Source organism: Haliotis cracherodii, unplaced genomic scaffold (genome assembly GCF_022045235.1).
Source record: "Haliotis cracherodii isolate W230 unplaced genomic scaffold, xgHalCrac1.p SCAF_9, whole genome shotgun sequence".
Taxonomy (NCBI): Eukaryota; Metazoa; Mollusca; class Gastropoda; order Lepetellida; family Haliotidae; genus Haliotis; species Haliotis cracherodii.
Window position 1 is genome coordinate 20,575,806 of NW_027266343.1, and position 72,089 is coordinate 20,647,894.

At 41.1% G+C, this 72,089-nt stretch overlaps 5 protein-coding genes across 9 annotated transcripts; 3 read left to right on the forward strand and 2 right to left on the reverse strand.

Moving 5' to 3' along the window:
* Window positions 1-218: 218 nt before the first annotated feature.
* LOC139453361 (zinc finger and SCAN domain-containing protein 2-like) lies at window positions 219-12,182 on the forward strand. Of its 5 annotated transcripts, none has more exons than XM_071235034.1 (10): window positions 219-255; window positions 1,843-1,956; window positions 2,702-3,011; window positions 3,260-3,363; window positions 7,035-7,070; window positions 8,597-8,698; window positions 8,852-8,974; window positions 9,506-9,757; window positions 10,675-10,758; window positions 10,946-12,182. In XM_071235034.1, the coding sequence occupies exons 1-10, from the start codon at window positions 219-221 to the stop codon at window positions 12,010-12,012; spliced, it is 2,229 nt and encodes a 742-aa protein (XP_071091135.1). In that variant the 3' UTR covers window positions 12,013-12,182. The 5 variants fall into 5 exon arrangements, with proteins under 5 accessions (XP_071091135.1, XP_071091136.1, XP_071091139.1 ...); XM_071235035.1 differs by having other exon boundaries at window positions 224-252; XM_071235038.1 differs by lacking the exon at window positions 219-255 and adding an exon at window positions 414-498.
* Window positions 12,183-13,793: 1,611 nt separating this feature from the next.
* LOC139452300 (protein TRC8 homolog) lies at window positions 13,794-25,895 on the reverse strand. The gene is made up of 2 exons (XM_071233722.1): window positions 25,598-25,895; window positions 13,794-20,233 (listed from the first exon to the last, which is right to left on the reverse strand). The coding sequence occupies exons 1-2, from the start codon at window positions 25,764-25,766 to the stop codon at window positions 18,348-18,350; spliced, it is 2,055 nt and encodes a 684-aa protein (XP_071089823.1). The 5' UTR covers window positions 25,767-25,895; the 3' UTR covers window positions 13,794-18,347.
* Window positions 25,896-28,980: 3,085 nt separating this feature from the next.
* Window positions 28,981-38,003, forward strand: LOC139452799 (RING finger protein 145-like). The gene is made up of 3 exons (XM_071234416.1): window positions 28,981-29,110; window positions 31,914-32,157; window positions 33,798-38,003. The coding sequence occupies exons 2-3, from the start codon at window positions 31,977-31,979 to the stop codon at window positions 35,729-35,731; spliced, it is 2,115 nt and encodes a 704-aa protein (XP_071090517.1). The 5' UTR covers window positions 28,981-29,110; window positions 31,914-31,976; the 3' UTR covers window positions 35,732-38,003.
* A 3,844-nt stretch (window positions 38,004-41,847) lies between these two features.
* Window positions 41,848-43,512, reverse strand: LOC139451791 (splicing factor Cactin-like). The gene has a single exon (XM_071233096.1). The coding sequence runs from the start codon at window positions 43,510-43,512 to the stop codon at window positions 41,848-41,850; it is 1,665 nt and encodes a 554-aa protein (XP_071089197.1).
* Window positions 43,513-44,074: 562 nt separating this feature from the next.
* Window positions 44,075-71,258, forward strand: LOC139452790 (protein qui-1-like). The gene is made up of 16 exons (XM_071234405.1): window positions 44,075-44,168; window positions 47,048-47,133; window positions 50,920-51,036; window positions 51,790-52,023; window positions 52,345-52,465; window positions 54,769-54,879; window positions 56,051-57,421; window positions 57,683-58,386; window positions 59,352-59,529; window positions 64,972-65,161; window positions 65,441-65,598; window positions 65,910-66,795; window positions 67,727-67,920; window positions 68,591-68,716; window positions 69,629-69,699; window positions 70,563-71,258. The coding sequence occupies exons 1-16, from the start codon at window positions 44,075-44,077 to the stop codon at window positions 71,256-71,258; spliced, it is 5,337 nt and encodes a 1,778-aa protein (XP_071090506.1).
* The last annotated feature ends 831 nt before the right edge of the window (window positions 71,259-72,089 follow it).

Genomic DNA, 72,089 nt, shown 5'->3' on the forward strand with positions numbered 1-72,089 from the left:
ATATTTTTTCAAATAAAAAAAGTTATAAAAACATTAAACTCTATGCGGTGGTGGCCCATAAGAAACACTGCTGACACTTTGTGTGAAAAGTTTTGATTTATCGATAGAAGAATAATTATAGATCTACTCATGCCGCAAACCATTTCAACTCGTGTTCTCCGTAATTGAGATAAGGACTAACTGTGATTGGCTAACTTAAACTTTCGCTACATCCGGGGATGTCAGTAAAGATGGCGGCCCCTTGCGATCTTCGTGGTAATATTTTACTTACTCAGCTTTCCCTGTATTATTTTTCTTTAGGCTAAACACGCGATGATTCCATTTCACGAGTGTGATAATGATAATGGAGCCATTTGGTTGGGAGCCCAAGTTAGATGTAACCTCATTTTTGCATGAACTGTGTGGCAGTAGTTCGTGTTTGGTGCAAGGAACATGCCCCTTGAATCAGTGAAAAAACCAGGTGTTTTTGTCAACCTAGAAGAACGTTAAAAACGTCGCGTTTGTACATATCATTATTTTGTTTCCACAGTTTTCCACGAATGAGAGTCAAGAGTAATTCAGATTAAGAGTTGGATAACCAATCTAACGCTGCGGTAACCGTATCTGCAAATCTTCATCACACGTTAAATGCTTCAGCAAGTGCATATGTCCTGTTAGTGTTATAATGACAAATGCAACATAATTCAACATTATATGTGTGAGATTATGAACTGACTTTACATAATTGCGAATGGTCCAAAGACCAGCAGTTTATTTGCTTAATCAGTATCATAACCTAGTTAATGATAGTAAATGAAGGACCTGACTGTGAGGTAATCTTTTAATTTCATGAGGTTTCTAATCTGATAGATTAATGCAAAGAAAGATGAAAATAAAAATGGTATAATCAATAACTAGTAAACAGTGCCTTGAAGGGAATGAATATAACTTCCAAGTTCGAATAGGACCCCTATAATATTAATAGCACATGCTTGTCATAAAACTATTACATTGAGCAAACTAAAATGTGGATTATTGGGTTACAATGTTAGACCAGGATGTTGTGTCATTGTAACTTGACAATGTAAATCTGTGCTCTTGTAAAAACAAGGATTTGACATATTGTTGTGTAAAATCACCTTTTTTGAATGAGTTGGAAGACTTCAGAGCAGAGTTGTTAACAGATCAAACAGCTAAAACGAGTAAAGAAATGTGAAAATAATTTTTTAAATTTATATTTTTATGATTGGGATTACAACAGGACTCCTTATTCTTAATTGTATGTATTTTGAACACTGAGATGAATTGAAACCATGGAAATAGCAATGACTCGTCACAGCTTCAGTTGAAGAAGCCCAAGAAATAGAAATGAGCTTTCTTCTTACTTGATATGTTGCTATAAAAAAATAAAAAAATTATCTGCTTTAACATACATATACTGATTTAGAGATGTTTTCTTATACTTGTTCTTTTGAAGCACCTCAATTTCCACTGCAAGTGCTTGAATAAAGACAAACTTTGCAAAATAAACGTGTCTACTCGACCAAAGTGCACCATTGATCATATATATGATTGAGCAGATTACTTCAGTGTAAGGGGGTAGTGACTAGTATATTCCCCACAAGATGTTGTTGGTGGTATTCAAGGTTTTCTTTTGTAATGTAACAAAACATTATAGTCAATGAACCAATACTTTGGTAGTTTATATCCTTTTTCATTGGACGAAGGGAAAGATATTCCTTTATAAATCAGTAGCTGTCATGTTAGGTACTTAAATGTTGATGTGTAATATCTGAACCTAAACATTTTGGTCATTCTCAATGAAACTGATGTGTAAAAATTACTGATAATTTATGGTTTCAGTTCTAGAAACTACAACTACAGTAAAGTCAGAACAAGGGACAACAGATTATAAAATCATTGACCATGACGATGCAGGTGAAGACACCAGACAGATGGACACTGCTTTTTCTCAAGGTCAGTATTAATGGACACAGTGCAATATAAGGTATAGCTAACTGTATCCTCTTATTGCACATCGCTTATTATGTTCGTAATAAGTGCTACAACTGAGGGTGACATGACAACCCATTAGGGAAAGTGTACCAATGTGTGCTGCAGGATTTTCAAAGTCTATGATTGACAAGTACTAAAATATTCATATGAAAGATCTAATTACCTATTTCACTTTAATCCCTTACTTCCAAACATGTATCTTTTATGTCAGTCTTAGTGAACACTGAATAAGGTTTCCAGGAAGACTGACCTCAAGGAAACTGCTACAAGTTTTTGTCAATACTGCATATTATTGTAAACAAGCTGTATGCAAGTGATCTAACACTTGCAGTGGTAGAAACTACCATTTATAGTCCACTAGTCCTTATGATGGTAACATATAGCAAAATAAAAAAAAGGGCAAATTTCAACTAGTCCTTATGATACCTTAACTGATGGGCAGTTTGGCTAGGACTACAGGACTAGTGCCAATTTCTAATGCTGACTTGGGTGTACCTAGCTTGGTTCAAATTACTGAAAATCAAGTGTCTTGCATCATGTTAACGATGTATTGTGCCTGTTCTAATCTATCCCTTTTGCACATAGTCTCAGTCTAATCACAGTTATAACAAAGGTGTCTTTAGTTATGAAAGATTGTATTCAAGCATTATATTGACCTAAACCCGTTGTGTCATGTCACTAAGTAGATATTGAATTACCATGTTAGAAACTCCGGTGCACCATGTTGAAGGGGAGACAACTCAGAGCCCATGCATCCAAACAGCTGAGATTGGTACAGAGACTTCAGGCAACATGAGTCACGAGACCCTGGAGTTGACCAGTGACGAGGCCCGTGATATTGAGGACATGTTGACTGAGAGAGAAGATGATGATGATGAGGTCACCATTTTACCAACTGATCCCCAGAATAGCTTCCGTGTTCTCATGGAGGTCGGGGTGCAAGCCAATGACTATGACATAGAGCGGAGGTCAGGCAGGCTGCCGGCCAGACAGAGGATCATCCCAGCCAAATTTAGGTATGGATTGATGTGTAGGAATGAATCTGAATTAAGTGAATGTTGACCACATTAAGCATAGCACTCTGACTATCATAAGTCTTTATGTAGGGAAGATATGACTGTCCTCGCACAAAGATTGCTTTGTTGAAAAGGAACCAGACTCTTTGTCTCCTAGGTTGCTGTGATAACTGCATTAATGCTGATCATGGTATAAATGTACATTCACTTACTCATGAGATAACATTTAGGTAAACCGGTGTTTGCAGGGACTTCAAGAATCCTGTGAACATCGATGAGGACACAGATGACTCTGACTTTGATCCAGACACGGAGCTAGTTCCACTCAAGAAAAAGTCAACAGGCAAAAGAGGTAATGTTTGTTCACCCCAAATACTTCCAGTTAAGATTTGAGGGCATTTCATTTTCCCCACTGTTTTTTGTGTGACTAATGAGGATTGGTTGGCTACAATGTGTGACCTGGCTGATGTGTGTTCACACCACTGCCTTGCCTCTCAGTATTTACAGGGAACCAGCGTAAATATTGTCCACTGTGGCTTTAAAACAACATAAAATGACCCACTCCAAAAGACATCCAAGTCATAAAATATTAGGAAAATTAAAAGAATAGTATCTGAGGTAATATTTTTAACTTATCCCTCCACAACAATGTGCAATATTTCTTCTTGCTTCAATTATATAACAGTGTAGAACATTGTGAAAACAATAATCACCTAAATATCTTTGGCACCTCCTCAGACGTATTTCCAATCGCCTAGTCAGGCCCTGTCTACCTCTCTGGCTCCTCTCCCGGCGCATCCTCATGTGGCGCCTCTTCCAAGCGTTTCTCCATGTGCCGCTACAGACATCGTATCAACAAGCTCTACCTGGCCTCCATCATTTTCCACACAACAAGCACACGCTCTTCCACAACCATTGCCTCAGACGCAGTTTTTGTCTACTCAGGCACCACCTGTTTCCTCGTCATCTCAGGCGCAGCCATCACATCCTCTCCTCAGGGTGTCAGTTCGGTACTACAGTTACCACTATCACCTCCTCAGTGTACTCCCATACTTCAGGCATCACCCGTCAAGAGTGATCAGGCGTCTCGGGTTGGTTAGGTATCGGGCTCTCCTGCTCGGTGTCCAAGATCCTGTTTGTCATCTCCTAACAGGTTGCCAAACGTGTGCGTTCTTCTCCAAAGGCCTCCTCTTGTGACTGAGGCTGAGGAGCAGCCACTCTAGGCTGCAAAAGATCGAATCCTGTGAATCATGGATGTCCTTGAACTCAGGGAGCCTGTCCAACTGCCTTCTACAGAATGCTCCTTCGATCCCAAGAATACTTTAGTATTCCTACTGTTGTAGCAGGCTTTGGATAAAGTAGCCCTTAAGGGTTCACTTCCCCAACCCGCCATCACTTTGCCCGCAGTAAATTACGTAGGATTTCCTTTCCATCTCCAGCGCCTTCCCTTGATGCAGATGATGCCTGTGGATTCTGACATTCTATTGTCCCTCCGACCATTGTTGATTATTACTACTTTCTTGAGGGAATTGCTCTCAGCTCTGGATGAAATCATTCGTCTCTTGGAGAACTTAGCTCAACTCCTTATCCAAGGTTCCAGAGGTTTACAAGAAGGCTCTTTCCACTGCTCAGGCTGAAGCCACTGTTCATGCATTGCAGATGTGTATTCCCCACCTGGGTACCCAGTACACCCGGAGGATGCCATATCAACCAAAGACTAATCTTTGGAACCCTGGGCCTCAGGATTGTGGACCGCCCCATTGCTCGATTGGCATTTCAACTGTCTGGAGTTTCAAGTAGTCATATTGGCCATTCACACCTGGTGGACAATATTGCGGGGAACTCGCTTAATGATAGCACTGGACAATATCTCAGTCGCTCATAACATCAGCTGGTTTGGACTCACAATCCTGTTCTATCATCTCATAGAGATGAGAGCTCGTCACATTTTGGGCATTTCTGACATTCTCGCCGACACCTTATCTTGCCCCAGTCAGTCAGCCACCATGGAGTGGCAGTTACACCCGAAAATTTTCCAGATGATTTGCCAGAACTACGGCCACCCAAACATCGACTTGTTCACCATATGTTACAACCACCCGCTGCAGATGCTTGTGTCACCGATACCGGATGCTCTGGCTCGGGATCACGCTCTCATCATCGAGTGGAACGGCCTACGCGCGTATGTGTTTCGGCCCCCTTCCCCGTGTTCTCCAGAAATTGGCATCCAAAGTGTCCATCCAGATTGTTTGGGTTGCATCTTGTTGGCCCAGTCGGATGTGATTCACGTATCTGCTATGACTCGCTGGAGGGCCCTACTTAAAACTATTTTTCAGTCTACTCAGAAATCCACACCCATGCCCAGAGTCGTGGGATCTAAGTGTGTGGTGCATTCTCAGAAAGCATTGATGGATGGGGTTTTCTCTATGGCGGCGGCTCTTGCTAGTTGTCAGACACACCGCCCTTCTACGGCCTCCTTGTATGACCAGAAATGGTTATCCTTCAAGGCTTATTGTCCTGATATGTATCACATTTGTCAAGCCGTACCCATTTGCCAGTTATGTCACAGTCATTAACTCGTTCCTCGGCCCTTCCCATTCTACCCATATTGCCACTGCTCCTTAACTTGCCATTAGGTTACCGCCATTAAAGTTTCTACCTCCAGCCATGGTTCAATGTCAACTTCTGGTTTATCCCCACGAACCTCTGTCTCTGTCTCATGTGGCATTGGTGCCTCGGACTCACTGCAGCACATGTCAGTGAACTCCAAGCTCTGGACGTCACCCTGATCAAATTTGACCATGGTCCACATGCAGAGGTACATCTTGGCTTAACGTGGTGACTTTTTTACTCCAAATCAATTGCCAGGTCAGGCGAATCACACTTTCACTATCGCCCCGCGGATGAACATAGTTGGATCTAGTGACACAGAGGACATGTCCCTATGTCCTGTTCGTGTGTAACTCGTCTTTTTCGGTATCAACATAAACCCTCCCGACCACTGAGGAGGGTTGCCAGAATATCTGCAAGAATACCCTGTTGTTTTGGGCTATGTTCCACCATTCTTTAGACTTATGACTGTGCTGGGGTGGATCCGCCAGGAGCATCCCATCTACATGAAATTCGTGTGTTGAGTCCACAATGGCACTTCACTCAGCTCCGTCACGGACATTGTCCAAGGTTGTTTCACTATCGCAGTTGACTACTTGGAAAGGAGTGCCTGCCATTTTGGATGCCCATACTGGTACACTTCCATGTTTGTTCTTTCTTTATATGGAATGATTACTGAGGTACTACATATCGTGGTGGTAACTATGGTTCCCGATCTTTCGAGTACCTCCAGTTGCGATGTAATTTCAGATGCAGCCTTGCCTGTAATCAGGCATGGTGGTGATGTATTATGGGACAAGTGAAGTTGAACACACCCATGGGTTGAAGACCATGTGGCAATTTAATCTAGTCAGTGCTCTTCTCCGAAAAACTCAATCACAAATGGGGATATACAGTTGACCCAACCCGCCATCCTGCCATGGGATAATTGCATACTGTTGTGGTGGGATAAGTTAAAACATATTGGGTATCAGAGTATTCCCCTTGTTTATATACTTATCCTGACACAACAGGTCCTGACTGCCTGCATGTCCATCCCCTCAACGCTTGGATCCACTTGTCACCTGTCTCCGGGCGATTGGGGGGAAAGTGAGGAGTAGTACAGGAGCATGCTGGGAGCGAGGTGGCCGGAGGGTGTGTTCTGGTGATTATTGTTTTCACAATGTTCTACACTGTTATATAGTCAAAGCAAGAAGGAATATTGCATACTGTAGTGTCAGGGTAAGTATATTTATGAGTGGAACACTCTGATACCCTATATTTCATGTTTGATTGGATGTAAATCTCAGAAGTTTAAACGTTTATTTGAATTTCCTTTTTATAACAGGTTTCTTTGTATAATATGTTCAGAAGAACTCTGGACCATCTGTTAACTAAGCTGCCTCACGTTTTGACCAACATGTTATTTTGCAGGGCGGCCGAGGAAGACTGCAAGTGATCAACCAACAGGTAAGTTTGTGATGTCCCTCACTCCAGATGAATGTGTTATTGTAGTGAGTGGTGGGACAAGTGTGGTTTTATATTAGAAAAAGAAGACATATCGTTTAATGATATCATGACATATTTGCATCCACATGTTAATTATTAGCAGCCTCTTGAAATGGGACTGCTTTATGTTTTTGTTGGAGTTTGGCCACCACTGGTGATTTTTCAAATGACTTCAACTCAAAGATTTTTGACATCAGAAATTATTTTTCCATGAACTTCTACCAAATGGTTCTGAGGAAATCTTCTGGAAATGGTCAAGGTCACGAGAAAAAGCGATAAAGCTCATAAAACTGAAACTAAAACGACATGTTGATGGATATGTTATTAAAGTTTTTAACTTATCCTGCATTACTACCACTATGCTATTACTGCTGTTGTTTTGCTAGAAAGACAGAGCTGTAAGAGGTCCAGGCTGCAGAAGTTGTTGTTCCAACCAGTTGTGTGGCATATACCCTCCCACAGCTACTATGTGACCAAAAGTGGCATTGTCACATGTAATCACATTACTGCTAGGAAGCTATTTTGGATCACACTGTTTTTAAGTATTAGGATTTATTTTTCATTTTTAAATAAATAGAAATAAAAACCAAACTTGTGGCAGACTTTCTGATAGTGCGGGCAGAGCCTCAGAACCAAGACTATTATCTTTGTTTGCTAAACCTTGGAATATGCCTTCCCTACCCAAGGATAGGTTCCTGCTTTGAAAACATTGAGGTCAAAATATGTCAATGGTCAAGGTCAGCATTCTATTTTTTTTCAAACATGATTGTATCATTGTTATGTCTCTACAGGCATTAAACTCTGTATTTGCATGTATCTTTATATATCCAAACTCATCTAATGTTCCTGCTATGTCTATCATTCTTTGGGGTTATTGTGAAATATGACAGTATCAATTATTGCTAGTTACCGTTGCACTTTTACTTGTACAGTCCTGTGACTTGGACAGTTGTTGGATCTCAGGAAGTTGTTGTTTCAGGTCAAAGTCTGGAAGTTTGTTTGTTTGTTTTTGTTGTTTAGCACCCCACTCTACAATATCCCAGCTATTTGTAAATACTTGAGTTTGGACCAGACAATCCAGTGATTGATATCATGAGCATCAATCGACACAATTTGGATACGATGACATGCATCAACAAATCAGGAAGCCTGGCCACCCGATCACGTTAGTCGCCTCTTATGGCAAGCATGGGTTGCTGAAGACCAATTGAAACCCGGATCGTCACGGGTTGGAACTTGGAGTAGATGGTGTTATGTTAAGACGTTAATCTTTGAGGAAATGGTGGTGATGGGTCTGTTTCTGTTCTTGTAAAGACCTCTAGTTTATGTTATATATGCCTTTCCTAGAAACATAGATGCAACAGTATGTCAGGATACTTGACATACAGATTACTTACAATTCTAGATTCATTTATGACTTTCAGTTTTTCTCTATTACATGTTGGTATTATAGTCACAAAGCTCTGAGAAATGTGTCTTGGTTTCAGCACCTGATGTTAAAGAAGACAGTATTGAGGCCCTTGGGAGAATCATCCGAACTTCTACAGGCTTCAAGTGTCCTCGATGTGGCAAGACCTTCACTCAGAAAGGTAACACAAGGGGGACCTTCACTGTCACTTGACTTGACACCAAATCAATGATCAGGATTGTTTTCTAAAGCAATCCTCATCTCTGGTCAAATCAAGACTATTGATGCTGAATAATGTTTTCTTGTTTACCTACAATTTGACTTTTATTTCTAGGAAATTTGAAAGTGCACATGTGGACACATACAACAGCCAGGCCATTTGCATGTGATTATGAAGATTGTGGCAAGAGTTATCGTAGTAACGAGAGCCTCCGGAGACACAAACTAGTTCATATGGGTATGTTCTTTGGAGCTCTGTAGTGCTGATCACAACGGTCCAAAACATGATACTTGACATTATGTTTTATGAAAAAATGTATACTTTGAAATTATCCTCAATTATCCAGGCTATTATTCCTGCAATCTGTTATGATTAATAACCTTGCCACCATGAGTTTGTTGGAACCTGACTTGAATGGCACAAAGCTAAACTTAACTGTGCAATCAGATTTTACTGTTATCAACAGTACTTGACTCCCTTGCTGTTGTCTCCAAAAGAACTGGGAACACCTGGTAGCATAGGGACTTCTCTTAATACTGGGGAAAACATCTTTTCCATCCAAAAGTTCATTTTATTACTTTCTATCAGGTAATGTTGTTAAATGTTTGACATAGAGGGAGTTTTTCATGTTATGTATAATGACAGAAGTCTTATATAAGTTTGGTTATTTTGGATGTTTGAAGGGCCATTATCCATAGTCTAACCAGTATAATGTTTCAGAATTTAATGCAAATATTATTGGATGACAGGGTCTTGTTTTGTTATCAGGAATCAAGCCGTTCGAATGCACAGATTGCAGTAAGAAGTTCTCCAGCAGTGTGACTCTGAAGGAACACATGACCATCCACAGCAACACCAAGCCCTACATGTGTGAGGTGTGCAACAGATCCTTCCGCCAAGTCAGCTGCTTCCGGCGCCACCTCATCACTCACACCAACAACACACCATTCGCCTGCCAGATATGTACCCGCCGCTTCTCACAGATGGTGTACCTCAGATCACACATGAAGATGCACACAGGTGATGAAGGGCACAGATGGACTTATCCTGCACTGGGAGGTGGGGCAGCTGGGGCAGCTGGGAGGTTCAGGTGTAGTCCTGAAGACAGGGGTTTAATTCATGCCATGGGTGTCAGTGATGTCACAGGAATATTGCTAGCAGCTTGAAATCATTATCTATCCACATTATGACATAGTAGGGCTGTCACAATTAATTCACGAATTTGGTGAATCGAACCGTAACCATTCATGAATTGAATTTGTTATTTGTGGCCACTAGAATCAAATATATATGAATATGCAATCATGTACATTTACATACCCTGTACCTAAAAATATCCATAAGAACATATTATATGCATAGATTTCTTCAAAGACAACACACTTATTAAATTTAGTTTGAGAGAATTGTGGTCTATGGTCACTGTTGCATTTGAGCAGATACTAGAACCTGGTTAAGTGCAGTATATAAATGTATAATATATTAATAATAATTAATTAACAAACTATGTCATATAATATTTTTGTTATTTTTTCACTGAATGAATAACAGAAAATAAATCAACTGTTGACTTTTTATTGTAATCGTGATTTTATATTCATATTCATTACCCTATATTCGTGATACAAATCGTAATCGCCTCATGGTGTATTCATTGCAGCCCAATCTTTTTTTCTGGTTCTAACTAGGATTGATGGTTCTAAGTTGTCATGCTTATCTTAAGAGGGTGTAGGTCGCCCAACTGAGGATTGGATGGTTGAATAAATGGATGTCTGTAGTAACAGATTGTGTGGTTTGTTTGGCTTGGATCCGACAACCACCAGTGTTGTATTGTCAGCTGGTAGGATCGAAGAACTTGGCTTTTGACACTTTCAGAGGCTTTGTGCTTCTTGTTTTGGGGTGTTTTACAATTACATTTGGGTATTATGTTTTCTTAGGTGAACGGCCTTTCCAATGTGACAAGTGTTCAAAAGCTTTCGCTCATCAATCAGACCTGGCCAGACATAAGATCATACATACAGGTCAGTATTGTTTGGTAAAATGTGTTTAGTGTCATAATTAAAATCAGAAGAAATGTTTCCAACTTTAAATTGTTCAAGCTTCTTTGTTAGTTTCATGCTAATTGTCAAGCTAAGTTATCTTGTCATTTTACCTTTAAGGAAAATTGGTCAGTTTGCATGGTTAGTTAGATGCTGCTGTGTGTTTCAGGTGTGAAGCCCTATGAATGTGAAGTGTGTTCTGCCAAATTCAGTGATCCATCAAGTAGGCGTAGACATTTCCGTGAACACATGAGCACAAAGCCCTTTGAGTGTGCTCTATGTGGAGAGAAATTCAAGAGACAGAATCAGATCCGAGTGCACATGTCTCGGTGGCATGGTGGCCAGGTCAAACAGGGTGAGCAGGTGACCATGGCTGGTGGTCATCACTTGGTTGACCCGTCTGACACCACCGTTGTCAACATCATGATGCCAGGGACTCAAAAGAAATCTGCAGGACAGATTGATGTGGAAGCTCTGGCCAATCAGAGGAAGATTGTCAGTCTCATTCAGAATCTGAACACTGGATTTGTTGTGCAGGAAGTTGAAATTGCTTCTCCTTCCAATCAGGGCGGAGGAGACAAGGACCAATCAGAAACTGAAACAGAGATTGGCCCACAGAATGAACAGAATCAAATAGAGGTCCCTCTCAGTGATTTGCCATTGATTCAATCAGAGAATGGGAATGTTGAAAAGACTGTTATTGCCATTGCAGAGGTACAGGAAGATGGGAAGGGAGACAATGGAGCACTCCCTGTGGAGACTGCATACCAGATTATACAGGAGTTGGCCGAGGGTAATGATGAGCAACAGATATATGAGATTCAGTATCAGACAGCAGACAATCAACTTGAGACTAGTATTGTTCAGTTAGATAACAGACCGTCAAATGTTGCCACGGCTGCGATGAGTGAGCAAGACATGGCTGCTGCCACTCTCTCAGCTGCCACCACCGATGGTGTGGATTATGTGAAAGACCCTGACTTTGCCAGCCAGGAATACTTCAACTGGTTGTCTAACTTCACCGAGCTGTGTAAAGTGCTCAAGATTCCACTAAGTCAAGTTCTGTTTCAGAAGATCAGTCAGGTGCATAAATCAATAACAGATTTCATGGCAATGCCATCAGGTGTTCTCAATGATAAAGAAAATTTTAGAGTTTTAATGAGTATTTCTAAAGACTTAAATAATATCATTTCTAATCATCTTGCCTATGTGATGGAAAATATTGACTCATGTTAGGTACTGCCATAATCCTTCGATCAAAGATCCTTGATTTTGCCATCTCTTCCAGGTGTATTACTGGCTGGCTCAGTGTACACCGGATGAAATACTTGTTTGGAATGGTTAGTTGTCCCTAACAGAACTGGCTATTTATTTGTATCAACTTGAAAATGATATTTATTTCAGAATGGTAGATAACATAAACACAAAATAAATTGTTTGTTTTGTATTCACTGGTGTACTTTCAAACTGCTGACTGAAGCTTTCTTCAAAGACTAGAGGTAGAGGGTCCGCCCGGAGGACGGAAGGTCCAGGGTTCAATCCCCAGTCACGTCATACGAAAAGAAGTTAAAAGATGGTACTTGTTACGCTGTCTGGCACTCGGCATTAAGGGGCTAAACATGGACTGGTCGGCTCGGAGTCAGTCTACTGTGTCTGAGTGGGGTATTCATGTTACACTGGGGCATGGTATCTCGGTGAGCTAGCAATATAAATCGGCATCAGTCCGGACTAGTACAAGCAGTCACAAACACACATATGTGCATGCATGTCGCTATAGAAGTGCAATAATCTTGGACGCAACGTTAAACCCAATATCATCTCACCTCTTCAAGGAAAAGGCCTTTTTAAACATACATGTACTTGTTATGTAGATCATTCAGAATAATCATTGATGGGGCGGTCGGGTAGCCTAGTGGTTAAAGCGTTCGCTCGTCACGCCGAAGACCCGGGTTCGAATCCCGACATGGGTACAATGTGTGAAGCCCATTTCTGGTGTCCCCCGCCGTGATATTGCTGGAATATTGCTAAAAGCGGCGTAAAACCGTACTCACTCACTCTCAGAATAATCATTGATTAATAGCACAGAAGGCAAAATCCTACTGAAAGGGATCAACAATGGTTTGATGCAAGGCAAAACTCCTTTGACAATAAACACATATTCCGAGTTCTGTTTATTCCACATGGCTTTACATGTTTTTGATAGCACCTACTGGTTTCATTTAGTTGTTAGGGTTCAAATACATATGAAATCAGATATTTTTAGCAGTGAGTCTACTGCAAGTTATAAACATGCTCTATCTCAACGCACATCTGCATCACCCTATTGGGTCTGATGTTTTGTGAAGCTTGTGACATTATCTTGTGTTTCCTCGGTGGGGATTTTCGGTGCAGACTAGGACCAAAACACAGGATGCTTCCGATGTGGTTGCAATATGTGGCCTGCTTGATTCTGTGGCAGCCTGATGATAAGGATTGTTACTTCTGCTGTCATCTACTGGTGTGCCTTCAAAGCATAGTTGCAGGCAGCTGTGATATGGGTGAAATACTGCTGATTTGTGTTCTGCAATCTGATTGGTTGAAATGTATGTTCAAAATTACCTTCAGTATTCTTATGTGTATTCAGATTTGCTTGCTATGATAATAATACATGTATATATGCTCAAAATAGAAGGGGCGCCGGTGTCAGTCGTCTCAGGCACTGCACAGATTTGTGTCCCTTGGGCATGCAAAAACCTATGATTGTGGATTCGAATCCTGGTTCATCCCAATTATGTTTCTAGGTTTGTGCTCATGGTTTTCCCCAAAGTGGTAATTGTCAGAGACCTGTATATCACATATATCAAATAGTGTATAACATCAGCAGAAACACATTATGTTGATCTCCCAATTGACTGAAAAGCCCATGTGGAGTCTTTGGAAGGCATTCTTTTCTCCCTGATATTTACTTTTGTAGCCTTGGGTTTGATACAACACTGAAAGACTTCATAACAAACACATTTTCTAAAGATGTATTATTTATTACAAATATTTTCTTGATAAATTATTTTATCACTGGATAAATCAAAGCGATGACATATACAATCCTGTGTACATATTATCAAATTGAAATGTTTAACTTGTAACAAAAATGTTATATTAACAACACTCTAGATGTACATATATCACAGATGAGTCAGAGAAGTGGCTTACTTATTGTTCAGTCTCATTTACCATTCATCAACAACATTTTCAGTCAGGGAAACATGCAATAACAAACCGGTGCAGAAATCCAGCATTACATGTATATCTGAATGGAAGGTCATATGCACAACACCTCTCTGAACCACACTCGCCACACTGCATAAAACCCTCCTATGAAGCCTATGTAATTGTTCCTTTCCCAGAATACAAACTGGATAGCTATTGCACGAGATGCATGAACCTGGATCTATACACTTCTCTCCCAATGGTATTTAACTGTTTTCTGATATAACAGCCCCATCCGACCTGTGGGTCATTTTCCCATCATCAGTAGCTGCACACTGTCCTATATGACCAAATTTTTATTTTGTTTTTAATCTGCAAATCACCTTGCGTAGATTGAACAATAAGTTTGTACTGCTCAATACTGTTTAGTTTACTTGGCATTAAGTTGATTAGTCAGGCAGTTTAGTGGTGAAACAATAAATGTGCAGCATGTTATATTACTATTTGAACAGAAACATTATCTCGTACATAAGTTTACTATGCTGTGTACCAGTATTAACAGCATCTGTCAAGTTTTCAAATCCATCACAAATAGAGCAGCTGGCAAGCAAAGATAACTTTACATTATTTCTATTCAGCTTTCCTCGGGAAAAATTTAGGTATAGCCTCTAATGAGTGTAGAAACTCAGATTTTATATTACACATACCATTGCATTCTGTAGCAAATTATTTCATTTATGTACTTGGTAGGACAGCAGAGGGAGACATCACAATGACACTGAGACATTGGTATGATACATGGAGCAAGGAATGTTATGTCTCAAGTGATAATCTTTGGCATTTTCAAAACATTACTTGCTGAATAAGGACAGCTGACATTTATACGTGAACTACTTCCTGGGCCTAAATTATTCAATAAACACATCAGAACACACATGCTAGACAGGGCTCCGTTTCAAGGGATCCTAGAACATTTCAGATCAACAGAAAATGCTTAGTTGCAGAATGTTTTTTACACTTCCTAACTGTCTACTGTTTCTCTAATACACTACAGCCATCATTTGAGTCACTTTGTTTCAACAAGCACACACTACCAAGATGCCATTCTGACAGTAATTGGCTACAATGAATTCATTTGTGTCCCTGACACATGCATATGTTTTTCAAGATGATCCATCAACTATCAAGGATTTTAACACCAAAACCTTCATACACTGTCATGTTGCTATGTTGAACATCAAAATAATGCACCTAAAAAGACCAATTCATTACATATTTTCAATATGCAATAATTGCCAACTGGTTACATTCATATTGTTAAACTGATTTTATCCAAAAGTTATGAAATTAATCATCAAAATATTTACATGCCCTTGACCTGATGATTTAATAATTATGCATATACCAGTGGTGGGATGTCTGCCAACACAACCCTATCCTTTTGTTCATGAAATAGGCAAATGAAAATAAATAAACCTTAATGGGTGTTATCTGAAATTGTTAAGTTGCCACACATGTATTTTCACTTTATCGTGTTTATATTATAAGCAGGTTCATGTGAAAAGAATTTATGTTTGTTTGTATCTTAAGGTGCTGTCTCTCTTCATGACAAAACAAAGAGCACACATGAAAGCATCTACCAAACACTGCTGGCCAACAGTAGTTCCCAACATGCATGTGAGTGGACAAAATGCCTACCTACCATACCATATTTTGAAGTTAAGCGTAAACAATACCACAACATTATTCTTATCATGCCTGTTAGACCTAGAACATTATTTGTGATCCAGGAAATATTTTTGTTCAACTTGAAACATGCATATGCATAAGTATCATGACATGCTATGCTTTCCAACTTTAGTCTTGCCTCCTGCAAAACATCGGACATGACTTACCATTTTTATGATCTACTTCAATCTAGCCATCTTGCTACCATGGTTACCAGAAATAAAAAGCAACCACACAAGGCACTAATCACAATGAACATGACAGGAAATGACAGAGACCATGGAGTAGTCTCCCTTTGACTGGATGTTTTCGGCAGTTGTAGTACATAGGGAACACACACAGATAGAGATAGAGGTTCCTGTCTTCAGGGGAGGAATGTAGAAGTCCCTGATACACAATGTTTTCCACCACCCCCCTTTACATATCTTGTAATGTCATAAAATAAATGTGAATGGGTGCCGCAACAGGTTTGGTTAAAAACGTTGATGAGATTTAAAACTTGGAAAATGAGTGAGTGAGTGAGTATGGTTTTACGTCGCTTCTAGCAATATTCCAGCAATAGCACGGCGGGGGACACCAGAAATGGGCTTCACACATTGTACCCATGTCGGGAATCGAACCCGGCGTGACGAGCCAACGCTTTAACCACTAGGCCCCGAACGCCCCGACTCCTAGTTAACTCAACCAATGTCTGGAAACAACACACAGTGCCTTTTATCTGAAATCTGTGATTTACTTACATCCCAAGAGGACTGCATTTCCTAATGTGACAGGGCTTTAGGTCAAACCATGAAGACAAGGTGTAATGTTGCTCTATTGGGGTTTAAGAATTGTTTTGTTTGTTGTCAGCAATATTCCAGCTATATGATGGCGGGCTGTAAATAATCGAGTCTGGACCAGACAATCCAGTGACTGACATGAGCATTGATCTACGCAATTGGGATACAATGACATGCATCAACCAAGTCAGCGAGTCTGACCACCTGGTAACATATTTACCTTTTGTTATTCTTAGTCTTATAGAATATATAGATTGTGCAGAATATGGCTCACATTTCATAGGAATACATCAAGCTATGAAACATGGAGGAGTGTCATCTACAAACAACAGGGTCCTGTTTCATCATGCAATAGAACGACTCTGTCACGGTCTATACTCAAGTATGGTGGTCATGACAGTCATAGCACTGAGGTATCCTTGTGAAAGAGGGCTTGGGATACAAGAAGCATGAATAAGAAACAAACTACTGGTTCTTTTGTCCACGGACAAATGTATGCAGGGATGATGGCCTGTGGCCTTCAGCGGTGAAAGAACAAGCCTCCAAGCTACCAACATGCACACGACACTGAACAGAGGTCCCTCCCAGGTCAGCCTGCAGGTTGTGCAGGTATATTAGTCGGTTCCATTCCTGTAATTATGGTAACTTGCATGATAAACACTGCAGCAACATAATACAGTTGAACCTAATGGCTGCAGGACCCTGAATGTGTGACACTCATAGCTGAGAAGATACCATTACATTGTCTACACGGATAAACTCTAAAATTGTACTTTCCCAGCTTCTCTTTATATCTTCTAACTACGTAGAAGTCATTAATAAAATATTTAAGCTTTAGCCCCTGCTAACAATTTGTCATTAAAAGCCAAAAAAGACTGTTTGTCCATAGTGTTTCTGTACACATGTATAGTCCATGTGCAACAAGTCTATCAGCATGTTACACCAGATGATTTTTACGCAAACCCTTGTGTTATATGTTTGCAGAATCCTGTACATAATATGTGTCAGCAACCAACACAGGGCCTTACACAATTGGGAAAGCTATTCACCGACTATGCCACAATATCATATTCATAAATGTATGGTAGCCAAAATATATATACTCATGCTAAATATAACCAGCGTTAACTCAACTCACAGTCTTCGGACATGTATGATATATACAAACACTACTCTTTATTGGGACACTTTCATTTTGAAAAACAAACATTTGATTAGAATAAAATACACATGAAAACATGTTGAGATGATGATTCTTAAAATGCCCCCGAAAACAACCCAAGTTCATTATCCCCACTGAACATGACTTATCCCTCACTTCATTGTTTTGTATCACATGTAAGTGGGAGCTGGTGGGAATTTGTTTCAGATTTTGCTTGTGACAGTTTCACAAATACAATGTAACTGCATAGAACCAATCAGAAACTCCTTCACTGGGAAGAAACATTTTTTTCTCAAAGATTAAACTAGTAACAGGGCTTGTTCTTTCTACATTCCAGTAAACCTCTTAACTATTATTTTCTAATCCTGCACAATCGAGGATTGTGTGGTTCCACTGTAAACACAATCACCATGGTAATCATGGTCATGTTTGTTCTCAACGCGACAAGAACTCAACACTTACATATGTCCTTGTCTGTTTGTAATTCTCATATGATTCTAGCCATTTCAGGCAACTATTCCATGGTATCAGGTAAACCACTACCTAATCATATCCTACATGACCGATAGTCGGTAATAGTTAAAATATTTGAAGGATAAGTTGTATTGATATTTGATATTTCAGTCTGGATCCAAATGTAACTTCATGATACATAGTTGCTGATAATGGAAAATGTACGAGACGATACCAAGAAGTACCACACCCACCAGTCACTTCTACTCCTGGTGAGGGTGCATCACTCTTTGAGCGGGGGCTTGTACTTGTGCTTGTGCTTGTTGAGGTGGAACAACATGGTTCTGGAGGGGGAAGGGCTGAATTTGTGGCTGTTGGGGCACCGCAAGGCGGACTTGGTTAGGGTGTGGCTGGAAGCGATGTACCACCTGTGCACGTGCCCTGTTCACATGGTTCTCCCAAACCTCCGGCACATTTGGAGAAGTTGTTGTCTCCCCTTCGGGCTTGTATATTAACTCATGACAGAGAGGGCAGTTATCTTGCACATAAAGCCATTTTCTTAAACACACACCATGGAAAAAATGTTGACAGCGTGTAACACGAGCGCTGGTCAAATCTTGATAACATATAGCACACACATCATTGACACTTTCTAACTGTTCCTGTGTCGCCACCGGCAAAGAGTTGATTTTATTTACAGCAGTCCTCCTCTTTATAAACACCTTCCATCCCTCCTTTGCCTGCACCCAGATGTTGAAGTAAGCATGGATACACATCATCACAGCTCTTATTGCACCACCAGATTCAAACACCATAATCCATGCACCATTGCAAAATAAGAAAATTCCAAACAGGAACTCTATTGTATTTCCTGTTGACTGAACATAATACACATAGTCGTCCAACTTCTCCCAGAAGGAATCACGATATGCATCAATCATAAATAATAAATAAACAAGCAATGATATAAAAACTTTGATTATCACTTCTATACTAAATGCAGTAACAGCTAGTAGCCATGTGCTTGCATTATGATGGGTCCACAGGAATGTCAACAGCCACACAGGAAATACTATAAGAAACACACACATTCCTAATGCACGTAGATGCCGTGCCACATTTGTACTCCGGGATGCACTCAGAGACATTAGTAAAGGATTCACCATATTGTGAACAAAATGTAAAATTGCTGTTGATAAAAGGCAGAAATTTCTATACAGTCGGAGTAATCTTTTCTCGGGATCTAAACTCGTCAGTCCTGTCTGAAGGGCTAATATAAAAAACAAAATGGCTGCCACTGTGCCCATGTTGCGATCCTCTTCAGTTTCCGATCCTACACATGCAGCCATAAACATCCCTATGTAATGAGTCATCAGAGACACAACACTAGTCAGTCCCAGAAGCGCTACGCTTGTCTCACAACTCCGCACAAGCAATTGCTGCCACAGACTTGATGAGAGATCCCATTGGAAATATGACAGTACCCCAGTTTCTATGTAACTGTCATAGATACTACTGACTACATGAATCATTATTTGATGAACAAGTCTGACAATGAAAAACACTCGAAGCACATCAGGAACATGAATCCTTTGCCAATGATGTTCTAAAAATGCCTGAATACCTGCAGCCTGAACTGCCACTGTTGCTATATAGTATGCACGTTTCAATGTGACAACTATAAAATACAGTGAGTTATAAAGATCGGACACCAGCTGCAATACTGGTATGGAGAGCGCAAGGAATGGTGTCCATAAAAATAGATGGGAATCACAATAGAAGGCTCTTAGACACAGTGGAGCAACGAGTGATAGGTATATACTCAGCCGTAACAGAAACTGCATACTGTTGTTATTTTCGATCTGCCTGTAAGAGTAGCGGCTTGTTCGTAACACAATGAAGAGATGTGACAAGCTGATCTGAAACATGAAGTTGGCGATCAAGCTGTAGGGGTCGTCAGTCAGTAGATGGATCATATTGCGAGGGCCGGTGTAAGCGTACTTCTCTATCTCAGTAGTGTAGACGTCCAGGACATATGCCATGTTAAGCCAGTGGGACAGGAGGAGTGCCCCGAAGGAGATGAGGTAGCTGTACACCTCCAGCAGCTGCTTCAAGTCCAGGCAGAACATCAGGCATGAAGAGAAGAAACCTTTAGAAAGAGGAATAAACATCAATATAGCCTTGCATCTAGTCGTGACAAATGGCATTTGTATGATGTCATCTACATCTCGTTGGACTTTCTTCTATATCTTTACCAAGTTTGAAAAATATCTTCAATATATTTTGGATAACAATCAATCAATATCCTAGAAAGCAATCTGATCAGAAACCCTGACAAGGATATAGTCTTTCAAGTAAGGGGCAAAGTCTATTGCTTATAGTTATATTTCATGATTTCATCAACTCTTGATTGGACATTCCTCTATATTTAATTACAAAATTTGAGAAAAATGTTCAGGACATTTTGGATGAAAATTAGTCCATGGCCAGGAAAAAGAACCAATGCTTACACCCTGAATTGTTGATGGCAAAAACAACATTGCACACCATCAAGGTATGTTGTCACACAGTCAGACACACGTCCTAACCATCATCTCACATGTCTTAGTTCGATATTATGCCAAGCATGATGTACTACAAGAAATCAATTTGGCCTTGGAATTCAACTATGGATGCCATGAACATATCTAGTATCATGCTTGCATGTACTGTAGCAGCTAAAGTCTACTTTTTGTCAAGATAGACACAATTTTTATGGATAACAACTTCTTTAATACTGTAAAAAGGCCTTTTTACAGTATTAAAGAAGTTGTTATCCATAAAAATTGTGTCTATCTTATCATCCGTCAACTTCTAAGTAATGCCTATCAAACAAGTCTACTTTTTGTGTTTTATAGTTTGTCAATTTGTTGTCATGGTTATTCTCAAGTGTTTGTAAACAATAGTTGAGAAGGTTGAAGTTGCCATGGTTTTGAGTTTTAACATAGAATAAATGGATTGGTACTAAGTAGTCTCATTAAAATCAAATATGTTAGTGTGACTCTGCTACGATATCCCTCTGCTTGGAGATCTGACAACCGCTGTGTAATGTTCATGTCAGGTTGACCCTGAGCTAACTTTGACTGACCAATCCAGGGTTTTAAGTGATCAATGGTGATGCAGAAAAGTGTGTCCTGTACAAACAAATGTATAGATTAGACGCAGACAAATTTATATTTCGTCCTGAGGGATGCACAATAATATTCATTGTACATAACTTTTGACAAGAAATATAAAGTTCCTGTAATTATGGTAATCAAAGTAATTATTAAATTTTACAGTACAGTACACTACATCATTTCATTACTTTACAGGACCCTTGAAATTTGTCTTGGGGGTCCTCTGGACCTCTAGTCTTTTAGTTCAAGGTAAAACCCTGCCAATCTAAGGATTCTGTCTACCAGCTATTCAGCTTTTTAATTCATTTCTAATTCATTCAGATTCATTTCTTTACCAACTCAGTTGGAAATTTTAAGAAAAGAAAACACAAGTAATCTTTCAATGGTTTCCCTTGTTGAAGTCTAAAACTGTTGCTATTTCCATGATTTCTGTAAATCCTACAAAAATGAAATTGCATACACTGAGTGTTTGAAATGACCTTTGATATTGACATTGTGAATAATTAATGTTGGCAACCAGGATTTTTATGACCGACATTCTGTTTTGGTACAATAAACCAACTGCTGCCCTTGGTCCTACTCCTCACAATAAAAGCCTGTGTGGGATTAATCCCGTGAGGAGACAACTGAAGGCACCTTTTATGTTGTTACTAGTTCTTGGCATAAGTAATGGACACAATAACCAGTTGCATGAGCAGACAGAAAAAAGACCAGTAATGTGCTTTGAAAATCTGAGGTGGAAGCAGGAAGACTGGGGACCGGCCTGTATGTTTAAACTGTGCAGCCTGTCAAACACCTGCAGTGAATTCCTTTTAGGGGGACCATTTCGCCTGTCATTTCCTAATCATCTGTTAACCCTCTGGATGCCGAGGTTTTTTTCTGACACACCTTTTCCGAAGATTGGAAAAGTGAAGGTTGTGCGAGAATTGCGCTCATGCGGCACTGGATCTACCTCTGGCTATTAAATTACGCAGAGGTGGAGAATATTAAATATCCTATTTGATGGTGTAAACGTAACTGCAAATATTAAACCGGAATTAAAAAAAGACACTTCTAAGTGTTGTCCGAGAATATATTTTGCGTTGAAAAACAGTCAATTTCTCCGCTTTTTATTGTACACCAATAAAAGTACTGCTCGACTATTTATTTATTTAGTAGCTTTACGGAAACTGTGAGCGAACAAAATACTGCCTCATATCTGAACGACATAACTACATATCAAATGGAGGTATATGCGTATGTATAACGACATACATTCAATGCCAAAAATAGCATGCCGTAAATGACAAAAAATGATTTTTCTCTATGACGTCAAAAGGTGACAGAGAGGTTTCACACGTACAAAGAAAAGGGGACATAACTCTGCTATGCTTAGCTCAAGTTTGTTGTAACTCAGGTCACTTGGTGTGAATTAGCTGTGGGTAAGGACAATATATTTTCGTGGTGTTTTCTTCATGAGAAACCAAACTATTCCAACACAAATATCCATATTGAAACTGTATACGTTTAGTTATAAAAACAACAACATAAGAAACGATGAAATCATACTTCATAAAAAAAAAAGTAATAGAGAAGTGGATGGCCCTATCTAACCTATAACTTAGTCCTTAGATTCCAACATTCTCCTGATTGTGTAAGTGTACTTTGACTCACAATCTCATTTAAGTCAGATCTTAGTTCTCGCTACTGCAAAACAAAGATCTGAGGACATCCCATTACGGGTCACTTCAGACAGACCTTGCGCGAACTTTGACCGACCAATGGAATGACCAATCGGAAGGCAGCTTTCTCATGATTTACGGCACTAATTTCAAATTGGCGACTACGCTTCGAAATATATCTTGACAAATTCTTGATTACAAATTTGAAACCTAAAGAAAAGAACATTCTGGAATGGCTAATATATGGTCTAGATTGTATGGATTCAGTCGTTAAAACTGTAACTATTGTTTGGAATACCCCGAGTTAAAGTTTTCGAGGTTGTATGATTAGAAATCTTATACCGACTGTCACTTTCATGATCTGGTAAGCGATGCTCTGATTGGTCGGATGAAAGGTCGTTCTGACATGACCCCTAAAGGGATGTCTTCAGATCTTTGTTTAGCGGTAGCGAGGACTAAGGTCTGATTTTAATGAGATTGTTTAACTTATGTTGCACCATTATTAATGGAGCACCAGCCTTATCATCAAACGTAATGAAATACCCCAAAAATAACACCATTCCTTTTAACGTCATGGCTGGTTTTATGTCTTTGATAACGTTGGAGAAAGACGACACTGGTATATTGATTATTATATATCTCCCCTAATTTTCGTTCATGGTATGGAAAATCTTGATGTGTAAAACGGAATTTGACGCTTTTCGACACAACTTAAATTCACTAAATAATGTCTTCAATATGTAAACAATTAGATAGTTTATTGTGTATCTTAATTGGACAAGACACGCACCTGTTTGGCATCAGTTTACGTAATGACATACCCAAATGAATATTTCAAACAACACTATTTCGACACTATAAACCTATCAATTGTTTTGTAAACAATGTTCAAACAAACAGGAGATTATCAAAGGTTCGTTCATACATGTTGTTGCCTATATTTTACGTATGATACCATTTTGAACATTGACAAATATCCAAAGTGAAAATAATTGTGTGAAAAAATGTATAAAAGATATGTAAAATCTACATCATGACTGAAACTGTAAACAGCATGATACAATGATCATGTGCACTCTCATTCAAGGACCTTCACCTCAAAGAAATTACCAAATATGTACAACAATGTTGACGTATGACATCACTACCTGTGACCGACTTTTACAAAATGGCGTGTTCACTGTCAACAGTACGCCGGATTTTACGAGGGGACTTTCATTGATTCAGGGATCGTATATACAAAAATGTGACATGTAGTAAACAGAAATATTCTGACAATCTATGTACTGATATTTGTTGTTATAATTTTCATTGAAACCAACGGAAATAGTCAGAAATTCTGATAAATATTGTTGTCGTGCGTGATTTTGCGTCAGTCATGGCATCACACAGGACAGTAACTTTGACAATTTCTGTTGAAAATACCAAATCATGGCAATGCAACTATTTTAAATTCCCTAATTCTTCCTTCAATTCTCTTCCCATGCATATTCTGAAAATGTTGAGCCAATATCTTGAACGAATCGACGAATGGAAAGTTCAAAATAGGTGAAAATGCTACACTGTGTAAAATCTGAATTTTGCTTTGTTTCCATTTCAAACAAGTGCAGTTTTTTTTAGCACAGCATTCGTTTTCAAACCTAACTTATTTTTCTTGATTTCATCTAGCCACTTTGTATTGGTGACAAAGACCATTGGTCATTTGATTCTAAAATGTATGAGGAATTCAAGGATGTATGTAGATCTATGGCAGCTAAGTTTGAAATATATGTGATGTTACAGGCGTCTAATAACCGGTGTACCTGAAACATGATTTAGTAAACACTATCCAATATGGCGGAAAGTTCACTTCGGCATTCGTGTATTTTCCAAAACATTCGAAACGATTCTAGGGTCACCGAAGACGTTTTGGAATGATCATTGGTGATTTGATAAAAGATACCCGTGATCACTAATATGCTATTTTTTAAAATTCATTTCTCCGAGGGAATATCCGACGTTTAGATTTCAAAACATGATGTAAATAACGCTGTGAGTGGTGATTTAGTAATGTGTATAAAATGGCGACATTTACGATGTACCTAATTTGCAGAGGTCATTTTCAGTACTTTTTGGCGTGGCCTAAAATGCCAGTGGATGATATCACAGAACAGGGATTTTCCCACCTTATTCAAAACTGTGAAGTGTATTTGTGTGGGTGATGTATTTTGAATTTGATTCAACTTCAAAGTGAGGGTTGTAGAGGAAGGATATATATATGTCCCTGTGGCATCCAGGTACTATTTTTCAGGGAGGGTTTTTTTCAAATTTAATTTTAGTCAAGCCTTTGCAATTAAGTATACCCTAAAGTATTAATTTCGGCAAAGTTGTAATGTTGAGTTTACTTGCGCTTCAGAAATTAGGCTTTTGACATTATCATTTGTGAAACATTGCTACAGTAGACCTATAAGAATATTGTAACATACTTTCTCAATTACATTCAATCAAAATCATAAATATTGAAGACTTCATATTGCATCATAAATTCCATATAGCATTGGTTCCAAGTAGATTGCTTAGGCTAGGCCTACTTTCCTTTCTAATATTACTTTTAACATGAATATTTAAAAACAAGGCTTACATAAAGTGTTGAATGACTACTGACATACTGAAATCAGAAAGTAATAATTTACGCATTTGAGGCAAAATACATACATGTGACCATTCCGAATAACCACATCATATAGCTTCTCCATGCCATTTCTGGATCGTAAGTGATGAACAGGTTCAGGAAGTTCCCCAGAAAAATACTGTCCATGACGAACAGGGAAGGGACGCGTAGAGCCACATCTAGTACCCTTTCTACTCGGGATCGCCATGTCATTTTTCATCTATGGGGAGGTATTTGCCCCTCTCTTTTCTCTTTTCAAGACTTAAATATCTCTAGTTGCTCAGAAACTGGGGAAAAGTTTCCTCGCAACTTGGAAAGTACGCAGCCACAGCTCGCAGCGGTTATTTCACTTCCGGTACATAGATAAGTTTATCCTTACAACTATTTCTATCATGACATACCACTGCCGGCACCTGTTGGATAACTATTTTAAAAGACGAGGTAGCCTAATACTCTTTTCTGATAAGCCGAATAGAAAATACAGTAGACGGATCACTTGTTTTTTACAAAGTTGTTTTTAAAGGTTCCTTGGACGTTTTTACATGGTACTATGAGCAATGGCTTACGTAATGCCAGGTACGAAAATTCCTGAAAACAAATAAATCTGAAAAAGATACAGACGTTTCGAATAGACAAACATCCTTGCCTCTTTTTATAATGGATTATATACGAATGCAGATAAATTAAAGGTACATTATTTTAAGAGGTCCAATTGTGCTATACATTTTCAATCTGGGCCAAGCGGGTTTAATGCCCGTCCTGAGCGGGATTCCCAACATCTTTTACAGTACGTGATCTGGACTACCAGTTGTCGGACTTTCATTTTTGTGGAAGCCTCGGTGGCTGAGTGGGTTAGATCGCTGACTTTGTATGCTGACGATTAGGTGCCTCACCCTGGCAGGTGTGGATTCGAATCCCGGACGGGACTCAACCCCAAAAAGTACTAGAATATGTACTTTACTAGGAAAGTGTTTTCCCAAATATAATATTAGTTACATTTGACCACGTTCTAAATGGCAATGTGTATTTATCTTTACACACTAAACCAACAAAGTGCATGGTCCAGTACGTGCACCATTAATCAAGTATCATCAGTGTAGACGTTTTGCCAAGTATACGTTTTGTCAAACAAACAAGTTGTTTCATGCCTGAGTGACGTCAACGCTGTCAGATGGTCCGATACTGCTTCTCTCTTTAAGAATGTATGTTGTTTTCTGACAAGCGCTTATATCTAGACCGTGAATCAGCAAGAACTGAGTACAACGAAATGTTTTCTTGAATTGACACCAAGCGATAAAAACAGCCCGTAAAAGCATTTTAAAATACTTTTCATTCGAATATTCTTTATTAACTTAAATTCTCAAACGAAACAGAGAAAATATTTGACTGTCGGTATATAACTTTGAACGTTGCAAAAAATATATTTTAATGTTATTCCCGCCAAACGCGAACATGGCCGACTCCGACCATCTCCCCGGGGCAAGGGAGTTAACTGACAATAAAAGTCCAGTTTCCACCCTTGCCGAACTAGGCTGGTATTATGGAGTTACATTTTGGCTGGACTAACGAGTCTATGCACAGTCCAATCAAAATCGCGCAATGAAATCGAAATCCGGTTCGTAAACTGTCATGCAGATTTTGGTCGATTGCAGGATTTGCAAAGCATGTGCACTGCCAACTCGTTGTCAACAGATATTTTCAAAATCTCTTCATGTTTTTAATCAAGGTCCTCACTTTAATTTGATGCACTTCGAGATGTAAGACCTTTTTTATCACAATGTAGATCTTGATTATCGACCAGATCTTCTTGACTGGGCTCCGTCATTTTGTTTGAAGCAAATGCATGTGAATACGAGAGGTGGAATCTGATTGGTCCATAGGAGAAGTGTAGAAGGGACATAACTCGTAATAGCCACTGGTGGCGCTACGATCGAGCCCAGTAATTCCAGCATAGTTCGGCAATGGCGGAAACTGGACATTTAAAGTCAGTTAACTCTCTTGCCTCGGGAAGATGACTCCGACTGACTATACGTCCATTTGTACGTGGCTGACAGAAGCATTTTATGATATGACTTGGCGCAAATAAACACCAGATACTGTAGTTGTTCCATGTGAGATTTAGAAACTTAATTTGTCATTTTGTTGTTTATGTTGACAAGAGTTAGACCATCCAATACTGACAGAGGGGTTCGTTTGTGAAGCACCATGACACTATGGTTTTGGGGTTCCTTTTAGATTTTAAACATTTTACAATTGTCTGATTTTGTTTTAAGTTCACCAAGGCAAGACTACTAATATAGCAATTTGACAGGGGTTGCGTCATACCTGGAGTCCAACTAGAGTCATGTGTCTACACGACATATACCGTTGTCAAGCAGGGCTGGCAACGGTATCAGGATCTATTCCGAAACGTCACCTTTACAGTAAATAAAGAAGTTATTATCCATAAATTGTGTCTACTTTGTCATCCGTCAACGGGTGCAGGCTAAAACGGCACCTCAGCAAAACGTCACCGATTTCTCTGGCGAAAACGGCACCGCATTTGGCGAAAACGGCTACTATGTGTCGGGCGAAAACGGCACCTCTATTTTTAATAATGATAAGAACGATTTTTGTAGTAATATATATGGTTTATTTACATGGTATTTGATGTATTTACATGTTATTGGATGAATGTGATGTATTTACACGGACAGGTAAGTTAAAATACAGTATTCGTTCTGTTACAAAATTGCGGTTATTCTGAGAACTTATACAATAGCATTATGTAGTTTATTTTATTATAAGTAGTACCTCGAAGTCCAAAGTCCCCGGCTCTTTGGGGCGCAACACTTCCCGGGTTCAGTTCGCCATGCGAATGAGGGGTGATACTGGCGCCCGATTTGTAGATGTTTTCAACAGCTTGTTCCTTGCCCGGTGACGTTTTGCTGAGGTGCCGTTTTCGCTATAACCCTCGTCAACTTCTAAGTAAAGCCTATCAAACAATTCAAGGCCAAGTTACACCAAAATCGTCTGCATGGATTCTGGTTTCAACAGCCGGTTGTATCCAGTCTATTAAACCTGTCTAAGGATGTCCTAGATGTAGTTTAATGTTTGTAAAATACGATCATAATGTATTTTACTAACATCAAACTGAGTAGGTTTATAGGCAGTTATAACTGATACTAAAATATAATTATTAAATTAGCATAAACGGACAAATTACGTCCTCCATGACGGTCATATATATTTATTAAAAATATTAACAGAATCTACACATTGAAACAAACTATGGCCTGGCCTTTCAATATCTCCTATTAAGTTTTCATACTTGGATACTCAATATTGTCTTGTTATTGCATTCGATTCAACAGAAGACTTGTCATAAATAATGTATTTGAGGATAGTTGTCCTTGACAGTATGTGATGGTACACGGACTTCCGGTCATTCTGACAGTGGAAGCGACTCTTCCGAGGAAACATCATACACAGAAGATGGTGACGTCAGAAAGCAAGTGCACCTGTGACAACTGTTGTGAGAAAGTGGATTGATAACAGAAGAACTTGCTTTATCCAATGTAAGTTCAACGGAACACCTTTGTGTAGTAGTTTGTCCATATGTCTACCATCTCTCAGAGCCGAACTTTTCCGCTAGATCTAGTCACATGCCGCTGAAGCAGGATATTGATGTTGGTGATATTAATGAAAACACGACACCCATATGTATTTATATATAATTATATGGGTCCCATATTTCCGTATTATCATTATCCTGCTTCAGGGGCGTGTGATCAAAGTCTAGTTTTCACAAGGCTAGTGGACACTTGTATGCCCACAAACCGATCAGTAAGTGGTCACCTATAAAATGAAATGATCTTGCTACATTTACAGGTCTTGACTTAATCTACTTCTTCAAATGCACTGAAGCAGACTCCATACTATTTTAAGCTCCCCAAATACTGATTAAGAGTAAAGATTGGTGAAGAAAGCAGGAGACTAAAACTTGATGCAGATTTGATAGTTGTTGGAATGGTCAGCATCTTTTTGCGGCCTACCTTTAGAATACAGTACCACAAACTTTTCAAACACATGACAATACCCTATGACGTAATTTGTAGTATTTTGTTGCCAGTCACACCAGCGAAACAATGCCCTGTGACGTCAGGGGTCATCGAGTGTGCATAAGCTCCTCTCAGTGATCTATCATCTGTACACGAAATGTCATTGAATACGCCAAGTGCTGTGGAGAGTTTTGAATATTTGTTTACTGAATATAGCCTGCGGCGGCGCATTTTATAGCAAGCACTAGTTTACGAAAGCACTTTTATTTTTTATATATTTTTTAGTTCGTTTTTCTCGTAACTCAAGTGGCTAAAAGGGTTATAAATGGGAACTAATATACATATATTATTTTTTCGTTGCATTAATTTTCATTATTATGCACAAGAATATAGTTTATTAGGGATATTATATTGGTGCTGAACACATCCAAATATCGCCAGTGTTAGGGTAGGTTACCCCAAACTCTATCCTTAGCCCTTGGATCCCCTTTACGATCAATCATCCCTTCACGGTCATTGGGGTTCAGTTAATCTACCCCTTTAGTTTCTCCCAATATTTTTCACACAAAAACATTGAGTAAAAAGAATGAAATGGTTTTGTGTCGAATACTTTGGCTACTGGAAACTGTCCTACATTTTTTCAGTACTGATTCAAAAGCGAACTCACTGTTGTGTCGTCACTAGCCATGCACATGCCTCCCTCGTTCCTTACTATTATCCACATCATCCTTACAGTGTTCCCTACCAAACTTTTCTGTCACAAAATCCACCCGAAGAATTATTAAATAACACGTCATTCATGCGTACTTGCGATTTCGACGTCTGACGTCTGACGCCTGACGCCTTGAGCCGTTTTCAGTTCGCCATATCGGATCATTCCTCACCACTCGGTATCTTGTAGATTACGGAATGGGACGAGTGTGCCAAATGGCATCGGGATCATTCGTAAGTGTCGATAGACTAAAGTCACGAGACACCATGCCTACCCGTAACCTTCGTAAGGGTCTGTCACCTATTCGACCCTTTTCGTTCAGTTCCTTAATGTCGTAGGCATGACTAATTAAATTTGCACTTTGTTTCACAGTGTGTAAGTAGCTCAGTCGGTTGGCTGTCGGGCTAACAATCCGAAGGTCGCTAGTTTGCGTCCGACGGATTCTCACAAAAACTGGTTGCTTGTCTTTGAGACATGTGACCTATGGCAGAGACCGTCCTCACGAGAAGTTGTGGTACTGTATTCTAAAGGTGCAAAGGGCAAGTGGTGTCACAATGACCTTGTTGAACCTGTGTGTAAACTGTGTAAGATAGATCACACATTTGATTATTATTCTATCCCTTACATGGTTTCCATATGCATATCTGTTCTAATGGTGAAATATTTCTTCAATACACTTTTTACTTTGAAGTAAACCCTAATTTGCTGTTGGCTCTATTTTTAAAAGCCCAAACACAACCTCATTAAATTATTTTTGTAAGAACCTCACAGTTTTGTGTGTGCAAACATTACTCAAAGCTCTTCAGAACAATACCTCATTCTCTACTAAGAGCAAGAAAAAATAGTCAGAATATAAGCAAAAAACTGGACCATCGGTGGTACTTTCTTTGATTCTCCTGTATTCATTGATTCATTTTATGATAGAACCTAGCAGACTGCCATGTTGGTACTTACCTACTTAATAACTGATGTATTTAGGCATTTCGAAAGGACAGCGTGATATTTGTGATGTGTTTCGTCATATTAAATGCTTGCATAAAAATCAAAAGAATGACTGCGCAGAACTGAGTCACCTAGTTTTACCGTAGCCTATCTGTGATTGTGTGAGCTGGTCAGAACCAGTCACAAGGTTAGGGTCCAAGATAAGGATGATTACAAGTAGCTTGCCAGGATAAACATGGCATGTCTACGTAATTACTGAGTTAGTAAAAGTTTAATTGCTCAGATTGGAGATGAAATAATATAGTTCTAAGTTAAGGTAGAAATGTTTACTCATTATATACCGGTTTAAAGCTCACTCACTCACTCTTATATCTAATATTATATTCCAGAAAAAGTCTAGGTAAGCTACTGTGTCTCGTGGTTTTTAGTTTTGTTATATTCCAGTTGTTATATCATTTACCGGTATGTAAATAGAAGATTTCTAAAACATGTAATTGAAGTATGGTATACTGAACATGTACTGTTAATGTAAGAGAGATATATCTATATAAATAGTTATAATGTCTTTGCTATGAAAAGCACTGATTGGATTAGCCTGGACACACGTTTCAGAGATTAACATTGTCACTTTCTTTCCAATAATATTATGTTTTGTTTCATTTTCAGAATAAAGAAAATGGCCTCATACACGTGACAGTAGTGGTATAGAGCTGGGACAGACCGGTGACAATGGTGCAGTTGTTCAACATGTTCAAGATATCCCGTGAGGCACTGGAGTCTGGGGTGGGGGTCATACTTCGGGTCCCCGCCCTCTTTGTTATGGAGGTGTGGTACCGCACCGACCCCCTCAAGACGGTCCAGGTGCAGACCAAGGATGTCGAGATCATCATCAAAGTTGTCTATTACATGGGTAGGGGAAAATGGCGTTGCTTCTTATTTTGCTACACCACCACCACATTGCTTGTAGACCAGTGAATTCTGAATGGGCTGTCCTTCTGAGACAAAGACCATATATTCCAGACTGACATTTCTGTGTTTTTGATTGTTCTATCTTGTTTACTGTAGGGGATATAATCATATTTGTGGAAAGTATTTGGATAACTTTGTTTATTATATTTTTGACAAAACCAGAGTGGACAGTCAATTTGAAAACAAGATGACATAACCATGATTTTATGTGATTTCATAAAGCTTTGAGGCCAAAAAATAATAAAAGATACAAGCTCAGATCATGTTGAGTGTGACTTTAATTTTGAGTTTAACTTGAAGAAAAAATGGTACTAAATTTTTATTTATTTTTCACGTTTGTGAATGTTAGCGCCTCCTAAATTATGAAATATAACTTAATGATATCACTATCATAATTAATATCATAGAAATGTACTTGGGAGCACCTCCATGCCTTGGTCAAGTGGATGGAGCATGTGTAGAGAGAGCGGAAGATTGGTGGTTTGATCAAAGATGTTAAAAGATGGTACTTGTTAATATGATTTCATTATTGTCTTAAATGACATCATTTTTAAAAACATCAGAATGTGTTAGAAATAAAAATCTTTTGCCAAAAAATAACATGCAAAGAGACATTTTGATATTTGTCATGTCTGTGCAAAAGCAAGAGATGCCGAAGTAATTTTCATTGAAATGATTCTTTTACTTGTTATTATAATATTTTATATAAGTTATTTAAAGCACTGCATTAGAAATTGGCAGTTGTCCTGTAGAAATTTGCCATTTTTAAGGGTTTTGCTATGTGTTATCATTATCGGGACTGGTGGACTAAAACAGTTAGTTTCTATTGATGAAATTAGCTTATGTTCTGTAAATAGTTTTAAATATTTCAGCAAAAATTGATGGATGGGAAGTAAATTAGTCGGTAGATGTGTCACAGGTTTCTTCAGATCACCATGATGGGAACACAATACTGGATGCAGTGGAAGTCTGTTCACACCAAAAAACATATTGATTACTGTTGGATACAGTTTTAGCTCGCCTGACTGAAAGTCAAGTGAGCCATGTCGTGGCCTTCTTGTCCATCACCCGTCGTACATTGTGAACATGTTCTTCTCAGAAAACACTGAACTAATAAGCTGAAATTTCACGTACTTCCCTCCACATCAGCCATATTGAAAAAAAACTACTATGGCCATTACTTAGCCTTTCGTCTTCCAAATATACTGAAACGTGGTACATGTGTTAGTGGGCCGTAACTTACATGTTCTGTTGTTTTGCAATGTTTTAGATTTTGACCTTTGCACTTCGACCTTACTGAAAGCTGAAACTTCTTATGACCATTACCCGGCCCAGAAAAGTAGTGAAATTTGGTATATGTGTTGATAGTATTGGGACTCAACACATTTGTTCCGTTCTTTTTGTGATATTTTAATCTTTGTTGCTGTGTTAGTCAGGAATGGTTTTATTCAGATTAGCAGGGTTTGTTGGTGTAGATGTATAGATATGGTTTGATATTTGTCAATGAGTAATACCTGGTATTTCCATGGCTCTTTGTTAATAAATGGTTCCAGGTTTTGTATGTGTTATTGTCTGTTTCAGCTCTCCTGTTTGCTGTTGCTATCGGCACCCTCCCACTGAAGAAGCTGGTGACCTTCTATGTGTACCTGGTGAGCGGACTGATGCTACTTGGGTCATTCTTCCTGTCACAGAGCTTCGTCCAGGTAGAGGTGCTGGAGAACAAGGAGCAGACGTGGGCAGACCTGTTTGACGACAAGGAGCACACAGAGAGGTTGATCCTGCACCTCATTGCCCAGGCCTTCATGGCTGCTCTCATCGCATACCTAGTGGAGCTGAAGGATTGGACACGTTTCCTCATGCTCGTCTTCACGCTGCCTGTCCTGGCTCGCTCCCTAGGCTTCCCACTCAACGATTTACACATTGTTCATAACTTCGCATCCATTTTCTCCACTCTCATTGTGCTGTTCTATGTGTTTAACAACCTTGGGAATATCATTGATAACTGTAAGGAAGGAATCAACAATGTTGTTCTTGCCTTCCGTGCGTTTGGTGTCTTCCCGGTTTTCATCACATTTTGGCATTCTGTACTGCTTCCCATACAACTGTTGATATTCTGGCTGATCATGTTTATCACACAACTATATGTTTATTTATATTCAGAAAACCATCCTATAATGCAGGAAGGTTGGATTGTGATTATCTTGGCAAGTATTGGTGAGTGTTGTGCAACACCGATTAGCCTGTTTGCATTATGTGTAACAATAACCTACGCATCATACAGTATTCTGACTTTGACTAAGCTTTACCTCCAAGGATTTGAGGCATGGTCACAAGATGTGGACGCAATGCGAGGATGGACAGAGGGCTTCACGATGTTATTAATAGCCATTCAGACTGACCTACTTGACCTTCGACCTCTTCAAAGAGCATTTCTGATGAGCATCCTTTTGTTCATTGTAGCATCTTCCCTAATCCAGTCCATGTATGAAATCGCTGATCCAGTTTTGTTGGCACTGAGTGCGTCCCACAACAAGAGTGTGTTCAAACATGCCCGAGCTGTGGCTCTCTGTACGTTCCTGTGGATGTTCCCACTGTACATGACCTACTCCATCTGTCAGTACTTCGACCTGGACTTCTGGCTCATGGTCATCGTGTCCAGCTGCATGCTGACCTCCGTGCAAGTCATCGGCTCGCTTGCAGTGTACTCACTATTCATGTATGACTCTTTCCGAAATGAACCTTGGGAAATGCTGGACGATGTCATATACTGTGCGCGGGCCATCACACGGGTGCTGGAATTCTTTGTAGCTGTGTTTGTTGTGTGTTACGGACTGAAGGAGTCCTTGTTTGGAGAATGGAGCTGGATAAACTCCTCCATCTTGATTGTCCACTGTTACTTCAATGTGTGGCAGAGACTACAGAGTGGCTGGAAGAGCTTCCTGCTGCGGAGAGAGGCTAGTAAGAAGGTCGAGAGCCTCCCATCAGCCTCTGAGGACCAGCTCTCCTGCTTGGATGATGTGTGTGCTATCTGCTATAATGAGATGAAGAGTGCACGGGTGACCCCCTGTGGCCACTTCTTCCATGGTGTGTGTTTACGCAAGTGGTTGTATGTCAAGGACAGCTGCCCGATGTGTCACCGGGATATTCACCAGGAGGTGGCGGCGGGTTCCGACGCCGGCAGGGAGGACTTTGTGATGAATCCAACTCTTGCATCCCAGGATGATGACGACAGTTCTGAGACAGCATCTTCGCAGACAACAGAGTCCAGTGATAGTGCAGCCATTGCTGACGAGGGAAATGTGGATCTTGACAACGACCCACATGACCTTCTGGAAGATGCGGGACATGTGTCCAAGTTTGACCTGATTGAGGGCGTGGCAGAGGCTGCGAGTCCCACAAACAATGACAATGATGATGTGGAGATTGATGCGTGGGTAAGGGAACAGGGCTTGGCTGACAGCGGGGGAGGGGCTGATGTCAGGAGAAGGTATGGGCTCATTCATCACCAGATCTGACTCACACCTGGATGTCTGTGGGTGTATAGGGGGTACATGGAAGCTTTATCTTGCCATTGAAATGGTGTAACTTTGAGATCCTGGCAGATCCTTATAGGAGCCATAGTATTATATCATTATGTTGATATGTTTGTGTTGGTCCTCAGGACCTCTGGTTAACAAGATTTCATAGTGCTGTACATGGTCTGTACATGTTCTATGATTGAAGTCAGTTATTTTCCTTCATGATAAAAGCAATAGTTTTCTCTTCTAGATACTATTTTGTTATTACACCATAGGTGTGGCTGGTCATTAGCTGGCTAACTAACAGTAAATTATAGTTAAATACATTGGTATTCCCTTATATTCTAGTGATTGTTGGCAATGGTTAGTGTCTTTTACTATGAATACAGACATAACAAAATGCATTTGATGCATGGTATCGTTGTCCACAATCCCAGTGTTCCTGCTGGCTTTTGAAACTGCCAGTCCTTGTGGACTGGCAACTCTAAAAATCATCAGTCCTGTCTAATTTTTGACAGTCCCAACTTTCAACAATTAAAAAACATATGAAAATTATTTGGTTTTAATTCTGTTCAGTGCAAAGATGTCATCTCTGAAGTAACCTAGTTAGCTCTATACATCATTCACACAAACTCAGTCACAATTTTCTCTTTATTTTTTAATATTTTCAGACAAAGTCGCTACAACTGGATATTTAACCTAGAAATAGACAAGGGGAAACCCTGATGGTAACAGACAAGCTGGCTTTGTTTGAAAAATGTACTTATATCTGAATACATGTATATGAATATCACCGATTTTTTTTGTTCAACCACTAAGATCTATAAGTTCTATATTTGCCAGTCCCTGTGGACTGGCAATCACATAAATTACCGGTCCAAGCCTAATTTTACCGGTAAAAAACAGGTAATTACAGGTAAACGGGAACACTGAATCCATAAACTGTCCAATGTCGTGTATATTGTGTGGTGTAGTTGTAAATGTATAACATTTGGAGAAAAGGTGAATTATGTAGCAATATTGCAATGGTGAAAATGCCCTCAGTAGTCACCCCAGGTCCTGAACTATTACCATTGAAGCAAGAGGACATTTGTGTCAATATTCACTGTTGTCTTGTTTTTGTAAGAATGACCAGTTGGCTCCTTGAGTGCATTACCTGCCATCTGAATATAGTGGAGTCATAAGAATAACCAGTGTTTTCTCCTTTGTCAACAGGAGTCAAGAAAAAGATTTGGTGTGCCCAACTAATTGTATTCCAGAGGATATATGCCTCACTTATGTCTATGCCTGAGAATGGCAGAGCTAATGTGTAAATATTGAAATGTGTTATTTATTTGTTAAATATTGTGTTGGAGGTGAACCAAGGTTGGTCGATATTAGTGTTGCTGTACACCAATCATTTTATACTTGGGAACTTTACATCCTTGAACTAGTCCAAGAGTTGAAGTGGCTGCTCTTATTTATTTCTTCTGTTAATTGTGTATTTTAGCCCTAGGTCCTGTCTCATGTTAGACATGGTCACTCTTGGCTGGCTCACAATAATTATAACATTAACATAATACATGACAATGGTGTCAATAGATTGACTGTTTTTGCAACTCATTTTATTTAAAATCAATTGATATTTTGTAGATGTTGTCTCTGCTTGTACATGTATTAGCATGGTTAATGATAATTACTTGCTTATGTTGGCATGTGTGATGCTTCTTCGCATGGCCACCGAGGACTTCATGGTAGGGTGTTTAGGTTCAGTCCAGCAAGATGTACTTCATGGTAGGGTAGTCAGGTTCAGTCCAGCAATACATTTTGGGGAGCACCAGGTGTCCACCACAGAAGACATACTCGCAACTCACTCACACTCTTGTGAAGGTCATCTATCCTTTTCAAGTGGTATTTATTCACAGCTCTGATCATAGTACCCCTCGCTGTTGGGGTAAGATGTCTCATAATTAGCCAAGTCACAGAGCCAGGATGAGGTCCTGGGGATTGAATACAGGGTCGGTTGATGGGGTGACCTTCATGTTTGTTAAGTGACCTTCATGTTGCTCTTGCGTTGGTGGGAGTTGAAGATGAAGCAATTGTTTCTGATACATCATTAACTTCGCCATGGTACGGTAACCTTGTGTTGACGGGTGTATCATGTGGAGATGATAATATCTGATAAATCTTGTTAATATTAATGTCTTGCATTTCTTACCCGATATTGAACAAAAACAGTTACTGGAGGTACACTGGGAATGTCTTAATATCTGTTATGCTAATAATGATGTACTGTGTACAATAAACTTGTTTCACATCATTGTTGAGTTGTGTATTGAACATATATAGGCCGCATTCAAACATTTTGATTTTCTAATGATCATTTGATATGCATCCATTATTTCTGCCAAAATCCATGATTGTTGGTTTTACTGAAGTGGTAAACATTATGGGCTTGCCTGACTTTGGGCCTTCCTTCCACACTATATGTTGACTAACCATGAAATATATATAATATATCATAGACCGCCTCCCTGGTCTAGTGGTAGAGTGTCCGCGGAGGGCGGAAGGTCCGGGGTTCGATCTCCTGCCTCGTTATACCAAAAGACGATAAAAGATGGTACTTGACGCTCAGCATTAAGGGGTTAAAACAAGGACTGGTAGGCTTGGAGTCAGTATACTGTGTCTGAGTGGGGTATTCATGTAAAACTGCAGCATTGTATCTCAGTGAGCTAGCACTACAAATCGGCATCAGTCCGGACTAGTACAATCAGCCATGCACGCACACATGCATGCATGTCGCAATAATCTTGGACGTGACGTTAAACCCAATTTCACCTCACCTCACCTATAATATATCATAAGAATACAGTAAATACTGGTTTTAAACACAACTCACTCAAAGTTTCGTCATTCTTCTTTAAAACGATTGGACATGCAGTGATGTCTCATCAAGCCAATGATACACATGTACTGATAGCAAGGCCGTCACAGTAGCTGGCTAAGACAACAGATGGGGTAACCGGATCACCTTAATAGGTTATTAAATATTAGGTTGGCCCAAAATTCAATAATGGAAGGAAGATAAATGCCTTCCTGTCAAGTCTGGTAGCGCATTTCATGGCTAAATGTTGTGCCACAGCACTGTAGCTCACATGAGATAAGGACATGGACTTGGAAGTGTAGCAGGTTTCATTTGTTACATATATTGTTCGAAGAAAGTGTGTAAGCCACTTAATAATTAGGCTTTAGTTACATTGGAGTTGAAGTGCTTCCACTGATGAGGTTAGTTGAGGTTAAGCCACTAAGTGTAAAGTTTAAACAATTAGGCTCATAAGTTTATAAAATTGTTGTAATATGATAATCACAGATGTTGTGAACCATTCAGTCACACCTTTTCCACTGCAGCACAGAAACGTTTGTGTCAACCTGTGGGTGATCCACAACACACATTTCATCAAGTCTTTGATGTGCATGTATAAGGTGTAGGAGTTGTTACCCTTGTCAGCTGTTGGTCATCACACACAGCCCTAACTCAACTTTCTCTGCACTTCATTGGCTTCTCTCCTGTTACTCATATTGGCTTTCTCATTACATTTTTAGCTTTGTAAATTAATCCTGCTTTGTGTCAATCAACATGTATATGTACTCTGCAAAAACAGAAACACAAAAGTAGTAAAATCGTAAATTTCTGGCGAGTGTTGCCCACATTCAAAATTAATATTGAAAATGAATTGGTCATTTCTGCATGCATGGTTTGGGATTAATTTGTGTAGAAAGAATGAGGTACTGCAGAAATTTGATGAAAGATGGAGAAATCTTTGGTTTAGTGACGGTCACGGTTCATGCTTCCCTGTGCGGATGGTAGACATGTTACAGGCGTCGCAGGGGAATGTTATGCACGAAACTGCATACAGGAAGTGGACAGATTTGGTGTTGTAGTGTGATATGTGATATGGGCAACCACCTCCTACACTGGTACAACAGACTTGGTGCAAGGTCTGGGGAATTTAACAGCATAACGTTCCACGGATGTAATTCTTCGGCCACACGTCCTTCCCATAATGCAGCAAGCCAACGTCCCTTTCCAACAAGACAATGCCTGACCTCACACGGCAAGACTTACAACAGCCTTTTTCAGGAATCACAACATCCAGATCCTGCCATGTCACTCCAGGTCTCTAGATTTAAACCCAATAAAACATTTATGGGATGCTCTGCATCAACAACTGTGATGCACGTCAGCAACAACCACAGAATCTTCGACAGTTGGCACAAACACTGCAGGCGGAGTGGGTGAACATTCCCCAGGCCACAATTCGGGATCTTATGCTTCCATGGGACGACGATGCAAGTCTGTTTTGGACACTAATGGTGGCCGTACAAGATATTGAGAACAGATGACCTTCGTCTTAATCTATAGTTCTATGTGTGCAATATGGAACCTGGGTCAATGACAATGATGTGTGACAATTTTGAACAATATCTTTTGTGTTTCTTATTTAGCAGAGTATTATAGTAACTCATTACACTTATTCACACCTGGTGAAGGGGCAAGAAGATGCCATGAAAAATCGTTACAAACAGTAGTGAAGTTGTTATCCACAAAAGTTTCCTATCTCCACACACTTAAACTTTCATCATGAAAACCTAAAAGACTCGTTCCATTTTCGGATGAATCTATCAGTATTTATCAATAAAAAAATAACCGATCTCATAGCAGTCGGCTCCTATGAAAGCATGGGCAAAATGGGAACCTATTCTGGATTCCGAGATTACTCCCAAAACCCTTGGCTTAACTTTAAGTTTTTGGCTTGCCTTGATAAAATCAGTGAGGTATCCGCAAATATTTTTACAGTCAACGCCAGAGAATAATCAGTCGCGATAATGCGATTCCATTTGGTTTAAAGCGCACATAGCGGTGAGAGTAACACAATGGATCACTGAACATCAGTCATGACACCAGGTGTTAAGCTCAACCCGGTTTTGAATCAAGTGTGGCTTGTACGTAATTCAACGATCACATACCACTGGAAAAAGAAACGCATAGCAGATATGTTTTTTCAATCGTAACATCATGGATGGGGAAAGGTAGTATGAATGTATTGATATTTAGCAATTGTTTCCTTTTGCTCATTGTGGGTTCGGGGCGGTCGGGTAGCCTTGTGGTTAAAGTGTTCGCTCGCCACGCCGAAGACCCGTGTTCGATTCCCCACATTCGTACAATGTGTGAAGCCCGTTTCGGGTGCCCCGCGCCATGATATCGCTTGAATATTGCAATAAGCGGCGTAAAAGCATACTCACTCTCTCATTATGGGTTTAATGTTTTTGCATCTCCAAAACGCAACCAAATCAAGGTTTATGTCACATGACACAGTACGGCTTTATTGCGTCTAAACATGTCTCACAGAAACAGGGAGACTTGCAACGTTTTCAACAACATGGAACAACTATTGTCAGATCAGCCACATTCTGGTTGACCACGTGTCACCACGTGTCAAGACGGGTCCACCCGTGTAAGCCACTTAAGTTATGTAACAGGTTTACAAACGCATCATCTATCACATCACAGTATCTGGGATCCGTCGTATCTTCGATGAAACCGCCAGGAGCCATATTTATCCGTTATTATCAACAATTAATTCCGTCGAAGAGTGGTGTGTCAAAAGTCAAAGGCCTACAGAGATTCGAACTGTCAGTTTGGCTATTGAACATTAGCGGGACGACGTGTTCGGCAACGTCATCCCAAACCTCAGACCTGTCAGCTTTGTCTGGTCCTGCGAGAGGAGTATCAGAGTATCCCAAGATCTTCCATCCAGAATCTAATTCATTCTAAGGGAAGGCGATGCCAAGCAACAATTAGCTCTAATGGTAGTCATTGTCATTACTGACTTCGTGTGACCTTGATATTGTTATTCAAGTTTATGTTGGTGTCTCCCCATTATCATTAAGTGCTTTCGAATCTGAAAACACTCTTTCGTTCATGAGTCTACGTACTTGCTCATATTTACATTCATAAACACTAGATGGAACTCGCCTATGCGCTTTAGCGGTATATATATTTTGACAATATGCGTATGAATACTACACCTTGAATTCAATGTTTCAACTATTCTCATTCACGCAACTATTGTTCATCGTCGGTAACACATCCGTTTAAAACGAAACCACAGGTCAAGTGTTTTCCCGTTAAAGGCGCACTTGTAGCCGCTTTTCCATGATTTGTCCCATTCCTTGTTAACAATCTTAAAGGCGACGTCTTCGTATGGCGGCCCAGCGCTGAATCGGATTACAACCAAGTCTTTGCTCTCTGCACATGGGATAATGCTATATTTAGGCGTCGCCGACTGATCAATCAGATCTGGGTAGAAGATGGTAAACTTGTACCCCATGACAGTTTGGGGCGGAGGATTGTCCAGGTCGTAATGGGTACGGTTATACCTGTTCCAAACAAACCCTGTGTGAACGCGGTTAAAATATCTTGGCTTCCTTGGCTTGTGTTTAGATCCCCAAGGATACACTTCTTTAAGAAGTGCATATTCGTTCTCAAAACCGATGTCATCCTCGTGCTCCACATGATCCACGTGCAGGGGTTGGTTGTACATTTCCCGCACGTGCTGACGGTCTTTTCGTAGTTTTTCCAGATCGTCTGCTGGTTCGGTAACTGTAATGTCCTTATCAATTTCAAATTCTTTTAAATATTTTGGTGAGTATTGCTCTTCGAAAAGGTCGATACTCCGTCGTATGTAATGACGAGTTATTGATTTTGAATCTTCTTTCTCTTGACCGACAGCAGCCGCGAATGTTTCATCACTTGACACATCAGACACCCCCTGCCTGTCTTCATCACGTGACTGCGTAACAGCTTTTTTGTTGTGGCCATTAACACATGTCAGTTCTGAAGAAATTTGACCAAACGTTTCTTTCGCCGACTGTTTTTGGAGTTCTTGAAGTCTGGCATGCGAAAAATAAAATCGTAGTTTGTGGAGCAAACATTCCCAGTAGCTGACATCCACGTCTCTCTTCAGAGCTAGCTTCTGTTCAATTTGTTTTCTGAGAATGGCAAGCTGGCTGCTTGTTTTCTCCCTCAATACGACGTCCACATCTGGTGACACAGCTTGGTTTATGCCCCTTCTTCTCTGCCCATCGCCATCCATGTTGTTCTCCTCTAGATACTGATCGACAACGTTCATGATATCGTCCCAGTAGGCACAGTGCGCACCCTCCATTTGTTTATACACTTTAATGTCCTCAGCTATGTCGCCAAGGTCACGGATACCGAGTCGCGCGATGACGTTTAAGGGATAATTACTTGGATGGTCGGCGTGCCCCTTCTCTTTGTACTGGACCAGCAAATCTACTGGCTGTGGCCTTCCTTGACTCAGACGTATCTTAGTTCGTTCTCGCGCTTGACGTAACATAAATGCATGTTCTTCTTTCTCCCAGTTTTCAAATTCTCCAGCGAGTTTAACGCTTCGTGTGTCATCGTTTTCTCTCATGCGCACTTCATGAAGTCGCTCACGTTCTAAACGCCTTTTCTTTAACTTTTCAAGCTCAATCCTGTGTTCTTCCAATAAATTCATTTTCTTTTCCTGTCTGTCTCGTCCATGTCTTCGTTTCCTATCTCGTTGCTCCTTTTTAGTCCACACAAATTCCTTAACAGCGTTCACGTCGGGAACCAGGCTGTACAGGTGTTGGTGCGCCGTTCTGCGGTTTTCCTTATTGACAGGAGTAGAAGGCACATTCTTCAATGGTGTCTGAAACGGACTGCAGCAAATTTTCTTGCTTGGAGTTAACATTTTGCTTGTAAGAAGACTAACCACCAATGTACGTATATCTTCCAATTCCAGTTAAGTCACAACCTGTACATCACAGTTAACCTCATTGGAAACACTCAGCGGTTCTTTCCCCCTTGCTATCGACAACTGTGCTCCACGAGAACACCGCTCCTCATTTATATCACCGATCTGAAATGTTCGCCTGACTATGTCGATGTACTGTGAACGACATAAAACGTTTACCCAACGTGTGAATGTTTATTATCTATGGAAATCCCCTTATTCTATAAATAGCACTTGGGGCGAAGGGAGGTAACTCATGCCATGTTACGAGGTCATCGTCAAATGTTGTCTTCTGACCCCAGAAACATGTTAAACCACGATGTAAACAGTGAATTACTATGATGTTTGGACAGAAAAGATACTGAAACAACAGTTATATTGAGTGACAAGGGACATTTACTTTATTTTCGGAGAGCGTCCTTGACGATGTTTGTGGTCACTGTCATCATGTTCATTGTTTCCAAGGTAAACAACGGGATGTATTGAGTTGAGAGGAGGCGACCGAGCGCATACAGGCAAAATGGCGACAAGGAAAGTGTTTGATGGTGTGCTCCAAAGCCTGCCGGCCCAGGAGTCGAAAACAATACGAATTTTTTTCAGCTCGACGTTTACAGGTGAGGGAGCGAGCATGGTCGGATTAAACTGTTTGACAGACCTGCTGATATTGTCTAGTCTGTAGTCATCGTATTGGTTAGCTGTTACCTCCTTGGATACGGCTCATTTGTTTATTATCGTTAGGTATGCAGACTTAATAGGTCCCTTTGAAGACTCAAAGTGAATAATGTTTGATAAATACATTTACTATATACTTGTCAGGAGGCTTGTTTTACAAGGACAGGTCCTTGAATTTCCCAGGGGCCCTGAAGATATATTATTTTGGGCGGATAAAGTGTATGGAGATTTGTCATAAAAACACAGGAAGAACTGTTTTATGGTACTATAAACAAAACTGTCCTAAAAATCATAAATACTAATTGACAGGTTAAGTTCATTAAACCACAATGAACATTTTAGATGAATAACTATCATTCTGAAACGAAGTAAGCTTGTTAAATACCTGTAACATTGTTCTGCGTTTTTTTTACACATCCACTGACCCCAACATAATATTTCTAATTGGAAACTAAAAATGACATTTTAACATATATAATTTAATACCCCATACTTGTGCTTATATGGGGTGGTCGTGCAGCCCAGTGGTTAAAGCGTTTGCTTGTCACACTGAAGACCCGGGTTCGATTCCCGACATGGGTACAATGTGTGAAGCCCATTTCTGGTATCCCCCGCCGTGATATTTCTGGAATATTGAAAAATGGCATAAAACCATACTCACTCACTCACTCCCTTGTGCTTATAAAAAATATGAAACAAACAGACTGTTATTAATTTGAGAACAGAACAAACATTAAATGTTCTGATAAACAATAAAAATATAGCATAAGATTCAACTCCGACACTCACTTGAAAGTCAGTACAACAGTGTCAAGCAATTTTTAAAAGAAATTCATGGCAATATTTTAATTTTATGCCAAAATAGCTTTTCATCCCCAGCTTCTTGAGAAATCAGCACAAAAGAAATAGCTATATGTAAAAAATGAAGTTCATCACTTTGAAGACCCAGTAATTCATACCAGCCTCCCCTAACTGATTTAACATTTTACAATTGTAGCAGGTCAGTGCATAGATAACACACATGTCGTAGTGTAACACTAGGATTTATTTCAACTGAAGTCAGAACAAATGCCCAAAAACATATACTTCAAAATAAATATACATGTTTATAGGTATTTAAGAATACATCACATGCTATCATCTATATATTTATTCACAACGTCACATGGGCGACATCATAGTAATTAACAGAACGCATGTATTTTACAATTTATACGTTCAAGGGGTGAGTGAGTTGGGTTTAATGCCGCTTATGGCAGTATTTCAGTTATAACATGGCGTGTCAGCTCACTGTGGGAGGAAAGCCTGAAGTGATACAGGTCTCAGACATTTACCACTTTGGTGAAACCCACTAGCATGGGTATGGTGCTGAGAAACCTATAACCTGGATTCGAACCGATCATAGAATTCTGGCATGCCCAAGAGACCCAACTCTCCACAGTGAATTGCAGCGCCTTAGACTTAGACTGGTCCACCCGTGCCTCCTATACATTCAAGGATGTTGCAAGTTAAGATAACTAATATAGGTATCCATACACTTGCATAATGGTATGAGGGGCAGTCGGGTAGCCTAGTGGTTAAAGTGCCCGCCTGTCACTCTGAAGACCCGGATTAGATTCCCAACATGGGTAAATTGTGTAGCCCATTTCTAGTGTCTGCCGTGGTTATATTGCTCGAATATTGCTAAAGCGGCGTAAAATCATATTCACTCACTCACTCTTAATGGAATGATATACATAATTACATTCATACACTTGGTAGTGTAGTGAACAAGCATTATATATAATATATACCTATGGGTGCTTCACGTTACACTGAAACAAACATTCACAGGCTATAGATGGAGTGAAGATATATAGTGCTGGAATTACTACATGCCCTAAACTTTTTCCAAACTTACTGACCTAGTTAAAGCATTTGTAGTGACTATTCATATGAATATTGATATAACTGAAGTACACAAAGAGATGCAAATGAATAATAAGGCATATGAAATACAATACTAACCTGTATGTATGATCACAGGGATCAAACGTACACACCACACACTAGAAGGTTGAGGTCACTGTAGGTGTCATGGCTGGTGTGCTGGTGTAATGAGTGCTTGGTCAGTATTTTGAACAAGGCCAATCAGGCGTAAGCTGATTTGAACAAAAAAACAACACACTGGAGTGAGCCACACTGCCGACCTTACCCCTCAGTTTATAACAGTTGAAACGAAGCAGCTGTACAAGTTAATCACATTTAAAGCAACACAGTAAAAGGTCACCACGTCATTGAAACACTAACTATATATGTGCAAAACTGCATGAAGTACACATACAGACAACACTGCCACATAACTTTGAACTGGATACCTGGGTCCTTCGTTATACCTGTAATCCATATCAATCCTATGAAATATAACTCATTACTGAATAGAAATATGTAAACTACAACAACTGTTTAGTCAAGTATGGCCTGGCTGGAATTGTGTCATTGATTCCTGATATTTATGATTGGTCCCCCATATTTCTGATCCAGGTATTAAATTAGTACAGACTTCACTTTACAATCAAATATGGAACTGGCACTATGGGGAGAAACAGGTGGTTCAGTGGTCTGCAGCTGGTCCTACAGCTCTGCCAGGATCCACTTGGTCATGGGTTTGAATCCCAGATATGCTGCTTGATGTCAATATGTTGCATATGGTTGTGAGTTTGACTAAACTTGGAAACTGTGGACTTTCCCCTTCAGCCAATACACTGTGACTGCTATACTGGGGCATCCAACCGCACCGACTCGTGGACTCCAGTGATGATGATGTCATTGTGTGTTGTAGATATGACAGTGGAGAGGAACATGTTGATGAAGGAGTCAGTGCCCCGTCTCAGGGACTACTGTCTGGCCAGAGGCTTGGACTTCCAGGTAGCACACAATGCGTGAGGGGTGAGGGGTGAGGGGTGAGAGAGTGTGGGGTGAGAGAGTGAGGGGTAAGGGATGAGAGAGTGATGGACTGAGGGGTGAGAGAGTGAGGGGTGAGAGAGTGATGGACTGAGGGGTGAGGGAGTGATGGACTGAGGGGTGAGGGTTGAGAGAGTGATGGACTGAGGGGTGAAGTGTGAGGGAGTGATGGACTGAGGGGTGAGGGGTGAGGGGTGAGAGAGTGATGGACTGAGGGGTGAGGGAGTGATGGACTGAGGGGTGAGAGAGTGATGGACTGAGGGGTGATGGAGTGAGGGATGAGAGAGTGATGGACTGAGGGGTGAGCGATGAGAGAGTGATGGACTGAGGGGTGAGGGATGAGAGAGTGATGGACTGAGGGGTGAGGGATGAGAAAGTGATGGAGTGAGGGGTGAGAGAGTGATGGACTGAGGGGTGAGGGATGAGAGAGTGATGGACTGAGGGGTGAGGGGTGAGAGAGTGATGGACTGAGGGGCGATGGAGTGATGGACTGAGGGGTGCGGAGTGAGGGAGTGATGGACTGAGGGGTGATGGAGTGATGGACTGAGGGGTGAGGGAGTGATGGACTGAGGGGTGATGGAGTGAGGGGTGAGAGAGTGATGGACTGAGGGGTGAGGGGTGAGAGAGTGATGGACTGAGGAGTGAGGGGTGAGAGAGTGATGGACTGAGGGGTGAGGGGTGAGAGAGTGATAGACTGAGGAGTGAGGGGTGAGAGAGCGATGGACTGAGGGGTGAGGGGTGAGAGAGTGATAGACTGAGGGGTGAGGGGTGAGAGAGTGATGGACTGAGGAGTGAGGGGTGAGAGAGTGATGGACTGAGGGGTGAGGGGTGAGAGAGTGATAGACTGAGGAGTGAGGGGTGAGAGAGTGATGGACTGAGGGGTGAGGGGTGAGAGAGTGATAGACTGAGGAGTGAGGGGTGAGAGAGTGATAGACTGAGGAGTGAGGGGTGAGAGAGTGATGGACTGAGGGGTGAGGGGTGAGAGAGTGATAGACTGAGGGGTGAGGGGTGAGAGAGTGATGGACTGAGGGGTGAGGGGTGAGAGAGTGATGGACTGAGGGGTGAGGGAGTTATGGACTGAGGGGTGAGAGAGTGATGGCCTGAGGGGTGATGGGTGAGAGAGTGAGGGAGCGATGGACTGAGGGGTGAGGGATGAGAGAGTGATGGGGTGAGGGATTGATGGACTGAGGGGTGAGGGAGTGAGGATGTGATGGACTGAGGGGTGAGAGAGTGAGGGACTGATGGACTGAGGGGTGAGAGAGTGAGGGATGATGGACTGAGGGGTTAGAGAGTGAGGCATTGATGCACTGAGGGGTGAGAGAGTGAGGTATTGATGGACTGAGGGGTGAGAGAGTGAGGGGTGATGGACTGAGGGGTGAGAGATAGGGGTGATGGACTGAGGGGTGAGAGAGTGAGTGATTGATGGACTGAGGGGTGAGAGAGTGAGGGATTGATGGACTGAGGGGTGAGAGAGTGAGTGATTGATGGACTGAGGGGTGAGAGAGAGTGATTGATGGACTGAGGGGTGAGAGAGTGAGGGGTGATGGACTGAGGGGTGAGACAGTGAGGGGTGATGGCCTGAGGGGTGATGGGTGAGAGAGTGAGTGATTGATGGACTGAGGGGTGAGAGAGTGAGGGATTGATGGACTGAGGGGTGAGAGAGTGAGGGGTGATGGACTGAGGGGTGAGACAGTGAGGGATTGATGGACTGAGGGGTGAGAGAGTGAGGGGTGATGGACTGAGGGGTGAGAGAGTGAGGGTGATGGACTGAGGGGTGAGAGAGTGAGGGGTGATGGACTGAGGGGTGAGAGAGTGAGGGTGATGGACTGAGGGGTGAGAGAGAGGGGTGATGGTCTGAGGGGTGAGAGAGTGAGGGATGATCGACTGAGGGGTGAGAGAGTGAGGGAGCGATGGCCTGAGGGGTGAGAGAGTGAGGGGTGATGGACTGAGGGGTGAGAGAGTGAGAGATTGATGGATTGAGGGGTGAGAGAGTGAGTGATTGATTGACTGAGGGGTGAGAGAGTGAGGGGTGATGGACTGAGGGGTGAGAGAGTGAGGGGTGATGGACTGAGGGGTGAGAGAGTGAGGGTGATGGACTTAGGGGTGAGAGAGTGAGGGGTAATGGACTGAGGGGTGAGAGAGTGAGGGGTGAGAGAGTGAGGGGTGATGGACTGAGGGGTGAGAGAGTGAGGGGTGATGGACTGAGGGGTGAGAGAGTAAGGGATGTGAAGGAGGGATGATGTGATCTTGTAACCCAGCAATATGTCAGTGGGATCACAGGGCCCTGTAGACTGGTGAAACTGGAAGGATCAATGGGTGTAAAGTGGAGACACAGAGGACATAGTGTAAAGTGGAGACACAGAGGACATAGTGTAAAGTGGAGACACAGAGGACATGGACTGAGTGTAAAGTGGAGACACAGAGGACATAGACTGAGTGTAAAGTGGAGACACAGAGGACATAGACTGAGTGTAAAGTGGAGACACAGAGGACATAGACTGAGTGTAAAGTGGAGACACAGAGGACATAGACTGAGTGTAAAGTGGAGACACAGAGGACATGGGCTGTGTGTAAAGTGGAGACACAGAGGACATAGACTGAGTGTAAAGTGGAGACACAGAGGAGATAGACTGAGTGTAAAGTGGAGACACAGAGGAGATAGACTGAGTGTAAAGTGGAGACACAGAGGAGATAGACTGAGTGTAAAGTGGAGACACAGAGGACATAGACTGAGTGTAAAGTGGAGACAGAGAGGAGATAGACTGAGTGTAAAGTGGAGACACAGAGGAGATAGACTGAGTGTAAAGTGGAGACACAGAGGACATAGACTGAGTGTAAAGTGGAGACAGAGAGGAGATAGACTGAGTGTAAAGTGGAGACACAGAGGAGATAGACTGAGTGTAAAGTGGAGACACAGAGGAGATAGACTGAGTGTAAAGTGGAGACACAGAGGACATGGACTGAGTGTAAAGTGGAGACACAGAGGACATGGACTGAGTGTAAAGTGGAGACACAGAGGAGATAGACTGAGTGTAAAGTGGAGACACAGAGGAGATAGACTGAGTGTAAAGTGGAGACACAGAGGACATGGACTGAGTGTAAAGTGGAGACACAGAGGACATAGAGTGAGTGTTAAGTGGTGACACAGAGGACATAGACTGAGTGTAAAGTGGAGACAAAAGAGGACACGAACTGAGTGTAAAGTGGAGACACAGAGGACATAGACTGAGTGTAAAGTGGGGACACAGAGGACACGAACTGAGTGTAAAGTGGAGACAGAGGACATGGACTGTGTGTAAAGTGGAGACACAGAGGACATGGACTGAGTGTAAAGTGGAGACAGAGGACATAGACTGAATGTAAAGTGGAGACACAGAGGACATGGACTGAGTGTAAAGTGGAGACACAGGGGACATGGACTGAGTGTAAAGTGGAGACACAGAGGACATAGAGTGAGTGTAAAGTGGAGACACAGAGGACATAGAGTGAGTGTTAAGTGGTGACACAGAGGACACAGACTGAGTGTCAAGTGGAGACACAGAGGACATGGACTGAGTGTAAAGTGGAGACAGAGGACATGGGCTGTGTGTAAAGTGGAGACACAGAGGACATGGACTGAGTGTAAAGTGGAGACAGAGGACATGGACTGAGTGTAAAGTGGAGACAGAGGACATGGACTGAGTGTAAAGTGGAGACAGGCCGGTGTGATGGACACAGGAGAGTCGTCTGACCTGGAGAACTCTGTTGCAGGTGGTGGACATGCGCTGGGGAGTACGAGAGGAAACATCGGTGGACCAGATGTCAACAGAGCTGTGCCTGAGGGAGATCAAGAACTGCCAGCAGATCTCCATGGGCCCAAATTTTGTGGTAATTAATAGCCTGCATTCAACTGTATATTTACTTGTTGTAAATAAATATTGTATGATGTTGTGTTGCAGGTGTTCCTTGAGATATGATGTTGAGTTACAGGTGTTCCTTAATGTATGATGTTGTGTTGCAGGTGTTCCTTGAGGTTTGATGTTGTGTTGCAGGTGTTCCTTGATGTTTGATGTTGTGTTGCAGGTGTTCCTTGAGGTTTGATGTTGTGTTGCAGGTGTTCCTTGAGGGTTGATGTTGTGTTGCAGGTGTTCCTTGAGGTTTGATGTTGTGTTGCAGGTGTTCCTTGAGGGTTGATGTTGTGTTGCAGGTGTTCCTTGAGGTTTGATGTTGTGTTGCAGGTGTTCCTTGAGGGTTGATGTTGTGTTGCAGGTGTTCCTTGAGGTTTGATGTTGTGTTGCAGGTGTTCCTTGAGGGTTGATGTTGTGTTGCAGGTGTTCCTTGAGGGTTGATGTTGTGTTGCAGGTGTTCCTTGAGGTTTGATGTTGTCTTGCAGGTGTTCCTTGAGGGTTGATGTTGTGTTGCAGGTGTTCCTTGAGGTTTGATGTTGTGTTGCAGGTGTTCCTTGATGTTTGATGTTGTGTTGCAGGTGTTCCTTGAGGTTTGATGTTGTGTTGCAGGTGTTCCTTGAGGTTTGATGTTGTGTTGCAGGTGTTCCTTGATGTTTGATGTTGTGTTGCAGGTGTTCCTTGAGGTTTGATGTTGTGTTGCAGGTGTTCCTTGAGGTTTGATGTTGTGTTGCAGGTGTTCCTCGGTGATCGATATGGCAGTTGCCCTTTACCAGCCACTGTGCCTGTCACCGATTTCAAAGTTTTTCATCGTGTTGCCATGGCAATGGGTAAGGACATTTACCTCCTTGATAAATGGTATCTCCTTGACAACAATGCTGAACCGCCAGTCTACCAGATACAGCCAATCACAAACCTTCTACCTCATTACAATGACCCAGATCCAGCCAATCAGCATCTTCAAGAACAAGTAAGTCTTGACAAGATTTCCTTTTTCAAAATAAGTAGCTGTGATAAGTCACACTGATTTACTTTTTTGTACTTTTGGTAATTAAAGCATGATCATTTAACCTCCACTGATTACGTTCTGACTTATAGTTCCTCATAATCTTGTGTGATGTTTGACATTCCATATCTACTTATTGTCTTTTAAGCCAGTGTCTGAAATGTGCTAGTATCTTGGAATTTGGTGCAGACACATTTTGGAAAATAGAGAGCTCCAGGCTTGTTAACATAGCCTTCTCATGTTGTACATTTGATAACAGGTGCATAAAAACATGTCTCCTTTCAGGACCAGAAGAGATGGAGAGAAGTTGAAAGGACACTTCAGTCACTTTATCATGAACTGGCACAGGAAGCTCACCTGACCGGACACCTTGACCAGCCAGCATATGACAGATACTTTATGTCAGGTACTGTGTTGACAGATACTTATATCAGGTACTGTATTGATAGATACTTATGTCAGGTACTGTATGGATAGATACTTCTGTCAGGTACTGTATGGATAGATACTTATGTAAGGGAATGTATAGATAGATATTATGTCAGGTACTGTATAGATATATACTTATGTCAGGTACTCTATGGATAGATACTTATGTCAGGTACTGTAGAGATATATACTTTTGTCAGGTACTGTATGGACAGATACTTATGTCAGGTACTGTATGGATAGATACTTATGTCAGGTACTGTATGGATAGATACTTATGTCAGGTACTGTATGGATAGATACTTATGTCAGGTACTGTATAGATATATACTTCTGTCAGGTACTGTATAGATATATACTTTTGTCAGGTACTGTATAGATATATACTTATGTCAGGTACTGTATGGATAGATACTTATGTGACTGAGAAATGGATCTATGTTGTGTTATTACAGTGACTGAGATATGTGACCTATGTTGTGTTATTACAGTGACTGAGATTTGTGCCCTATGTTGTGTTATTACAGTGACTGAGAGTGAGATATGTGCCCTACGTTGTGTTATTACAGTGACTGAGATATGTGCCCTATGTTGTGTTATTACAGTGCCCTACGTTGTGTTATTACAGTGACTGAGATATGTGCCCTATGTTGTGTTATTACAGTGACTGAGAGTGAGATATGTGCCCTATGTTGTGTTATTACAGTGACTGAGAGTGAGATATGTGACCTGTGGTGTTATTACAGTGACTGAGATATGTGACCTATGTTGTGTTATTACAGTGACTGAGAGTGAGATATGTGACCTGTTGTGTTATTACAGTGACTGAGATATATGCCCTACGTTGTGTTATTACAGTGACTGAGATATGTGCCCTATGTTGTGTTATTACAGTGACTGAGAGTGAGATATGTGCCCTATGTTGTGTTATTACAGTGACTGAGAGTGAGATATGTGACCTGTGGTGTTATTACAGTGACTGAGATATGTGACCTATGTTGTGTTATTACAGTGACTGAGAGTGAGATATGTGACCTGTTGTGTTATTACAGTGACTGAGATATATGCCCTACGTTGTGTTATTACAGTGACTGAGATATATGACCTATGTTGTGTTATTACAGTGACTGAGAGTGAGATATGTGCCCTACGTTGTGTTATTACAGTGACTGAGATATGTGCCCTATGTTGTGTTATTACAGTGACTGAGAGTGAGATATGTGCCCTATGTTGTGTTATTACAGTGACTGAGAGTGAGATATGTGACCTGTGGTGTTATTACAGTGACTGAGATATGTGACCTATGTTGTGTTATTACAGTGACTGAGAGTGAGATATGTGACCTGTTGTGTTATTACAGTGACTGAGATATATGCCCTACGTTGTGTTATTACAGTGACTGAGATATGTGACCTATGTTGTGTTATTACAGTGACTGAGAGTGAGATATGTGACCTGTTGTGTTATTACAGTGACTGAGATATGTGACCTATGTTGTGTTATTACAGTGACTGAGATATGTGACCTATGTTGTGTTATTACAGTGACTGAGAGTGAGATATGTGACCTGTTGTGTTATTACAGTGACTGAGATATGTGACATGTTGTGTTATTACAGTGACTGAGATATATGCCCTACGTTGTGTTATTACAGTGACTGAGATATGTGACCTATGTTGTGTTATTACAGTGACTGAGAGTGAGATATGTGACCTGTTGTGTTATTACAGTGACTGAGATATGTGACCTATGTTGTGTTATTACAGTGACTGAGATATGTGACCTATGTTGTGTTATTACAGTGACTGAGAGTGAGATATGTGACCTGTTGTGTTATTACAGTGACTGAGATATGTGACATGTTGTGTTATTACAGTGACTGAGATATGTGACCTATGTTGTGTTATTACAGTGACTGAGATATGTGACCTATGTTGTGTTATTACAGTGACTGAGAGTGAGATATGTGACCTGTTGTGTTATTACAGTGACTGAGATATGTGACCTATGTTGTGTTATTACAGTGACTGAGATATATGCCTTATGTTTTGTTATTACAGTGACTGAGATATGTGCCCTATGTTGTGTTATTACAGTGACTGAGAGTGAGATATGTGACCTATGTTGTGTTATTACAGTGACTGAGATATGTGACCTATGTTGTGTTATTACAGTGACTGAGATATGTGACCTATGTTGTGTTGTTACAGTGACTGAGATATGTGACCTGTTGTGTTATTACAGTGACTGAGATATGTGACCTATGTTGTGTTATTACAGTGACTGAGAGTGAGATATGTGACGGAGTTCTGGATGCAGCCGAGACGGACAACAAAGTTGTTGTGTTCCACCGCAACCTCCACAACATCAACGTGCAGCACCCTCTAGCCTGTAGGTCTTCATGCCTCAAGTAGTTGCATTTAAGGCTGGGACAGGTAACTCGGGTACTCGAGTCACATGGGTACTGAGTAGGTACCCAAAGGAATACCCGAACCCGTGGTTATTCACGTGATATATTGTTTAATGGCAAAAAATTGCTATAACTCCATGGTTACACTACAAGTGACTAATGTTTGTATTTATTTCTGACTATGCATGGGTTACTTCTGTCTTTCATGTGTTTGAATACAGATAAAACTTCAGTCAACTTCAGTGTGTACATGACCAGATCATTTTTTAGTGAACATAAATACATTTTTCCAGGGCTATGGTCAAACTATTCCTAATCAGACATATTGTACCCATCTCTTGAGACCTACAGCGGGTGGGGTTGGGTGATAGGGTTGTGGGTACCTGTGTAGTAAATATGGACTCGTCCCTCATTACATTGTAGATTGTTGTAGTATTTGGTCATTTCCCGTCTTCCGAGGCAGGGGAGTTAACTGACTATAAAAGTCTAGTTTCCACCCTTTCTGAACAAACTGTAAATTTGTGTCTCGATCATATTGCAACCAGTGGTTATTACGGGTTATGTCACTTCTATGTCATTCCCATCAACTAATCAGATTCCACCTCTTGTTGTTGGCTTCAAACAAAAATGCAGTGTTCAGTCAAGTCGATAATTAAAATCTATATGGTGATAAAACTGGTCTTACTTCACAAAGTGCCTCAAATCATGCGAGCACCTTTATAAAAAGCCGGATATCTGTTGATACCGGGTGGGCAGGACACATACTTTGCAAATCATAAAATTGACCAAAATCTGCATGTTAGTTTACAAACTGGATGTTGATTTCGTTACATGATTTTGATTGGACTTTGTATAGATACAGCAATATAGTACAGCCATTTGTACAGCCATGATATAAGCCCATAGGTACTGTGTCGACTTTTACTGTCAGTTAACTCCCTTGCCTTAGGAAGATGGTAATGTCCATACAAAGTGTTATTACCTTGTTTATCAAGACAGTATATCCCTATATCAAGTTGTGGCAGTTTTATTTCTTCTTTATGTAATGGCCAGTGTGTCTTGTAGATAGGAATAGTATGACAGCAGGGATACAGAAATTCATCACACCATGATCATGGCAGTGAAAAAATATTCAGCATGTTTCTTTCACAGGGAGGTTCACTGACGTAGATAATGAGGGCAAAGTTGACATGAAGGTGAAGGATCGGCGTGAGAAGTTGACCCTAAAGAAGATACCTGATGCCTTGGCCTCAAGTCAGATCCACCAGTATAATATCGAGTGGACTGACAAGTGTGTCGACCCCCAGGACCCCAGACATCTGGCCTACCTACAGACTCTCTGTGCCACCTTCCAGAGCAGTATGGAGGAGATGATTGATGCCAGCCTTGACCAACAGCCATCACATGCCGATGACGGCCTTTACTCTGAGGTTCTCCATCATCTTCATTTCAGTGTCAAGAAGAGTGAAATATTCTTTGGTAGAGAAGATGAGCTAAAAGACATTCAGGACAAACTGGACAAGGTTGTAAACATATTCAAGGACACGGATGAAGATGAGCCTTCATCCGTTAAACGGAATGAGGAGGAGGAGGAGCCTGAGGAGGAGGAGGTGGAAGATGGTAATATTGAACAGTCACAGAAAATGAAGGATTTTCTTCGTTCCACGGGAGTTAAATACCACTTGGGTGATACCTTTGATGACTATGATTCTGACCCTTCAAAGAACCCTCAGCTTGAACAAATTCAGCTTCCTGTTATGAGGTCATTCAAGAGACCAGTGATAATCCATGGGGAATCAGGAAGTGGAAAGACGGCGCTCATGGCACAAATTGCTAAAAGTTCTAGTTCCTGGATTCCTAAATCAGTTTTGATTGTGCGGTACCTTGGAACATCTCCCATGTCAAGCTCAATACGAGAGGTTCTTGTCAGCATCTGTAGGCAAATCTGGAACATCTACAATGTCCCCAAAGGCTCTGGTATTGATCTAAACACAGACTTCCAGTATCTCCTCTCCTACTTCAATGCTCTTCTGTGGAAGATCAACTCTTCCAACAAACCACTTGTTATCATCTTTGACTCTGTGGATCAGCTACTGCCCTTGGATCATGCTCACACCTTCAACTGGCTGCCCACAAAGACCCCACCAGATGTCCACATCTTAGTGTCCATGATGCCATGTGTCAACAACTGCCTTGAGAACATCCAGCAGCACCTTCCCTTTACAGAACAGTATGTTCAGCTCTCAGTCTTCTCAGAAGAAGCTGGGGGAAAGATGGTGTCGGGCCTGTGCAGCAGAAAAGGCCGTTGCTTGACAAGACTTCAGAAAAACTTCCTAATGGAACACTTTGCCAAATGTCCCCAGCCCCTGTTCCTGAAGTTGATTGTGGATGAAGCTCTCACCTGGAAATCCTTCACTCCCTTATCGGACATCCAGGTTGGAAACACAGTGAGGGCAGCCATCAATAAACTGTTTGACAAGATGGAGCGATCACATGGCTTTGTAATTGCCAGCAAAGCGTTCGGTGAGTTGTAAACTGTTAGACATTTTCAAGTATCCTGCATGTATATAGTGCATTTACAACAGGATCATATATACTGATGTATAAGTTTATGTTATGGGTTTATATTTTCTTCTATTTTGAATGATGGTACTTTATCAATGATTATAAGATCCAACAATGATAAAATTTTGAATTTGATCGATAATAACATATTTTATTGTACCCTAATTTCGGCAATGTCAAAATTGTATGTGCTCAAGTGTGACCCTGCATTCTCCTAAGGGTACCTGTGTGCTGCTCGACAAGGGCTGGGAGACACGGAGATGGAGGACTTGCTGTCTCTGGATGATGATGTTCTGCAGGATACATATCTCTATCACCTCCCTCCCGACCCAAACATAATACGTCTGCCACCGTTGCTATGGAAACGGATTCGCAGTGACATTTCTGAGTACTTGACAGAGCGTCAGTCTGGCAACAAGGTGGTAGTGAACTGGTACCATCGCCAGTTCTCAGAAGTTGCAGCTCAGAGATATTTACCTGCATCTTTACAGCAGACGTTTCATGCTGCACTGGCTGAGTATTTCTTAGGGAAATGGAGTGATTTGGAGAAGCCTTTAGAACTTTATAAAAACAAGAAAGGCTGGTACCCTCATGCCATGCGCCAAGTTCCAGCCCAGCCCCTAGAGTATGAAAACATCTACAATGTGAGGAAACTGCAGGAGCTGCCCTACCACCTGGTCAAGTGTGGCGACCTTGCCACGTTCCACAGCACTGTTGCCTGTAACTTCCGCTGGCTTTACGGCATGTGTCAGGCCATGTCACTCACTGATGTCCTCAATGACATGAAGCAGGCCATGGCAAGGCTGGACTCCACGGGAGACATTGACAATGTTGCCCTTTACGATGACATCAAGTTTGTCAATGATGTCCTCATCCTTGGCAGTGACTTTATCCGGAGAAGTGCATCTAACTTGGCAACACAGGTCTGTGTATATATGCATAGCTGATCATTGCATTGGCTTTTAAATCTGTATCACCTTCTTGTACTTCTTTTGATCTTGTCAGACTGCACGATAAACTAACGACCACAAGTTGTTTATTTCTTATATGAGATGTCAGTATTATGTACTGCCTATTTAAGGATGTTGATAAAATGTACAATGTAACCAAATTTTACCCAAAAGGAGTGTAGTGTGTGTAGTGAGTGTAGTGTAGTGTTTATATTGAGTGTAGTGTATGTATTGAGTGTAGTGTATGTATTGAGGACCAGTACATGTATTGAGTTTAGTGTATGTATGAGTGTAGTGTATGTATTGAGTGTAGTGTATGTATTGAGTGTAGTGTATGTAGTGAGTGTAGTGTATGTATTGAGTGTAGTGTATGTATTGAGTGTAGTGTATGTATTGAGGACCAGTACATGTATTGAGTTTAGTGTATGTATGAGTGTAGTGTATGTATTGAGTGTAGTGTATGTATTGAGTGTAGTGTATGTATTGAGGACCAGTACATGTATTGAGTGTAGTGTATGTATTGAGTGTAGTGTATGTATTGAGGACCAGTACATGTATTGAGTTTAGTGTATGTATGAGTGTAGTGTATGTATTGAGTGTAGTGTATGTATTGAGTGTAGTGTATGTATTGAGTGTAGTGTATGTATTGAGTGTAGTGTATTGAGGACCAGTACATGTATTGAGTGTAGTGTATGTATTAAGGACCAGTACATGTATTGAGGGTGATGTATGTATTGAGTGTAGTGTATTGAGGACCAGTACATGTATTGAGTGTAGTGTATGTATTGAGGACCAGTACATGTATTGAGGGTGATGTATGTATTGAGTGTAGTGTATTGAGGACCAGTACATGTATTGAGTGTAGTGTATTGAGGACCAGTACATGTATTGAGGGTAGTGTATGAGGTCATGCTGTATTCTTCATGTTGCCTTCTCAGATTGTGTCCCAGCTGGGCCCCCAGTACTGCGGGTCCCCACACATCACAGGCTTAGTCCAGGCAGCCCACACCTGGCTGAGCACAGGGAACCAACCTCACCTCCTACCCCAGGGGAAGACCATGCCGAGCCCCGGGGGCTGCCTCCTCAGCTCCATCAATGTGGACATCAACATCCTTGGTAAGACAACACCTTGTGGAACCTGTAGAATGTTTTGTTCATTTTTGACACACTTGCATACCTGTGTATTAACCATCTGAGTTGTGAATGTTTTTTTTATGCCCCCGACATAAAGGGAGGGGGTATTTAAGAATTGACCTTCACTTTGTGTGAGTTCATTGGATTATGAACCCTCATAGAGTGAGGGCCAAATTGTATGAACTTCGGAGCTTGCGACGACGTTGATACAATGTTTGGCCCTCACTCTATGAAGGTTCATAATCCAATGAACTCACAAAGTGAAAGTCAATTCTTATAATTTTTTATCACAATTTCTTACCTCAAAGGATGTAGGCCAACACTTATGAACGTCAATTTCGCGGTCCTCTCGTCCAATGCAAAAGCCGTATATCGTGTAAAGGTCAAATTAAAAAATTATATAGTTATACCAAGCAATTCCAACCATCCTTCTGGTTATCCTTCTTTCCATCCTTCTGTCCTTTCAAGGAAAACTTTCTGTGTGACCTATAACATGAACACGACTGCATGAATTCTTTTCAGATTTAGGGACAGTTTCTATATCAATAGGAGAGATGCCGTGAAAAGTTTGATTTCGATATGTGGATTTTCTTGGAAAATGTTGCTTTTTTCATGTCGATTGTACTGTATCCAGCAAAGCTTGCTGATCATGCATGTGCATCTTTTAATCATGCCTATGTTATATCATTGTGCTTTTTAAGAGAAACCGGCTCAAAAGTTAAGGCATCACTCTATCTCCAATATCAAAATTGTTCTTCAGCTGTCAAATCTTATTACACTAAGATCTTTGTTCTACCACTAAACACAGATCTGAGGACTTCCCATAACGGGGCATGTCAGAACAATCGACCAATTAGATCGTCGCTTACCAGATCAGGAAAGTGACTGTCGGATTGTGTTTCCAAATCATGCAACACTTAAAAATTTAACATAGGTTATTCCGAATGACAGTTACATGCCTTATGACTGAATCCATACAATATTTGCCATCTGTTAGCCATTCCAGAATGTTCTTTGGTTCAGTTTTCAATTTTTTAATCAAGAATGCTGACTTTCTTGTCAGTCACTCCATTTGTTGGTCACAGTTTGTGAAAGGTTGGTCTGATGTGATCCATACTGGGTATCCAGATGTGAATGTCTTTGTTATGTGGAACAAAATGTTTCGGAGTACATGCTTACTCCTTCATCAGATGAATGAATGCCATACTTACTTACTTACTTATATTGGAGATTTAAACTGCTTTCCGACTGCAAGCGTATGTCGCACACGGGCCCGGCCAGGCCTTTTAATGTGTTTCCAAAAAGGGGAAAAGTGAGTTTGTGCAACCTAGGAGGGGGGCTTTAGGGGTTGCTTATATAGTAATTTTGAAATTTTGAGATTTGGAAAGAATGCCAAGAGTGGGTGGGGGACGAACTAAGGGAGCTGTGTGTGTTGGAGGGTTATCAAGTAAGGTAGTTTTGGTTTTAATATATGTAGTATTTTGGGTTTATTTAGGGTTTTTTTGAGTACTTTCCTGATTTGGCTATTTGAGTTTTGGTATATATTTTGCCATTTTTTGTTGATTTTTTGTTTAGTGACACTTTTGATTTCTGATTTTGAGCTGGGTAAGTTTAAGCTTATTTCTTGGAGTTTAAGGGATAATTTTGCTGCTTTATCTGCCTTTTCATTTCCAAAGATTCCTACGTGGGCGGGGATCCAAATGAACTCTATTTGTTTACCTACCTTAGTTAAGTTGTTTGAGCTATTGAGTATTTGATTTATTAGTTTGGGGCGGTTTTTAGTGTTTTTATTTTTGAGGGCTTGTAGTCCACTGAGGGAGTCGGTTAGGATGAGGATTTTTTGGTGTTTTTTAGATTGCTGATTGTGTAGTGCTGAGGCCATGCCCATTAGTTCGGCCGTGAATATGGATTGGTTGTTTGTGAGTCGGTAAGATTGTGTGTCTTTGGTTGGTTGTGCGATGTGGACTCCGAAACCTGTGTGTTTTGAGATCGGATCTGAGGATCCGTCTGTGTATATGTGACACCAATTTGGCACATTTCATGTATGTATGCTAGTGTGGTGGTTTTAGCGATGTTAGGATCTGTCTGTTTATTTAGTGTATCGGCTAGTGTTGTGTCTATTTTTGGTATTTTAAGTTTTGGAGTGAAGATATTGTATGATTTATTGTTTTGTTTAAGATTGTTTATTTTGTGTTCGTTTAGGTAATTGGTTATTCTTTGGGAAATTGGAGTAAGTAGTGGATGTTTCCGGGCTAGGGCTTGGTTTCTAGGGCTAATATTTTGTTTTATTAAGTTTTCGATTAGGGGGTTTGATTGGGACGCGGCCCAGAAGTTTAGGGTAAGTTGTTCCCTACGTAGTTTAAGTGGCATTTCTCCTGTTAAGGCCTGGTCTGAGGTGGAAGAGGTGCCATGTTGAGTTCGTGTGATTAGTTTTAGGGCCTGATACTGGATTGAGTCTAGTTTTTTAATGAGAGAGTTGTTTAAGGTGTCGTAAATGGCACTGCCATAGTCTAGTTTGGATCTAATTAGTGATATATAGAGTGAGAGGAGGGTGTTTTTAGAGGCCCCCCAGTTGGAGCCGGTTAGGCATCTTAACGTGTTTAGGTCTTTGCTGCATCTGGTTACAAGGTTTTTAATGTGAGCATCCCAGGTGAGATGTTCATCGAAGATTAATCCTATGAATTTGGTTTGTTTTTGGAATTTGATTGGTTTGTTGTTTAGTTGGAGGTGTAGGGTGGCGGGTTGCATATTTTTGTGTTTAAATACTATTCCTGTGGTTTTTTCTGAGTTTAGGGAGAAGCCCCATTTGTCAGCCCATTTTTGTATTTTATTTAGAGATTTTTGTAAGTTTTGGGCCATTTTAATGCTTTTAGTGCGGATCCAGAGGGCTCCATCATCTGCAAATTTTGATGTGTTTACTTTGGGGGAAAGTCCCTCAAATAGATCGTTAATCATAATATTGAAGAGTGTTTGGCTTAGGATGCTGCCCTGGGGAGTGCCATTTTCTAGGGGACATTGGTCCGATAGCGTTTGGTCTATGCCCACGGTGATTTTGCGGTTTGTTAGGAAACTTAGGATGTAGTTAATTAATTGACCTTTAAGTCCTATTTTTTGTAGTTTTTGTATTAGCCCGTTATGCCAAACCATGTCGAATGCTTTGGAGAAGTCTAGAAAGATGCCTGTAATATATTGTTTGTTAAGCTGCCCTGTTTTAATGTCCTGCTCTAGTCGGGCGAGGTTATCTAAGGTTGAGCGTCCAGGAGTGAAACCGCTTTGGTCTGGATTTATCATGTTGTTTTGTTCTAAGTAGTGTTGTAACCTGTTTTTGGCCATTGATTACGTTACTTTGCATAAGTTAGAAGTTAGGGAGATTGGTCTGTATGAATTAGCCTGGTCAGCTGGTTTATTGGGTTTGGGGATTGGTATGACCAGGGCTTGTTTCCAAGGTGATGGGACCTGTCCGTTTAGATATATGAGGTTATAGAGTTTCGGAAGAGTTTGGAGTAGTTTGGGTGGTAGTTGTTTAATTATCTGGTATGAAGTAAGGTCTAAGCCTGGGGCTGTGCCCTTTTTCCTATTTTGTAGGACGTGGAGTAGTTCTTCCATTGTGAAATGGAGATTAATTTTGAAGTTGCTATTGCTACTCACGGCCGAGAAGTGATTTGCTAGGTTATTAGCTTTTTCAGTGGGGTTTGTTGAATTGTTTACGTTGGGAGTTTTTTTTATGACGTTTAATGCCCCTAATGGCGTGGATTTTGCGCCAAACTGTTCTGGTGTCCGTATGATGGTTAATTTCTTCGCAAAATTTTTTCCAGTCTCTTGTTTTAGCTGTTTTAACTAAGCTTTGTACTTTGTGATTAGTTCATGTGCTATCTTTAGGTGTTTGAAGTCACGTTTGGCTTTATTGAATGCGGATTTGCGTTTACGCCTAGTTTGTTCTATCTCCTCGTTCCACCAAGGAACCGAGGGTTTGCCTATGCTGGTTGTTTTGAAAGGAATGGAGTGTTAGCTGTGTTTATTATATAGTCAGTGAGGTTTTTACAGTAGATTTCGGGGTCGTTACTTTCTAGGTCAGCTAGGTTAGCCTGGTTGCAAATGTCCTGAAATTTGTCCCAGTCGGCTTTGTTGTAGTGGAATTTAGGTTCCTGGTTTGGGGCTGGTGTTGGGATGTTTACGTCTCCTATAGTTATATTTATTGGGAAGTGGTCACTACCTAGTGGTACCCCGTGTACTTCCCATTGAATACTTTGGGCTAAATCTGGGGTGCATATGGTTAAGTCGATAGCCGACATTTTGTTGTGTATTTTGTCGTATCTAGTAGGTTGGTTGTTATTTAGTTGTATTAGGTCATTTTGTTCTATCCATTCTGAGATGAGTTTTCCGTGTTTACCCCCGGTATCTATTTTATCTTCTATACCCCAGGTAGGGTGGTGGGCATTAAAGTCTCCTAGGAAGATTGTAGATTTATTGCCTATTTGGAGGAGGGTGTTTAAATCCTCAGGTTTGACCTGTTTTTCTACCCAGTGGTATATATTTATGATATTAATTTTTTGGTTGTTATTTGTTATTTGGATACCGTTTGCTTCTAGGTTTGGTGTGTTTATTTTTAGTTCTTTGTAGCTTAAATCTTCCCTGATGTATGTGATAAGGCCGCCTCCGGCTCTACCTGGGTTTGTTTTGGCTCGGTCAGTTCTTATTGAGTTATAGTTTGGTAGGGTGAATTTAGATCTGGTAGAGAATTTAGTTTCCTGTATACAGACTATGTGTGGACCTTTGTCTCGTTTGAATTTAGCTTTTAATTCGAAGCCGTGGGAGGCTAATCCGTTGGCGTTCCACTGAAATATATTTAGTCCTTCCATTTTGGGGGATGAGAGGTTATTAGTTTGTTTTGAGTTTTAGGTTTTGTTTAATTGGTAGCTTCCCTAAGTTGGGAGAGAAATAACTCAAAGGAGAGAGTTGTGAGTTTTAGTTTTTGCGGGAGGCCGGGGGTAATTAGCACTGCTAGGTGAAAGAATGGACATAGCAAAGGGCAAATAAAAGCCAGTTAGGTAATTAGCCTTATAATGTTCTTGTCCTTACAGGTACATATATGCTCTCTACCTCATGGCATTCATTCACCTGATGAAGGAGTAAGCATGTACTCCGAAACGTTGTGTTCCTCATAATAAAGAAGTTGACATCCATATATTCTCTTCCTTATGTGTATCACTTCTAAATGCCTTTCAAAGACCTTGTTATTAGTAATTATTATCCAGAAATGTAACATGTCATGTAATTAGAAGTATTCAGACAAAAAGAAATATGAAGATGATTTTTACTCCCGTAATTGTTGGGGCTTGGTTAAAGTCAACTCTTGTGAGGGTTGTTTGTTCTGCAAATGGTCTCCAACTGCTCGCTTACAGTTTCTTGATGGGTGTTTGGCAGGCAACGACCGTGTGTTTGGGAGCTGCATGGTCCTGCAGGAATCCAAGCATAAACTGTATGTGACAGATCAGCAACCAAGTGATGACAACGACTGTCTGAGAGTGTATGACCTGGATGACAATATGTCCTGCATGGTTGTGGAAGACCTCAACAGGAAGGTCAGATCTGTTCAGTTCAAGGCTGCAGAAAAGTGAGTTTTGTTAGGGGAGAAATGAACCGGGTCAACATTCTTGTATTCATTACCTTGCTTCTTACAACTTGGCAAACTGACCATCAAAATAAGAAAACAGAAAATATCATCCTATCTTCAAACGTTCTTTCACAAATGGATGTCAGTTCTACAGAATCAGACAATTTTACTGTTGAAGTTAAACAAAGACTTTCATGTATGAATGAAGACACCATCCAATATAGTGGTTTGAACAAAATACGGGAACCAATATTGAATCCTTTTACTGTTTATCTGCAGGTTGCTTCTGGTTGAATCGTTCCACAACAGCAGCAAATATAGTTACACCAGCTACTTTGACGTGTATGATGGTTCCCTTGCTGCCCCCTACCACCTGGGAGGCAAACCTGGCAATGCTTGTGTATCCAGCTCGGGAAGATTAGTTGCTTGGTCTGACGGTACGTCACCAAGTGGATGGTCACATTTTTATTAGTTAACTTGTCCCATGGTACGTCACCAAGTAGATGGTCACAATATAATTAGTTGCCTGATCCCATGGTACGTCACCAAGTAGATGGTCACAATATAATAAGTTGCCTGATCCCATGGTACGTCACATAGTAGATGGTCACAATATAATTAGTTGCCTGGTCCCATGGTATGTCACCAAGTAGATGGTCACAATATAATTAGTTGCTTGGTTTAATAATTGTATTTTTATCAAGCTATAAACACTGGATTACCTTAACATTACTGTTCTAAATTTCAGATGAAAAAAACCTAATCAAGATTGGAATGTTCAAGAAAAAGGGACGAGGCATTGATATCAAACATGAGCTTGAAAGCACACCGAGCTACGTTCAGTTTTCTCATGATGAAAAACACCTAGTTACCCTATCTGCAAAAACTGCCCATATCTATGACTGTCAGTCTGGGGAGATGACTGCAGATGTTGGGCCAACTGAAGATCCATTTAGTTTCCAAACTGGAGATGTTGATTATGGTCGTATGACCTTTGTCACCAAAGACGACCAATTTATTCACCGAGGCTTCGGGTATAAGGAAGGTCATCATCTGTTTGTGAACAAAATCCCTTCTGGGGAACTCCTGTTTAAGTTGGAAGGATATAAGGAATATAGCTTGGAACTGTGTGTCCTTGATTCAAGGGAAGAGTTCCTCCTAGGGGGGTCCTCATCCACAGGAATCACCAACGGAGATACCAATAAACAAGCCAAATTGTTTAACCTCAGGACTGGAGAGTTGACATCCCAACTCAATTGTACAAATGGACCATATATTGATTTGAAAATGTTTGGAGACGAAGAGTTATGGGCCCTAATAGCTAGCTATGGCAGTGCAGTAATCAAGTTGGTCTTGTTAGGAAAGCGAAAAGCACCCCTATCCGAGCCAGTTCTTATGCGGTCAATCACGGATCATAGTCAGGCTATTCTGCAATACCTTGTTTCATCGGATGAGACACTGATGTTTTCAGCATCTGCTGATAACACTATCAAGCTTTGGGACCTACCTCGTCTTTTGAAAGAGTCAAGAGAGCAATTTTCTCAGAAAGAGGCCACAAAAACAGATGAGGAGGAAAAGAAAATGTCTTTAGATATTCAAGATGTTGGACAGAGCTCAACATTGAAATTCTCAAAGTGAGGTTTGACAGATCACTGTGAGGGAGTTGGGGGTATTCCTGCTGAAGTTCGCACACAGATAATGTTGAACAACCTTCCTCTATGCAGACACTGTTATCAATGTAATTAGCATGCAGGAGATTTAACCATCATCAGATACAATGTCACATGGGGGAGATGGGTGGCCCAGACGTCTAAGGCGCCGCAATTCGCTGTGCAGAATTGCATCCCTTGGGTATGCCAGAAAACTATGATTGTGGGATCATGGAATCTGCTGTAGCATGTTCTGTAAACTCACAGAAGCAGGCAGAGCTCACTGTTTCCCTGTAGTTGTGATGTTACTGTGCTAAGGCCACAATTTTGTCTACTAGAGATTATACAGAAAAATACCTGTCAGCAGGTGTGAAAGTAAAAGGGGAAAACAAGGAAATTCAATTTTATTTTGTTTTGTTTTCTGCTCCACTACAGGTTGGCGGGTATAAAAATAGACTGTGGGAGGAGAGACTGCTGCACCGCTATTGCTTTAAGGAATGCAAACCTGACAAATCAAACGAGAACAGTGTTGTGCATCTAGGAATCCTATAAATGTTTAGTAACAACTAACTTTAGTTTGACTCCCATGTTTAATATGTCCACTTCAGTGGGTCCTTGTTTAGTGGGTGCAATATGCTATCAGCTTATCGCCAGGATAGAAAAAATGGGAGCAAATTGTGAAGAAAACATTCTATTTCAAGAAAGTGTACAGTTGATCGATCTGTAAAGTCAGTTAAAAACATGTGTGTCCTTACATCAGAGGTTCTAAAGAAGGTCACTGAAATCAGGACAGTTTGTGGGAATAGTCAGAGTCATGAAAATATGCACAAACAAAACAAGATCAATTTCTTTCTTCACAAGTTCCAGCTCTATGTATATTGCTTGCTCTCTGAATCCCGTCTCACTGTGTTACCAGGGATGACAAGCAACTGTTCATGTGTACAAAGCACGGATGTCTCCTGAAGCGAGACATGGAGACTGGCAGTACCGATGTGGTGCTGGAGGCGGAATCGATGAGGACACCTCGGAGACAGATGTGCCTGACCAGTAGTGGACGACACCTCGCTGTTCCCAGGAAGAAGAAAGTCCTAGTCCTGGATGTCCAGACATGTAAGACAAACTGCAACAAAACATATATTCAGCAAAGTGTATAGGAGTCAGTCAGGGTTGGATGCAGCTTTCAGAAGTTGTATCAGTAGGTGGCAGTGTGATGTAGGTGGCAGTGTGATGTAGGTGGCAGTGTGATGTAGGCGGCAGTGTGATGTAGGCGGCAGTGTGATGTAGGTGGCAGTGTGATGTAGGTGGCAGTGTGATGCAGGTGGCAGTGTGATGTAGGTGGCAGTGTGATGTAGGTGGCAGTGTGATGTAGGTGGCGGTGTGATGTAGGGGGCGGTGTGATGCAGGTGGCGGTGTGATGCAGGTGATGCAGGTGGCGGTGTGATGCAGGTGGCGGTGTGATGCAGGTGGCGGTGTGATGTAGGTGGCGGTGTGATGTAGGTGGCGGTGTGATGCAGGTGGCGGTGTGATGCAGGTGGCGGTGTGATGTAGGTGGCGGTGTGATGTAGGTGGCGGTGTGATGTAGGTGGCGGTGTGATGTAGGTGGCAGTGTGATGTAGGTGGTATTTGTTCAATACATGTACATTTCATGTATTTGGTAGCTAATAAGAATGTCAATGTGTACGCAGACCAAGTCCTGAAAATATTGAAATACACACATAACCTTAATGCATGAACAAAGACAAAGAGGTTCAGTAAGTCATGTAATACGTCATTTTTCCAGTGGAGTTGGTGTATGACCTGCAGCATGTGAGTCACAAGGTGGACTGTCTGGCAGAGGGGGGCAACATCCTCATTGCTGGAACATCAGGCATGGAGGCCACGGGCAGGATCTGGAATCTGGACAATGGTAACTTTCTCATATGAATAGTGAGTGAGTAGATTGTACATCAAGGCCCCTGCATCATATGAATAGTGAGTGAGTAGATTGTACATCAAGTCCCCTGCATTATATGAATAGTGAGTGAGTAGATTGTACATCAAGGCCCCTGCATCATATGAATAGTGAGTGAGTAGATTGTACATCAAGTCCCCTGCATTATATGAATAGTGAGTGAGTAGATTGTACATCAAGTCCCCTGCATCATATGAATAGTGAGTGAGTAGATTGTACATCAAGTCCCCGGCATTATATGAATAGTGAGTGAGTAGATTGTACATCAAGTCCCCTGCATTATATGAATAGTGAGTGAGTAGATTGTACATCAAGTCCACTGCATCACATGAATAGTGGGTGAGTATAACCTGTTAAAATAACATTAACAATCTGTAACCTGCTTTTATGACTGACATTCTGTTTGGTTACCACACACCACCTGCTGACCTTGGTCCTATTCCCCACAATGGATGCCTGTCTGAGAAGACAACTGAAGGCATCATCAAGGTTGTTACTGATGAGGCAGAAGCTGACACAAGTTGTGGACACAGTAGCCAAACGGATAAACAACTGAAAAAGGCAGTAATACGATTAAAAAATCTGAGGCGGAAGCAGGCAGACTGGGCGCCAAATTGCACAGCACATCAAAAACCAGGAACCCATTTTAACCTGAGCTAAGGGAATCCACCAGTGGCAGATTTTTGCCATATATTATTGTCTGTTTTACACTATTTCTGATTGTCAAATGCATTTTGGGTCAAGCATTCGTGATTGGGTGGCTATGTTCAGTTTACTTGCCCATGCAGGTTAATTTTAAAGGCGATCAAAGAGACAGTTCTTCCATGATATTTGAGATGCTGTAATATTTGACTGTTGTGTGTTCAGGTGAAGTCGTACGGGATGTGACCTATCTGTACTCCTTCTATGAGACCGCTATTAATAGCACAGGAACAAGGGTAAGTCACTTGGTAGTCAAACCATCTTCTGGCAGCACTGTTGCAGACACTGTGTTGGTGATGGTGAGGCCTAGGGCAGTGATGACCTGAAATACTTGGTAGTCACACCATCTTCTGGCAGCACTGTTGCAGACACTGTGTTGGAGATGGTGAGGCCTAGGGCAGTATCCTGATATGATGCGTATCACAAGACTGGGTCATGATACGATATGTATCGCAATACCCATATTTACGTCAAATTGCATGGAAGCATGGAGATAACACTGGATGGTCATTAAACAAGTAGTAAGTAATGTATTTCAGCAAGTGTACCGTCTTGTATCGATACAGAATAAAACATATCGTGTATCCTATCGTCACATGAAAACTCACAATGCACCTGTTCACCGATGTATCGTTTCACCTTTACTTGGTAGCCACCTCACCTTATATCAGTGTGAATGAGCCATGAAGACCGAGTTGAAAGGTACTTCAGCTATGTCATGGCGTGTCAGCTTAATGTGTGAGGAAAACCTGAAGTGATGCAGGTTGTAAAAGTTTACAGTTTGAAACCCTAAGTACAGCCTTGGTGCCTCCACATCCTGATCAGCACACATCTGACATTCAAACCCATCATTAGCAAATCTTGGCAAAAGGACACAAATCTGCACAGAAAATGACCTCCTTCAAATCACTTGGCTACCTCTGTGTGTTTTTAGATCATATGTGTGTTGGTGGGGAGTGTTCAGGTTGCATAGATAGTGGTGTACCAAAACACTTGTGTATAAGTTTTGTACAAACAAACATTCTACTCCTGTTCTATGGAATCGCTACTATCACAGAAACTTTCAGTTACCTATAAATGTCTTTGCCTTCTCTTCCAGTTCATCATGACCATGTTCGACTACCCAATCATCTTTAATGTCATTCTAGAGGAAAATGAAACTGACTCTATGGTGGGGCAGCCGGACACCATGATGAGCGCGTGCTGCGGAGCGGGCTTCACGCCAGATGACTGCCTTGCTGTAGCGTGTTCTGGTGATGGCTCCATACGGGTCATGGATGCTGAAACGAATCGCTACATGTTCAGGATGAGTCAGAGATCGTCCATCACCAATATGACCTTCTCCCCAGACAGCAAGAATCTTCTCACGTCTGGCTTCCGCTCCATCTATGTCTGGATGTTGTCTGATGGCAGTTTGGGATGCAAGCTGACCAGACATCAGTCCTTCATCGTGGGTATGGAGTTTTCACGTGGTGGTCAGTTTCTGGTTACCACCAGTCAAGACAAGACCATTGTGGTGTGGGACTTTGAGAAGAAAGTATCAATCAGCTCCTACCATGCCCATTGCCAGGTCAATGCTATGGCAGTTGTTTCAGACTTGTCAGCCATTGCCTATGCTCCTGAGAATGTGGCAAGTGTGGCAGTGTTGAAGCCCAATAAGAGGCTGACTCAGATGCTGGAGGGAACCTATGTCCACACTGTCCCAGAGTCTGTGAAGAAAGCTCAAGCCCTGGCGCTTGCTTTCTCAAGTCAAGGAGTCAAGAAGGAAACTTCAGCAGCATGTGCCATACTCTAACATACACAGACCAGGGAGTCCACCTCACAACCCTGTATCATACTCTAACATACACTGACCAGGGAGTCCACCTCACAACCCTGTACCATACTCTAACATACACAGACCAGGAAGTCCACCTCACAACCATGTACCATACTCTAACATACACAGACCAGGGAGTCCACCTCACAACCATGTACCATACTCTAACATACACAGACCAGGGAGTCCACCTCACAACCCTGTATCATACTCTAACATACACAGACCAGGGAGTCCACCTCACAACCATGTACCATACTCTAACATACACAGACCATGAAGTCCACCTCACGACCATGTACCATACTCTAACATACACAGACCAGGGAGTCCACCTCACAACCATGTACCATACTCTAACATACACAGACCAGGGAGTCCACCTCACAACCATGTATCATACTCTAACATACACTGACCAGGGAGTCCACCTCACAACCCTGTATCATACTCTAACATACACAGACCAGGGAGTCCACCTCACAACCCTGTACCATACTCTAACATACACAGACCAGGAAGTCCACCTCACAACCATGTACCATACTCTAACATACACAGACCAGGGAGTCCACCTCACAACCCTGTATCATACTCTAACATACACAGACCAGGGAGTCCACCTCACAACCCTGTATCATACTCTAACATACACTGACCAGGGAGTCCACCTCACAACCCTGTATCATACTCTAACATACACAGACCAGGGAGTCCACCTCACAACCCTGTATCATACTCTAACATACACAGACCAGGGAGTCCACCTCACAACCCTGTACCATACTCTAACATACACAGACCAGG

What these genes read in the sequence shown, in the direction of transcription:
- LOC139452790 (XM_071234405.1), top strand. Translation starts at nt 44,075, where the DNA reads ATGGCGACAAGGAAAGTGTTTGATGGTGTGCTCCAAAGCCTGCCGGCC. An exon ending in CGTGCAGCACCCTCTAGCCT is followed by an intron (nt 54,880 to 56,050) that starts GTAGGTCTTCAT and finishes TTTCTTTCACAG; the next exon opens with GGAGGTTCACTGACGTAGAT. An exon ending in GATCTGGAATCTGGACAATG is followed by an intron (nt 68,717 to 69,628) that starts GTAACTTTCTCA and finishes TTGTGTGTTCAG; the next exon opens with GTGAAGTCGTACGGGATGTG.
- LOC139451791 (XM_071233096.1), bottom strand. Translation starts at nt 43,512, where the DNA reads ATGTTAACTCCAAGCAAGAAAATTTGCTGCAGTCCGTTTCAGACACCA.
- LOC139452300 (XM_071233722.1), bottom strand. Translation starts at nt 25,766, where the DNA reads ATGACATGGCGATCCCGAGTAGAAAGGGTACTAGATGTGGCTCTACGC. An exon ending in GTTATTCGGAATGGTCACAT is followed by an intron (nt 20,234 to 25,597) that starts GTATGTATTTTG and finishes CTCTTTCTAAAG; the next exon opens with GTTTCTTCTCTTCATGCCTG.
- LOC139453361 (XM_071235034.1), top strand. Translation starts at nt 219, where the DNA reads ATGTCAGTAAAGATGGCGGCCCCTTGCGATCTTCGTG. An exon ending in ATCATCCCAGCCAAATTTAG is followed by an intron (nt 3,012 to 3,259) that starts GTATGGATTGAT and finishes CGGTGTTTGCAG; the next exon opens with GGACTTCAAGAATCCTGTGA. An exon ending in TGCAAGTGATCAACCAACAG is followed by an intron (nt 7,071 to 8,596) that starts GTAAGTTTGTGA and finishes TCTTGGTTTCAG; the next exon opens with CACCTGATGTTAAAGAAGAC.
- LOC139452799 (XM_071234416.1), top strand. Translation starts at nt 31,977, where the DNA reads ATGGTGCAGTTGTTCAACATGTTCAAGATATCCCGTGAGGCACTGGAG. An exon ending in CAAAGTTGTCTATTACATGG is followed by an intron (nt 32,158 to 33,797) that starts GTAGGGGAAAAT and finishes TGTCTGTTTCAG; the next exon opens with CTCTCCTGTTTGCTGTTGCT.